At 39.8% G+C, this 72,089-nt stretch overlaps 2 pseudogenes; one reads left to right on the top strand and one right to left on the bottom strand.

Annotated features, from left to right (window-relative positions):
• Nucleotides 1-22,051: 22,051 nt before the first annotated feature.
• LOC139942643 (uncharacterized) lies at nucleotides 22,052-32,426 on the top strand (annotated as a pseudogene).
• A 15,459-nt stretch (nucleotides 32,427-47,885) lies between these two features.
• Nucleotides 47,886-48,933, bottom strand: LOC139942642 (uncharacterized; annotated as a pseudogene).
• Between the last annotated feature and the right edge of the window lie 23,156 nt (nucleotides 48,934-72,089).

The raw sequence follows: 72,089 nt of genomic DNA, 5'->3' as shown, positions 1-72,089 counted from the left end.
AAAAAAATGAGCAAATCTGTTGACTAAATATTTCGCCGTTTTTCGATTGAAGCGACTCCTAACCCTCCGGCTACGCCGTCGGCAGGAGGGTTACGTTATCGCAACTAATGTAAGACATAAGAGCAGTGCATGTTGTGAGAAATAAAATGCTGAGTCCCATCATGCATCACACTCACATTGCACGCATGACGTACTTCCTGAACAAAAATCTGTGCAAGCTGGGGGCGTTCATATGATCAAAATGATGGGTCGTAATTCATTTTGTGGTTGAGCAAATTAACTTAAAACCACATAACAACCACCGTTCTTAATGTGTGGTTGAGCAAAACTTATTTAGTCAGTCTGTGTGATTTCGCATTTTGTGGTTGTGGTTCTCAAGGGGATAACTCGTAAAGTTCGATGAACTGCAAATAACCAAAATGTGCTTACTTTATAAACCAAAATGTTTGTGTGTATAAAAGCTAACGAATAATTTTTTTCAAACGGCCATTTTTATATTTGTTCTTTTTATGACTGTTGTACGTTTTAATTGAACAGTTACAAACATTCGAAATTTTTTACATATACTGCATTATGTGGAAAAGCAAGATGTTGTGAATAGTTGAAACGCCTCTATTTTTATTCTGTAAATAGACGGTAGAACCCTGTTTTAATTAATTTCACTTGACTCATGTATAGCATGGTTTTTTCCCCACAACACACTGAAACATACGATGGTATAATACTAAAACAATATCCCACAAACTGAGCAAAACGTAAGTTACTTGTATAAAGGTGTTGGTTAACCATTAACCTTGTCCATTTGAAAATTAACAATTAGTGGTTGAATCCATAGCAATGCAGTAGTTGTTTATTTACTCTATACAGCTTGTTCAATATTCTTTTCGGTCAATCGATGGAATGAGCTGATGGTGCAAAGGTGATTTTATTTTACACATTCCTTTACAGAGCTGCTATTGTGAACCACGTCACATTTTCAATGTTTTTGACTGTACAAATTTACAACTCAACATTTATACACGTACATGATTTTTAAATGGTGTTATTTTTGCTGGACAAACCTCTAAGAATGTTTGTGTTTTCTTTTCCCATGAGTGTCCGAACTTGGAAAAATGCCACGTTTAGTTTTTGAGACAAATTTTACTAAGTGACATAATATTTTAATTTGGACAGATCAGCACTATTTGGAAAGGTCTACAACAATTTACAGCCACAATCATTGTAAGCGAGCCATTTCATAAGAATTTTTGGCACATAAAATAATTTGAAAAACTGCAAATGCATACTGTGTTAATACAGTTTTATCAAGTTTAAGTTGATACTCTTAGGTCTATGAAGGTTGAAAGATACATTTTCGGTTTCATTATGCTTTGCCATTGATTGGTTATTGTAAATTGTCTTTCTTCCAAATGACTTACCTATAACAGTAAAAGGAGGAGCCTTGTATAATGTTAACGGCAGTGTTAATGTTTGGCAATTGTAAAAAAAAATCTTCTCACTTGGTGTATCCCATCAAAAGCATAAAATTTTTGCTAAATTGGTCATCGAAGTTGCGACAAAATTCTGAGAGAAAAAACCCTTGTTGGACGAATTTGTGTGTTTTCAGATAGGAATTAAAGACTTAAAGCCAGGAGGCCTTTTAACAAAAGACTTCTATCTAGAATATTTTAGTGAGAAATTACCACTTTCTCAAAAACTACGTTGTTACAGAGAGAGTTGTTTCCCATGTTTTATACTATCAACAGCTTTCCAATGCTCATTGCCAAGTCAGGAATGAGTAATTACCGAACGTGTACACTACCTTCCCTCCAATGTTAATATGTTAACATCAAACGGGAAAATTTTAAAACATTTTTAATAAAAATTTAGGGAACTTTTGATTAAGAAATTTAACTACTGACAATAGCTTTTATAAAATACAAGATCAAATCAAAGAAATTCAGGAAATAGTTTTCATGTTGGGTCATTCAGTGCCAACTTACTAAACTTCGGAGAAGGTGGGCAGGCTCCGTCTCAGATTTCGCTATGTTGTTTTCTCCAAACATTTCATTTATGGGTGATATGCACACACACCAAATTTTAGAATCCTCTCCAACATTTTTGAGGTATGACCCCCTAAAGCGTTAAGCCCCGTTTAACTTTTTAACTTTTTGTGTTTTGGGCGTTTTTAGGGGCCTATATCTACAAATTTAGATAAGATATGTAACTGCAAACTAATAAACAGCGTGACAGGTACCCCCATCAACTCCAATCTACTCTCAAAAGTAGTATAGGAAGTTTTTGCATATTAAGGTTTATGTCTTTAGGAGCCTTACTCATACAGGTGAAGTGCATCTTCCTTAGATATGCTGAGCACATCTTGGGTCATCTTTAGAAGTGCCTCAGGAAGAAGAACCTTGTGCACGTATTCCAGGAACTAAAAACGTGGGATAGCAATTTAAAGGAAAGATTAAAAATACAAAATTAGTAGTCTTACTACTGGTTATCTTTCCATTAATTATCACTATTAAAGATGCATCAACTAGTTGTACTGGAACTCCAAACTAATTAACAACTGATTCCAAGGATCGAGTACAATTGAAAAATTACATGTTGCTTAGATGTTATGGCAGATGTGGCGGCTCCATTTTGTATATTCGCTTTATTGGAACATGTAGGTATAACAAAACATCGTTGTAGATAGTTTTTAGGTTGGGGCCCTTTTTTTCCCCTGACAAATTCAGAAGTGTAAAATATTAAAAATAATTGACAATTACAAAAATGAAAATAAACAGAGATTAAACTTATAAAAAGAATACCAGTTAACAATTTATCACTTTATTTAAATTCTATAAAGCAATTCTACCAAAGATGTTTCTGGCTACAGTTAACTTAAAGGAACACGTTGACTTGGATCGGACGAGTTGGTCAAAACAAAAGCGTTTGTAACCGTTTTTTATATAATGCATATGGTTGGAAAGATGTTTTAAAAGTAGAATACAATGATCCACACAAGTTTGCCTCGAAATTGCGTGGTTTTCCTTCTACTGTGCTAACTAACACGGTCGGCCATTTATGGGAGTCAAAATTTTGACCCCCATAAATGGCCGATGTGTTAGTCGACGAGGTAAAAGGAAAACCACGCAATTTCGAGGCATGTTTGTGTGGATCATTGTTTTCTACTTTTGCAACATCTTTCTACCCATATGCATTTTATAAAAAACGGTTACAAACGCTTTTCAAAGACCAACTCGACCGATCCAAGGCAATGTGTTCCTTTAAATTGATGGTCTTATTAGGGCAAAGTGTAATATTGAGTCGGTCCAACACAAACTCTTCCTGCTTATCGGAGAACGGGCCTTTCCAGACATCACATATAAGGTCCCCTTCAGAAAAAACAAAGATCTAATACTGTAAGTTATCACACAAGCGCGAGTGGAATACAGAAATATGTAGCGCTTCTGAGTCCCATATCCAACGAACGAGGCCGAAAGCCGAGTTGGATATGGGAGCGCGCATGTAAATAAGAAATCATCACTCGTACCACAAACCGACCGAACTCAGTTTTTGGCATTTTAAGAAAAACGCGTTTGAAAGTATGCGTATTTTGCACCGGTTATATCTGCCATAGTTGTTATGGCCATCAACTCCAATTTCTTACACAATGCAGAGAGGGAAAGCCAATCAGTTTTTCACAAGAAATTAAGATGAAAACAATAAATAACAACGTGAAATTATCATTAAAGTTGAGCGTCACTTTGTGAAGTGTTTTATTTAAGTTTGTACACGCGCAGAAAGCGACCTATCTAGATAGGTCACTTTGTGAAATTATTTCTTTCGTTTTATGTATGCGCTACAAGCGACCTATCTCTGAGGCACACGAGCAGTACCACTTTTCATTGCATTTGCATCAGTCTATAGAGGGTTTAGCTATAGCGTAGTGGGGAACTAAACCACGAACTATGAGATTTGGGTGTCAAACTTAAATCAAGAGAGGGAAATTACCCAATCTCAATGCAGTCCTAGGACTTGTTTTTCGCCACAAGTTAGGGTTAACTTTGTTACAATATTTGAACGGGCTCTAATGTTTCGTATTGGTTGAAACAAAATTCAATAGGGGTAAAAAGTTGTTTTGCAGGGTACTGCTGTCTCGGTTACACTAGATTGATAATTTTCCTAAACACAGAACAAATAAGAATAGTTAAACTTTCAAAATTCTTTAAAACTTTAATAAACTGGCATTCACAATGAGCCATCAAAAATGAAACTCAACATTATTTCAGGAACATAAAAGTTGAAGAGGAGGGGAAGTCATTTTCAACAACTGTATGGCTCATTTTAATACATTCCAAGGAGGAATTTTGTTGTCAGTCAAAGGTAAAAATCAAGGCTGTTTTGATTGAATATCATCAAAAGTTAGGAATAGACCAAAACATCCCCGTACAAAAATGTACAGACCTATTTTTTACAAGAATGATGTCATTGGAAGTTTTTGATGTTGAACAATATTTTGCGCTGGACCGATATCGAATACAACGGCAATGTACACCGTTTTAACGTGAGGTTAGATATTTGTATTTTTCCTACCCTTATGAGGTCTCTATCTATTGCCAAATGAGTACATCAACAAATTGAGTCGGGAAATTTCCCTTGCTCTTTAACCTATGTTAAAATGTTTTGTAAATGAAATGTTTTTATAACATTCTAAATATTTTATCTGACTATCCCGTATGTGAATGTTTCTATGCTGTTTCGATCAAAATTATAACAGTTGTTTGAGGCTTTTTTTGAACGTACCTATATTTGTTGAAATTGATGTCTTCCCAACCCTAACCCCCAAACCATGTAGACAGCAAGTGTTTGTAAAATTATGTATACATGTATTACCTTCTGTGCACACATTAAAAGTGTTATACTCGCTTGCCACAATAAACTGGAATTAAGATGCGGTCTGGTGATTTGCTTTTTGACTGAGCTGAATGTTATATTGATAAATACTTTCTCCCTATTCTTCCTAATCATATAAATATCAAATATTTGTCGTTTTAAACTATGTACAACTAAAAACAAATCCATTAACACGTTTATAACCTTCTGTACAAATTAACAAGAGGTGAACCCTAAATCAACTCTTTGAACACACTATAAATTGTTTTTATTTTGCACACAGGCCCTACCCTTTTCAGCAAAAGTTAATTTTAGTTCTGTGTCTTCATTCAAGACTTTTTTAAAGCTAGGGTGTACTTTTGGTAATTTTTCCACAAGCAAATGACCATAAAAACTTCCTTTTTGTGGTGAACTGAATCAAGGAAATTAACTGAGGTGATGATTTGACATTATTAACAATTAGATACTACACTTTCTTTCATGAGGAAGGTTTCGATAAAAAGTAAGGTGATCTTGGTGGCGTATAACAGGACTTGAACAATCACAAACACTCATCAGGTCATTAAATTTGCCCTCAGCAATTTTGGGTGGGCCTCTGGGATAGGCTGGAAGGGGGTAGTGTAAGCGGCCAGGGAAAACTTGCCTTGATCCATCCTTCAAATCGATGGTATCAAAGTGTGAAAACTTCACCATGAGCTTTTTAGGGCGACTTTTTCGTACTTCCACTTCCATCACCTTCTTCCAGTCTACGCTGTTACCTTGGACAGTTGTACGTACTTTTAATAGGTGCACTGATTGACTAAGTGCCTTCCAATCGTGGTTGTCATTTGTCTGGACTTCTGGGACTTGGTACCTGTTGGGTCCTTCTTGCTCCCTGAATCAACGTTGTAAGCTTACAGGGCAGGAAAAGATCCCCCGTGTTTTTCATCGCTTGCTCAATTGTGCTATGTACCGAGTCCCCCTCACTCTTGCCATGGCCAGTTTCAAAATAATACAATGTAACTTTGGTAACTGACACAGACTCTGCCAAAGAGTACATAAGCATCACCGGAAGGATTGAATTTTTATTTTGGCCAATGCACTCGTCACTGAAAAGAGAACCTTCTTTTATTTGCTTATCCAAGTTTGAAAGGTAGTTAAATAGATCTAAAGCTATTTCATTTGAACCCCGCTTGGCAATTTCTTCATGGTGCAAGTAACAAAACCCATCTCATACATTTTGTTAATGTTAAGGTCAGAGGACAGACTCTGTTTTTGGAAATCTCATGTGAGCTTCAACTTCATTTCTCAGAAGTTCATCTTTGACCTTAATTTTCCTCCCTCCTCTGCCCTCAGGCTTAAGAGTGTTACATGGTCCAAGTTTTGAAGTTTCAATGTGTCGTGCAACACATTATCTTTGAGCCTGTAAATTACTGATTGAGAAGAAAGCATTTCTAATTGCAAGTCTTTCTTCTTCAGAAAACTCATTACACCCAGGATTTCTAACGTTGCAAAATGAAGAATTACATCTTGCTTTGTACTTCGTTTTTCATGTCTCATCAAAACAGATTTAAATGTACAAATAACCCAAAACTATCAAGATAGAAATAGACAGAGAATTTTCTAAATAACCTTAAACACATCATGAGCCAAACTGTGTATCTAAATATATCAAAAACATTGTATGAATTATATCTAGAAACTTGACAAAAATTAACCTCCTGTGCAGTTATAAAGAGTGCTATTTTGCTCAGTAGTTCTTGTGACAAACCTTTGTCAAAATACCAATCCATCTTCATCCTAATGTTAAATAACACACTGGGAACTTTAATAAGATAATTAAAAGTGAGAAATAAGTGTTCTTTTTGACTTACCAAATCCACAACAAACCAAGCAATGGGCAGATGAAATTGAAGCAACAGCAGAACCTTGTGTGGTGTTCACTCTTTACTGCCGGTCTGCATACTGAGTGTGTGGCTTGCATTAGGAAACTTTTAGCACATGTTTTATTGTTATAGAAAGTTCTGTTACGAACCTCACATTGATCCCTGTGCCTTACTAGCGCCCTCTTTTGACCTAATAACTAATCAATGTATTGACTTGAGATCAATGTTCGATTCGATATAATCTAGAATTGCTTAGCTCTTACTTCCACCTACGTCACAAGGACCCTATGTCCAGTCAGCACAATTTGATGTCGGACCCTGGATCGTCCGAGGGCCAGTCCTTCTCCCACTCATGCATATTCAGTGAAGCTTTGTTTGCAACCTAGTAAACCACTCCCTCCGCACACGACGCAGAACTTTGTGCTTTATCAATTGCCTGTGTACAAGAAGCAATGCCATAATGACGTGCGTAATGATAGTACACGAACCCTAATGCCATAAGGTTGCGTGCTAGTGGAAGCCATAGCCTCACGCACGTATTTGTTGTACACGAAATACAATGCCATGCCAATGTGCGTAATCATTTGTACACGAAGTGCAATGCTATGCCAATGTGCGTAATCATTTGTACACAAATACCATGCCGTGTCCTTGTACACACACTCGATTGCGTGTATTCCTTATGTAGTTGCATTTTGTACACAGGTGATTTAGCGTGTAATTCCCAATGTAATATCCTCATGCACATTCTTAATTGTACACAAGCAATGGCAAGCCCCGTCTTACTCTCAACTGTCAATCACTTTAACCTTACTACCCACAACTCCTTATTTGGGTTATCAACTCGCCACGTCCGACGACCTTCCAGCGTTGCAATCTTCAATTGGTCAAGACCCCTAATTGGCTTATGTTTAATTCATTTCTATACTCCAGCTTTCTATAAAAGCCCAGGATTTTCCTCATTCGGGGCAGAGACGGAGAATAGAGGGCATGTTATGATGTTGAGGAGTAACAACTCCAGACAATAACTCGATGTATACTCCGAGTAAATGCTCCAACCACATTCCAGATATTATGTTCCAGATATTAGTACTCCATAGACCCAGTACCTCAGTTCTCCTTTTTATGATTAGTGGCTTATAAACCGAATATTAACACTAGTGGCATTATTGCGCTACCACATCACATGTTGTAATGTCATAAGTGATTCAGCTGTGAATAAATTACCAGTTCATGTTGTCAGTAAAGTCAGACTCTTGCAACTTTATTGTCTTCCTCGTATGTGATAGGCCAGCACACTCGCCTCATGCGAGGAATGCAACACTGGTGGCTAGCGGTGGGATTCTGACTTTAACACGCCTCTGCCATGAACACTGAATAGTGATATCAGCCATTACGAACGCTTACTCAGACAACCATATGAGTTCTGAAAATAAAGAAACCCTCCACTTGTGTGAACACTTGCTCTGAACTTCAGTGCTCCAGACTGTGCTGTCACAGTCAAATATATAACAATAAATTATAACAGTCTCTGGTTCAGCCCGCCCTCACAGCATTATGCCAAAGAAAAATAGAAGATCACGCAGGCTTAATGCCCTTGAAGATAATGACGATTTCGAGCACTCCTTTGAGTCTCCAGGGCATGACATGAGCCAGCTGGAGGCGCTAAGACAAGAACTAAAACAGGCAGAGAAACGTGCAGTGGAAGCCGAGCGGAAAGCTGCCGCTCTTTTGAGTGCGCCCTCTTTGCCCGAGACACCACCGTCTCCTCAACTAGCCTCGATCTCTATACCATACCTCAACGATGAAACTACTCTTCATACATCTAGTTCACCTGCAAAGAGTGAACAACCCGACAATAACAACTCATATATACCAGCTTCTGTTAATAAGACATCAAAGAACACGTTCACCGTTCCCCTGCCTAGACAAAGTGAATTTGATGGCACGAGGGCCTGGGAAGGATTCATCCGCCCCTTCATGGGCCTAGCCGAAGCCTGTGAATGGTCCTCAGCTGAGAAGAAATTTCGCTTGGTTAGCAGTCTAAAAGGAAAAGCGGCAGAGTTTGCTTTTCAACAACTTGACCCTTCTACAATAGAAGACTTCGATAAGTTGGTCGAAGCTCTACAGAGCAGATTTGCCGAACAGTTAACACAAAACACTTGGCTAGCCATGCTAGACAACAAGAAATTCCTACCGAAAGACAACTTGACCGAGTATGTGGCTGAAGTTCGTCGCCTCGTCATGAGAGGCTACCCGACAGCGGATTTCAAGACTCGTGAGAGCATTTCCCTACGTCATTTCTTAAAGGGGCTCCCTGATCAGCAAATGACTGTATCCATCGGCATGACAAATCCACAAACACTTGAAGAAGCACGCACGGCAGTTGAAAATTACTTGAGCTTGAGGGAAAGTGTTGCCCCCAGCAAAAACTCTCTTAGAGTTCATGCCGTACACCAGTCGCCTGCAGCTCCTATCCCAACTGCTACGGACATGGATAAGTCTATGGACTCCAAGTTTGTGACACAGAAGGAAATGAAACAATTCACGGACAATCTAGATCGCCGACTAACGGGAATAGTCCGTCTGGTTAAAAATAACCAGCCACCAAGCAAGGGCTACGGCTCAGAAAAGAACGTGCTACAATTGTCAGGAGACGGGTCACTTTGCCAACAACTGCCCCAAGATGTCAGCCAAGGAGTCACAGCCCACTGTGAACAAACCCAACCCAACGGGAAACTAGGAGGGACCGTGCCGTCCGGCCTGGCACTGGTCCAAACCCCACCCGAACATTCCATCATTCGGATGAGCAGGCATCAATTTAAGGGCATGTCTGCATTTCTACAAGTAAAGACATACGGTTTAAACGCCGAACTTTAAGTAGATACTGGTGCAGCAGTCACCATTATTTCGTCAGCACTTTTTGGCAATATAACCGCTGAAAAGCGCCCTGAACTAAGACACCAAAGTCAACCCATGAGATTAGAGACCGCAAACAGTGAACTCATAGAAGTTGAAGGCGTTGTTACAATAGACATTACCATTGGTGTTCAATCATACCAGTGGGACGCGTTGGTGGCACCAATCAGAGATGAAGGGATAATCGGCTATGATTTTCTGTATTTTTATGATTGCATACTGGAGGCACGACGCGGCATTAAAATTGCCGGTACTTGGGTACAGTGGACAATAAAGGGAGAACCCCCTGGCGTTATGAAAATAACCCTAAAGGAAAACACCATCATCCCAGCTTGCAGTGAATGGATTGCTGAAGGTGTAGCTAATATAAACGAACTGAACTCGATCTATGCAGTTGTAGAACCTGCGAGGAATGCCAACATTAACGCGAACCTTGTCATCGGCTCCTCGCTTGTCGACAAAAGTAGAAGTGACATTGGCATTCCCGTTAGAGTCATGAACATTTCACCGGAAGACATTGAACTTCATGCAGGAACCACACTTGGATACCTGCATGAAGTCGAAACAGTCGGACTCATTGATCAACACGAGAACGGTGAAATGGATCAGTTCTTTCGAGCGGCACGTGTGTGCAGTTTGCATGCATGTGAACCCCAGTCGCAGGACCCTTTGACCCCTCAGCCCCCTGTTGTAACACGAAATGGTCGGATAATCTTAAACAACTCTATGATCGCAGCTGTAAAGACTTATCCATTCCCCAGCAAAACTCATTGGCACAACTGCTCAATAGGCACGAGAAATCTTTTGCCAATTCTACTGAAGACTTGGGCCGCACGTCAATTGTTCAACATTCGATTGACGTCGGTGACGCACGCCCGATACGTCAACCACCGAGACGTCCCCCTAAAGCGTTTCAAGGAGAGGAAGAAACGTGATCGAAAGCCAGTTAAGAGCCGGAGTGATACAAGAGTCAACTTCGCCCTGGGCATCCCCCATGGTTTTCGTTCGGAAGAAAGACGGCACAACTCGTCCATGTGTTGATTACCGCCTATTAAACAATGTCACAAAACGCAACGCATACCCTCTACCACGAGTTGACGATTGCCTCGACTGCATTAGTGGTGCTAAAATGTTTAGCACACTTGATCTCCAGTCCGGTTATTGGCAGATAGAAGTCAATAAACAGGACCGTTCAAAGACGGCTTTCGTCACTCGCAGTGGTCTATATGAGTACGTGACCATGCCCTTCGGACTCTGTAACGCACCAAGCACGTTTGAGCGCTGCATGGAACTGATTTTGAAGGGGCTTCAGTGGAAAACCCTCTTAATTTACCTCGATGATGTGATCATCTTGTCATCGACATTCGAAGAGCACATAGAACGACTTGACGAGGTGCTTAAGAGGCTTGGGAATGCTGGACTCAAACTCAAGCCGAGTAAATGTGAACTTTTCCGAGAAGAAGTGTTGTTTCTTGGACACACCATAACACAAGATGGTGTGAAGCCTGACCCAAGCAAAGTTTCCGCGGTACAGAACTGGCCGATACCAAAGAACATAACTGACGTACGGTCATTCCTTGGACTTTGCTCGTACTATCGCCGGTTCATTGCGAAATTTTCGACGATAGCAGCTCCCTTAAACCGTCTGTTAGAGGCCGGACAGACGTTTAAGTGGACCACAGACTGTCAAGGCGCGTTCAACATGTTAAAGAGCGCCCTGACAGGAGACGAACTGATGGCATACCCTGACAACACCGGACTTTTTATCTTAGATACCGATGCTTCTGATACAGGCATTGGTGCAACCCTTTCACAACTTCAATGGTGTGAACAAACGCAACGTGACGAAGAAAGACCGATAGCGTACGCTAGTCGGTCGATGACCAAACCTCAGCGGCGATATTGTACGACGAGACGCGAACTCCTCGCAATCATAACGTTTGTACAATACTTCAGACACTACTTGCTTGGAAAGCAGTTTTTAATCCGCACAGACCACAGTGCTCTAAGATGGGTTATGACATTTAAAGACCCAGTAGACCAGATGGCTCGATGGCTTGAAATTATGGCTCAATTTGACTTTAAGATTGAACACCGTGCAGGGAAGAAACATGGCAACGCAGATGCCCTCTCTAGGGTGCCGTGTGACCCTGACGAGTGTCCGTGCTATGACGGTAGGACAATCCTCACTGAATTACCTTGCGGTGGTTGTGACAAGTGTGTCGCCAAAAGTGAACTTTGGTCCGATTTCAATAAAGTCGACAATGTAGTCCCTCTTTCGGCCAAACGGATCCATTCAATGATGGAGACAACGCCAGAGCCCTCTCAGAACACTTTCAATGATGACCAGTCTTCCAAAAGTAAAGGCCCCCTGGGTGTTGTGACTCGCCACACCCCCGGACCCGATCTAGTACCTAACCTCTCCTGGGCGACAGTCCTCGTGCTGTTGGCATTAGTGGTAACCCTCCTTTTCGATGGTATGAGCAACCTAGGCGATTGTATATGGCGCACGTGCAGTATAGTCACCAGCGACTTGTGGGTATCGACTCCCACTAGCTGTTTTGCAAATACAGATGGAGAAACCCCCGGACAAGCCCCATTGTCTAACGCCTCGCCAGGGATCCAGCACCTCGCCAAGGTGCAGGAGTCGGTAACAGACATAACCAACATCAGAACTGATGAACATAAAATACCAGTGTGTAGCGGAGTAAATTGTGATATGCCCTGCACCCCTGACAAGGGTGCCTCAGCCGGTTTTAGTACCGGGCCGCAACCTCCAAAACGACTTCCCTCCTCTCTGGCCCCGTCAAATCCAAACTGTGACTTGTTTAACGTACATGTATTATCCGTGGACGACGATACCGGTTCCAACGCTGGTCAGCAACAAGACACACCCTGGGTAAACGGCTATTCATCTAATGACATTGCTAAATGCAAAGAGCTGATCCAGATATTAGTGTAATACTTGGGTGGCTTGATAACTCTCCCGAGAGACCGAAACGAGACATGGCCGCTGGCAAAAGCCCAGCAACGAGAAAACTCTGGTTGCTATGGCAACAACTAGTCATCCACGACGGTGTTCTATACAAAAGATGGATAACTACAGACAAAACAATGTCCTACTTGCAGTTGGTTGTCCCTAAAGAGCTGCAAGACACCATCTTGCACGCGACGCATGATGCTGTGACCTCCGCCCACCTTGGGGTAAAGAAAACTGTTCATAAAACAAAACGGAAGTTCTACTGGTACCGCTTGAAGGAATCCGTCCGGAACTGGATTCGGAAATGTGCAAAATGTGGCGCTCGAAAGCAGCCGCATAAAACTCCGAGAGCTCCTCTACAGGAATATCAAGTTGGCGCACCAATGGACAGATTGGTCACTGACATTCTTGGGCCATTACCAATTAGTGATCTTGGTAATCGGTATATCCTCCTCATTGGCGACCAATTCTCAAAATGGATGGAAGCATACGCCATCCCCGACCAAACGGCACAAACAGTTGCACACAAACTCGTTTACGAGTTTATCTCCCGATTTGGTGTTCCACTTGATCTTCATTCTGACCAAGGCCGAAATTATGAGTCAAATTTATTCAAGTCAGTGTGTGAACTCTTAGAAATCAACAAGACTCGTACTTCCCCCTGTCACCCCTCAGCAAACGGTCAGGCGGAACGATTTAATAAAGTTCTCGTCTCTATGATCTCTGCTTACGTCGACGACAATCAAAAGAACTGGGATGTTCATCTTCCCCTACTCACGTCGGCATACAGAAGTTGCCAACACGAAACTACTGGCTATTCACCTAATATGTTGATGTTGGGTCGTGAAACACATGCGCCAATTGACTTGCTACTTGGTGGCCCACCCAAAGAAAAACATGGCAATGAGTGTGAGTACGCTATCGCACTTGGAGAACGAATGACGAAAATATATGACATCGTCCGTGAACATTTAGGTCAAGCTAGTAGCCGTCAGAAAAGAGACCACGATACGAGGATTTCCCAACATAACTACGAAATGGGAGACCTAGTCTACGTCATGGATTCGACAAAAACACCTGGTCTTTCCCCAAAACTTGCAAAGGCTAAGTGGAAAGGGCCCTGCATAGTCCAACGAAAACTGAGTGATTTGCTCTTTGACATTCGGTTCAAACAACGAGGCAAGTCTAAAATTATGCATCATGACCGTTTGAAGCGTTACTTCAGCAGTGATATTCCCACATGGATGAGAACAATGCAAAGGACCTTAATGAGAAAGTCAGTGGAAACACATTCCCCCGACAATGCTGTAAATATTCCCCAGTCCATCAGTTTGAGTTCTGATGTGACACCTATTCGACCCCCGATGGAAGATCAGCATCCTCCGGCATCAAGCACTGTGAACAATCCTTCCCCTCAGAGACGAAGTCTACGCACTCCACGTACCCCGACTAGATTCTTGTCCTGAGCCCAACCGCGTCCTCACTCAGGTCACGGAGAAACAATTTGCCAATGTTTTGGAGGATCGGTCCCCCATTATTGAACAGTTTGTAATTACCAATTTGTTTTCAACTCTACTTTATATTCTCATTTATTGGACCTTTTTGCTTATAGACTATAGTCTGTCGATTTTGTTTAGGTAGTGCGTAGCCCGAAACAACTGACAACTACATTTGACGATACTTCGCATCGTATTGAACTCTTGCCACCTTGGCTGAACTCTTTTCGAACGTTAATTTTGTTTTATCTCATTTGATTGTTTTTAAATCTGTTTTCTTAAACACAAAGCGGGACGCTTTGAATTCAAAGAGGGGGGCAGTGTTACGAACCTCACATTGATCCCTGTGCCTTACTAGCGCCCTCTTTTGACCTAATAACTAATCAATGTATTGACTTGAGATCAATGTTCGATTCGATATAATCTAGAATTGCTTAGCTCTTACTTCCACCTACGTCACAAGGACCCTCTGTCCAGTCAGCACAATTTGATGTCGGACCCTGGATCGTCCGAGGGCCAGTGCTTCTCCCACTCATGCATATTCAGTGAAGCTTTGTTTGCAACCTAGTAACCACTCCCTCCGCACACGACGCAGAACTTTGTGCTTTATCAATTGCCTGTGTACAAGAAGCAATGCCATAATGACGTGCGTAATGATAGCACACGAACCCTAATGCCATAAGGTTGCGTGCTAGTGGAAGCCATAGCCTCACGCACGTATTTGTTGTACACGAAATACAATGCCATGCCAATGTGCGTAATCATTTGTACACGAAGTGCAATGCTATGCCAATGTGCGTAATCATTTGTACACAAATACCATGCCGTGTCCTTGTACACACACTCGATTGCGTGTATTCCTTATGTAGTTGCATTTTGTACACAGGTGATTTAGCGTGTAATTCCCAATGTAATATCCTCATGCACATTCTTAATTGTACACAAGCAATGGCAAGCCCCGTCTTACTCTCAACTGTCAATCACTTTAACCTTACTACCCACAACTCCTTATTTGGGTTATCAACTCGCCACGTCCGACGACCTTCCAGCGTTGCAATCTTCAATTGGTCAAGACCCCTTATTGGCTTATGTTTAATTCATTTCTATACTCCAGCTTTCTATAAAAGCCCAGGATTTTCCTCATTCGGGGCAGAGACGGAGAATAGAGGGCATGTTATGATGTTGAGAAGTAACAACTCCAGACAATAACTCGATGTATACTCCGAGTAAATGCTCCAACCACATTCCAGATATTATGTTCCAGATATTAGTACTCCATAGACCCAGTACCTCAGTTCTCCTTTTTATGATTAGTGGCTTATAAACCGAATATTAACACTAGTGGCATTATTGCGCTACTACATCACATGTTGTAATGTCATAAGTGATTCAGCTGTGATTAAATTACCAGTTCATGTTGTCAGTAAAGTCAGACTCTTGCAACTTTATTGTCTTCCTCGTATGTGATAGGCCAGCACACTCGCCTCATGCGAGGAATGCAACAGTTCTAATTAGAGAGTGCATCAAGGTTGTTCATTTACCAGAGGGTGAGCGGGGGGGGGGGGGCTAGAAAGAGAAAGTGTTTATCCGGGGGGGGGGGAAACTAAAATTAGAAAATGGTTATATAGGGGTTATACCAATTAATGTAATGTAGTTTTCTTTGTGTTACCCTCAACAATGGACATTTAAAAATGGTTATTATTTAGCCCTGTCACATAACCACTAGAGTACTGGCACCTGTGAATGGAGTAACCACTGAAGTACTGGCACCTGTGAATGGAGTAACCACTGGAGTACTGGCACCTGTGAATGGAGTAACCACTGGAGTACTGGCACCGGTGAATGGAGTAACCACTGAAGTACTAGCACCGGTGAAGGGAGTGACCAACCTACTAAGGGGCAGTTCATCTGCACTATCATCACTTCCTTCATCTTCAGTTGTTGCTATAAAAGCAAATAAATTATATATAAATAGACTTATTTATTACAACAGCAGATCAAAACACTCTTCAAAATTAAGAAACAGTTTTAAGGTACATGGTGACATGAACCTGAGTGTTTGCCAAACATAAAGCTTGAAAATAATAAAGTTAACATTTTTGTACCTCCTCATTGCAAAGAGAAAAAACCAGTTGCTTTCTTTGTCTCAGGAAGTATCGGTGAATAGAGTAGCCACTGGAGTTCTCGCACTGGTGAATGGGGTAACCACTGGACTACTGGCACCGGTGAATGGAGTAAACACTGGAGTACTGGCACCTGTGAATGGAATAGCTACTGAAGCACTAGCACCAATGAATCGAGTAACCACTGGAGTACTGGCACCTGTGAATGGAGTAACCACTGGAGTACTGGTACCTGTGAATGGAGTAACCACTGGAGTACTGGCACCTGTGAATGGAGTAACCACTGGACTACTGGCACCGGTGAATGGAGTAGCAACTAGAGTACTGGCACCTGTGAATGGATTACCCACTGGAGTACTGGTTCTGGTGAATGGAGTGACCACTGGACTACTGGCACCTGAGAGTGGAGTAGCTACTGGAGCACTAGCACCGGTGAATGGAGTAACACCGGAGTCCTGGCACCTTTGAATGGAGTAACCACTGGAGTACTGGCACCTGTGAGTGGAGTAGCTACTTGAGCACTAGCATCTGTGAATGGAGTAACCACTGGAGTACTGGCACCTGTGACTGGAGTAGCTACTGGAGCACTAGCACCGGTGAATGGAGTAACACTGGAGTACTGGCACCTGTGAATGGAGTAGTCACTGGAGTACTGGCACCTGTGAATGCAGTAACCACTGAGTACTGGCACCGGTGAACGGAGTAGCCACTAGAGTACTGGCACCGGTGAATGGAGTAGCCACTAGAGTACTAGCACCGGTGAATGGAGTGACCAATCTACTTAGGGGCAGTTCATCGGCACTATCATCACTTCCTTCATCTTCAGTTGTTGCTATAAAAGCAAATAAATTATATATAAATAGAATTATTTATTGCAACAGCAGATCAAAACACTCTTCAAAATTAAGAAACAATTTTAAAGTACATTGGACATGAACCTACAAGTTTGCCAAACATAAAGCTTGAAAAAACATAAAGGTATCATTTTTGTACCTCCTCATTTCTAAGAAAAAAAAAGTAGCTTTCTTAGTCTCAGGAAGTATACGCACCGGTGAACAGAGTAGCCAAAAATATGTGTTCTGAGCTAAAAGTATTATGAACAACTGAAACTGAACTAAAACTGAACTACACCGGTCATTAATATCATTAGAATTAGACAGACCGGACCCGAGTGTGCAGAGTACAGATGGGGAAAAAAGTCATTAACACAAACAATGTGCTATAACTAGTTGTTCACTTTAAAACATTTAACAAGCAACAGCCACATTGGATCACACACCAATATTCATGGAATAAGGCATTGCCTACATTTTACAAGCAATGACATGACATTTAACCTACGTTAGGCCTCCATAAGACCATACATCATAACATTAACAAAAAGTTTGTTACCCAACTGTCGTTTTGATTTTTGAGTGTGTATGTTCGTCGTAAACTAAATTTACAGTAACAAACGAACATACGAAGTCATTAGCAAATGATGAAGAGAATATCATTCGATTAACAATTGAAATAGTACTTACAAAAGGTTGCCCTTTCATCAACTTCGGAAGATTTTCTTGACGACCGTAGGTACCTGACTGGCGTGCACTAGCACTAAGCGAATAACGTCTGAGCGTAATGTTTGGATTGAGTCTAGTTACAAGACTCTCAAAAAGTATAGTCTTTTTCGAGTCGCTTTGACTTGTGAAACTAATGATTGTTAGGCTAACGACAAGATTTACAGATGTATTTATTTGTATACCTGTAAACAAACATGATGTGTCACTCATTCTTATCATAATAGGAACATTTTAAACGTTATAAGCATATAGTGTGACCATAGGTCACTTTGTGCTGTTAGATTTTGTCATTATTGAACAACACGCACGACAACTTTGTTGTAGTTGGGTCACTTTGTTATAACCCAGCGCATTGCATTTACATTTTCAAAAAGTGACCTAACTCGATGCGTCATTTTGTGATGTTTTTTTTTCATTTTTCCTGTTATGTCGTTTTTTCAAATTAGCTTAATGAGCATACTAGAGAAGTACTCGTCCCCAATTTTTCACAGATTGAAGCTTTTGATGTATTTGTCAAATTTCCGTGAAATTTGTTTTTTGCCAAAAATTCATTTAGGTCGGTTCGTGGTACGAGCGACGAAGTTTATCTTCCAGTCTCACTTGCAACATGCAAAATTTAAAACTCCAGAGCATTATTTCAAGACGAACAGCATTCACGCGCACAAAGTTTAGAATGTAACTTTTGTACCGTTTGTATACGGAGCGTGACAAAATGACATTTCACAATAGGCATTAAGTAATAAAAATAGAGGAAGTAGGATATAAAACAGAGCTCGTAGCATATATGTTTTTATGTACCTCACATATAGAATACTCTGTTCTGATTGGTTAAAAAGGGAGTCATGGAAATAGCTTTGCCCGCTTTTTCTTTCAAGATGACGTTATATTGACTTTGCCCGGAGCATAGTCAATCGACTCTGCCCGCCCTGGAAAAACATGGATCCGTCTAAACACACTGTACTGTAGGTAGCGCAAGTGTTTGATGCGTTGTATACGTTCGTTGTGTCACGTCACAAACTACATGATCTACAGCTGTGAGCTTTATTCGCAGACGACCTTCAACGTAGTTGTTTGTGTAGGAAATTTAATTGTGTGGGAAATTTTATTGTTTGTGTTCATGCCAAACTCGCAACGTAAAATGGCTGAAGCAAGATTTCATCTACGTCAACAGAAACATCAGGTTGATTCATGTGGTTGTTAATGAGCTTTAGATAGTCTTCAAAGGTTTTTACAGCGTATTTTATCAGCTGCTTTGTGCATTTGCTGGCATCTATTCTCTCGTACTTTGATTGTTATCCAGTGGTGTTGGATTGGTATATTTTACCCCTGAATCCCTGAATCATTACACTTTATACATTTCAAAATCAAGGCCCAATTCATGGAATCTTTGAACCAATCAGATTAGAAGAATCTATATTATTTAATATATAAAAAGTAATATTGACTGCTTAGTATTTGGGGGAACAGTTGAAATTATAGGCCCTCGGTGATGTCAAAACCATGACTATGCCCTCAGCTTCGCTTTGGGCATACACCTTTGACCTATGATTTCAACTGTGCCCCTCATGGCAGTCAATATTTCCATTTTATCCCCCTAGTAGTTCGAGCTTCTGATTGGTGGATTACCGCGTACTGGAAGATAACAGTCCAAGGAAGGAGACTCACATGTGGAAATCCAACATAATTTACTTTTTGAGCTTAAAATAATAATAATCAGACCTTTGTTTCTGAGGAGCGCGATCGCGCTCCTACCGCGCTCCTGGGTCTGTCTTGGCGTGCGCGATGGACAGCGCTTCTCGATCATCAAGGTGTATTAACAAATACCTTGGACGGTTTCAAGTCTCTGATTGGTCAAAACCCCGTCATGTGTAAGAGTGTTAAAGGTGGTATAAATACCGGCTTTGGAAAATAGTGAATATATGTGGCTACTAAATCAGCATACATTGTGTAAACCTTGCGCGTTGCACTGTATCGAACACTTATTTATATCCCTGTTAGTTTCTTTGTAACTTCGCGCACTTTTGCGTACGCGCGCTGAAAATTTATCAATTTTTGAGTGCGCGTGTAATATGTGTAAACTTACGCCGAGCTCATGCGCGCGTTTTAATGCACAAAGAACGGATATCGTCCAATCATTTGCCTCCTTTGACCCCAGTGAAGGCGCTGAACAGATAATTATTTAAAAGAGTCACTGGTCTCAAAGATCAATAATGTGATTAACAAACGAAAGAGATGGGAACCATCAATTGCTCAAATATGGCCCCTGAACATGTCTGGAAGTACCGCCGAGAGAAAAGTCGCACAATTTGGACAATTTTAGCCGTTTAATTCGCCCAAAAAGGTATTTATTAATGGGAATAACAGTGCCTCCAGCTCGGTCCGTTAACAGCGTCAGCCACCAACCCGGTCATTACCACGCAGTGAAGACCGGGTTCTTGCACTATTATTCCCTAATTAGTATTTTATTCATAGTTCGACCGTGAACGGCAGCAGAATAAATATATTGGTTATGTAAACATTGGCACAGACCACACCTTATTAGCAAACATTTTTTCGTTGTGGATATTTTTACGTCCGTGACAAACACGAAACGATTTTACCTGCATTAATTCTACCTCCATGTTTTTAACATAACGCATTGGCCCCTAAACTCATGCCAACCGGACTCGACTCGATGATGCACTTACATGGGAGCTCGCTCCTCCCTGGGCAGTCGCCAACAACCGCCTATCCCGTTTTTAATTGGCCAAAGTTTTTGAGTCAACGGCCTTGTTTATTTACAAGCCAATTACGTATCGAGTTATTGCCCTGCCAAGCCACATTGCATTGTTTGTGCGAGCGGGTATTCGCCGACACAATCACGGCGTCAAGCAAAAACAAACCACAGAAGAAAGGCAACAAAGTTCAGTTGGCAACTTTTATGAGGTGGGATTTGTCGACATTTGGCTTCGAAGTCGAAGAAGAGGATGGAAGGCTGTGAAAATGTTGTGCAAAGTGTGCAGCAAGCACATAGACAGGATAAAGATCGACGGAAGAATAAGAGGGGCGGCAACAGCGTACATCCAATCATTTGCTGACGGTACAAACTTTGTAACAAAGCATACTGCCCAAAGACATCTGCAATCAAAGGTAGGTGAACTTGATTAAAGATATATATAACATTTAGTAATTTTTTTTTTTTTAAAAGTTCTACTTCAAGGTAGACTAAGTAATCAATTTATTTTCTCTGCCAAGTTGTCCGCTCTTGTTTGTTATGGCCGGCTAGCGAATGACAACGACACACTCAATATTGATGCCATTTCATTCCATTACTCCATCCACGTGCTGAGCTGGATGCCCACAGTGTATGTGATGTAGGACAACTTGTCACTAGTATTGAAAATTTTATTGAAAAAAACATGCCGCGTAGTGCGATTGTGTTCAAATTCTCCCAACCGTGGCACTGGTTTTCGGGATCACAGAATGCCTAGGACTTAATGTGGCCCATAAGTTATCAAGCAAATTTGGCCAGCGGTTATAAAATATAAAATATATAAAATGTCGCGTGCTGTATGCGCAAAGGACTATGGGGCGATTTTTTACGCAAATATTATGTGTACAGTGTGTACATCACACACACGTTGACTTTATGGTACTACTATGTTTTGTAAACACAGTCACATAATAAGTAGGCCGTCATGAAGGCAGTGGACACTATTGGTAATTGTCAAAAATTAGTCTTCTCACGTGCTGTATCTCAACATATACATAAAATAACAAACCTGTGAAAATTTGAGCTCAATTGGTCGTCGAAGTTGCGAGATAATGAAAGAAAAAAAAACGTGTCACACGAAGTTGTGTGCGTTTAGATTTCGAGACCTCCAATTCTAAATCTGTCTCAAAATCAAACTCGTGGAAAATCACTTCTTTCCCGAAAACTAATCCGCTTCAGAGAGCCGTTTCTCACAATGTTTTATACCATCGACCTCTCCCCTTTACTCGTCACCAAGTAAGGTTTTGTGATAATAACTATTTTGAATAACTACCAACAGTGTCCACTGCCTAAACTCACGAATGCATCTACTCGTCTTTATTGAGGGATCAGAGTAAGTTTACTTAGTAGGTTGGGTTGAAACTGATGTACTGGCGGAAGCTATTCGTTCCAAGATAGCATCAATACTGCATCGATCAGTCACCTGCCTTCTCCATTCTCAGTGATGGATCCCAAGCCAGAAAGACTTCGAATGAGAAGGAGTTAGTCATGGTGCGTGTTGTCAAAGCGGGAATGCCAGTTTCCTTTGTTGCAGCTCTTGAAGGCGTGGATCCTTTTCGAGATGTCACAGCAGCAAACCTCCACGAATGCCTGAAGAATACTCTCGAGACCAAGTGGATCCTGGATCCTCGGATTTCTAGTAAGGCCTTGGTATCTGCCACTGCTGATGGAGCTTCTGTAAATACAGGTGGGATGAGTGTGAAATTTGTGTATTTTATTGTAAAATTTACAATACAGAATGCCCCAAAGCTTTTTAATTTCCATCTACTACTTGGGACAGAGGGACTGAGATTGAGGCTATTTACCTAGTTTAAAGAATAGAAATTATATATAGCCGCCAAATAAAATATTTTCTTTAAATTAGGTAAACTGACTTCTTCTGGAAAAATGCACACACGATTAATGCAATTTCATTAACTTCAATTCTGTCAACCATTGTACTATTCACTGAATTTTTAATAAGTTATTAAAAATGTATTTAAATTGTTCTCATTATTTCTGATACATGAATAAACAATGGTCTCCCGGTAAAACTCTGTGATGATGAGCGTCCATGGTTAGTCATGATACATTGCGTATCCCATCGCCTCGAATAGGCTGTTAAAGATAGTCTCACCAAGGCTAAACAGCTTTTAACAGGTCAAAGATTTGATGACGGTTCTCTTCTATCTCATGAAGAGATCTGGCCGATTCAAACGTCACTTCACATCAACTGCACAGGCTCTGAAGGTTCAAGTTTGGCACTCGTTTTGTTGCTCACCAATTAAATGGTGTCAGTTGAAATGAGCCAAATGAATTTATGTTGCGTTTCTTCATGGTTTTATTTAAAGGTCGCCATCCGTGCATCTGGTGTGACGTTGTCAATGCTGATATGGCCAAAGAAAGGTAGACGCGTGAAGCGAGAACGACTGAGAGTCTGCACAGGGATAGTCACCGGTTCATCGCTGATGGAGGCCTTATCAAGAATGCGAAACTATACCACAACACAATCCACAAGCCATTTTTCGCAATCCCAATCTCTTCAGTATGTAGTTTATTAAATATGTCACACTATGTTCATTGTAAAATAACATGTTTTTGTGTTATCTTTTACAGTACCTGTTTTTTTATCCCCAGGTATGTCCTCCTGGTCTTCATATTAGCTTGGGGATCTGGTACAAGTTGTACACCGTGTTTGAAGAGCAAGGCAAGAGGCTGGTTAGGCAATAGCTTTAGATCTTGCTGCGTCAGATGCTGCAGCTCACATTGGAGATGGTCCTTACTACCTACACATTACCAAACTGTCGGACGTTCATGCAGCCAAGCTCAGAGCAACTGCCATCAGATATGAAATTGAATAACTGCAAGATCAATTAGCAGTATTCGAACTTCTCAACAACAATAAGTTCATCGACACATCACAAGTCGTCTCTGATGTAAACAAACAGATGAACTCACTTAATACAGAACTCAGAATCAAGGTAAATATCTATATTTAACAGGCCATTTAAATACATTCATTAAACATTAATAAGACCTCATTAAAAAAAATTATAACTTATGTTTCTGATGTAGGAAGATCTGGAAAGGACCAAAGTTGATCAACTGAAAAGCTTCCACAATTTTCTCGTGAGAAGATTAGATGATGCGCTTTTGCAGATAAAAGTGAGAAGACAAGCCTATTACTCCAACACCTTTGTGGGCAACCATGTGCATAAGTGCCTGATGGTAAGACTACAAAATATGTACTACGCAATTTAGTTTTCCACTTGATAATATCTCAACATTTTTTATTAATCACACACATAACATCGACATATAACACAAGCCGTGACTGACGAGGTAACAAAGCTTTGCCCTCCCAAACTTGAAGAAGCAGCCAGATTAGTAGACAAATTTTATACTATCTTCAAGCTTTTTGCAGATTGTCCCAATTTGTGTAGTACAGCAGAGTTCCTCAGTGAACCTGAAGTTTCCCTACTTGGCAAGTGAAATTAATCTAAATTCGTTTGTTTTGCATGTCAAACAATTTGATAAATAATATTTGTATATTTAATTGATGAAATAAAATGTTATACTGAGTATCCATTCGTATTTTATTTTAATCAGATGAGAACATCAAGCAATTCCTCAGGTTCTACAGACGTGAATTTCCAAATGGTACAGTACCTCCAAAGTGTCACATTCTTGAAGAGCACTGCATACCCTTCATTCGGCAGACACATTGCGGACTTGGACTGCTAGGTGAGCAGGGCGGGGAATCTATGCACGCCGCCTTCAATTTTACTGCTAAGAAGATTCAATGGAGCAAAGAACAGTCTCAGCAAAGACCCTGACCTCTTCAAGCTCACCTGCATCATAAAAGAGCACCACCTGAATGTAATTCCAACGATAAGCAGTCTCCGTTGTAAATCTCAGCCCCGCAAACGCAAAGTCCAAAGAGTCAGTGTAGTTAAGTTTTAACCAAGTAATTTTTTTTCACAAAAGTGAAGTCTCACTCAAGTAATTTTCACTCGAGCCAAGTTGCAAGTCAGTGAAATTGGCGACTTGGGTCAAAGTCACTGACTCGATCGATGTTTTGTTGGTTTTGTACATGTACATGTATAAATCAATGGCGGTTAAATAAATGGCAGTTATTTGTTAAGGAATTTTAGACTCTTGGTCTTTGTTTCTTGGTCGACTGGCAATGGTGGTATTATGCCAGTATAATTTAATTTTAAATAAAATGTGTTTATTTAAAAAATTCTAACAATAACATTTATTGTTAATATTACTTTACTATAGACCTAAAAAGCCAATACCTAGCCAGTTTGGTTAGAGAGGAAATTAACAGGGTCTATGATCCAACATGGAGAGGAAGCCCGTCACGTACTTCTTGCGGTTTTTAAAAATGGCTTATTGTACAGTAACACATGTGCCACGGTTGTTTGTATGTAACACATGTGTCATGGTTTCCCCCATGTTCAGTACTTACCTGCGTGCTGTCCATTGAGTTTTCAAGTCTGGTTTCATCACGATGGTGTATTCGGAAATCTCGTCTTCCCCTTAATGGCTAAGTTTTCGACATGAAAACTTCCACAGATCAGCTACGGTGTCTTCAAGAAACCCATATTGTCTTCCTCTACAAGATTCTACTCTAACGAAAAATTTTGATGGATGTTGAGATCGTTTTTGTCGCCGAGTTTGCTTTGGCTAGACCGTTGTAGGAGCTTATGTTGCAGAGTGGACTCCCGCCAATCACGTAGGACTATTTTTAAATATTCATTCATGATATATATATGGTAATATTAAAGCAAGTAGAAGCGCCCGAGTTGACCACGAGAGGGCGCTTTCTTTAGAAGACACTGCGCGCAGCACGTAAAACTAAATGTCGCAACGAAAACAGCGGTGGGGCATCGTCAATCGACTATGCCCGCCCTGGAAAATAATGGATCCGTCTCAACACACTGCATTCCTACATGTATGTAGATCGCGCAAGTGTGTGTGTATACGTTGTATACGTTCGTCGTGTCACGGCGCCAACTACATCCAACTATAGCTGTGACCTTTTTTCGCAGACCGAGGGAGTACGAGAGATAATAGATGCCGCCAACAGCAAAAGCACAAGGCAGCTGATAAAATACGCCGTAAAAATCTTTGAAGACTTTATGGAGCTCTTTACAAGGATTTGCAAGAGGTTGATGAACTGCCCAGTTCTGAGCTCGACGAAATCGCTGGTAATTTTTTTTTAACTAACATGTGTTGACTACAAATATTTATTGATAAATAAAATATGCTAATAACTACATAAAACAATAGTATGCTTTGACCCGAAAATTCTGCAATAAGTTTGGTTTTAAGTTAGTAACGGAATTTGTTTTAATTTCGAGATAAATTCCTGGAGTGATTATCTGTGTTGATCATTATTGACTGAGTTATTATTGTTTTGGTTGGCTAAAGATCGTTTATTATTATTTTGTTCTTTGTGATATGATCAGATGATTATGAATTAAAGCAAATGTTTTTGTTGGGACCAAGGAGTAATTTTGACGATTGTTTGATTGTTTGTCTCTAAAATATTTTATATAAAAAATGGACGGAAGATGTTGTCCTTAGCGGTAATTAACTTTTACCAAAATATTGATTTCACATTAAAATTGACATTCTCGTAATATTGATTTTTGTTTTTCAAGTCCTTAAGTATTATTATTAATTTGTATCTCAACGAACAATATACCCTTTTGAGGAATACACGTTGAATGAAGCTGCGAAGTGACTCGGAAGAGTCCATTGTGTACTGACCAACCTGTCTGGTGTTCATGAACCACTCAGGCGTACCCGCGGCCAGAGTGATCAGAGATTATCTCCTCGTGGCCGGCCACGAGGCAGTCTTGCTCCAGCACCCTCATGGTGAGCATCTATCTGTCTGGGTTTGCAAGCTGGCGAGAGACTCAAACCACACTTCAAAATGTCTGTTTCCTCATATTGTGTTAACTGCCCCAAAACAGCCTTTACCGAAACCAATATGAGAAACATAAGGTCCTCTGTGAAAGTTTCAGAAAGGTTTTCGGGAAAGTAATTACGCCATTGAAATATAGACAACAATTCTATGTTCTTAATGTAAAAAAGTGTTGGATGCCAACACCGTCCCAAAGAAAAAATGAATCCAAAAGACACTTCCATCAAACCAAGACCACTGACGAATACATTGTAAAGCGGCCGAAGACAACCTTCAAAACGACCACTAAGAAGTTAATTGACGAGTCCAAATATCGGGGGTTTGGGCGGAGCTCGGGGGAGTTGTGATGGCGGGGGGGGGGGGGTGGGGGGGACACCAGTTATCATTGAAAATACTTTCGATTCAATGTTTACGGTCATACACGTTGATTGCTATGGATGACGTCCAAGTGGTGAGTTAATCAATGACGGACCGAGTCAGTAAGTGGATGGGAACAAATTTGACATATTGCGTATTGATTCTTTGCTTTTTATCGAAGAACTTTTTGACTGTTCTTTCGGGTTAAGTTTGCCTAATGGGTTTTAGGTATTTTATGGTCATTATTGAGATTAGTTACATCTACTTATTTGTTTCTTCCCGGGGTGTCCTTCTTTGGTTATTATAACATTAGGCCTATATCAGATATAAGACTGGAGAATCTAAAGCATTGGTGATAAATTAGGAAGTAGTAATAATGAGTTGCTTGTTTTTTTATATTTTCAGGCTTATACAGTGTCTACTAAGAGTAAACACAACCAAGAAGATGTCGATATCTTTGGTTGGGATCTCAACATGGAGCGATTGCAAGCATTTGCGTGGAGAGATGTAATCGAAGAGGCCACTACAACTTTGTACAAGGTACCCTGAGTGTTGAGCTATGGCGACAGGGCTGCTCGCACAAGTTGTTCCAAACGCCCAAAGGCCTAGGAATTTCTCAAGGGGTGCAAACTGTACAAGGCCACATTGATTGCCTCGCTGCTGACCATGACAACAGTCTGGTCTTGTGGAAAACTTCCGTCGAGGTAAGCTTGCAAGATACGAGACACAGTAAATATCGAGATGGGCGGATGGACACTAGTACAATAAATTGATATAACAGTTATATGATGATGCACTCCCATTAACAAACTTAAAGTCTTTTCTCCCACAGTCTAAGGATCAAAGAAAAAAGGGAAAGTACCGGCTTTCCCACAGAGATGATAGTGGTTTTGGTGTTTGTTGGGACAATGTCCAAATCAACCCACACTAAACACCAGAGCAAGGACCGAAAAGCAGATTTTCTGCTCTGGGCTCGGTCCTTTGCCCACAAAAACAGAGTGCCAACCCTTCACCTGAAAGACACAAGAACCACCCCTGCGTGTCAACTGATCCCAGACGTTCCGCGTCTCCATGAGAAGTACAGAAATCTGAACAACCTCATGGTATTCCTCGTCATGAAGATCTTTGACCAGCTCCCTGTCATGACTAACACTGCTGACATGGCCAAGAAGCGCGATGTGGTAAGTTCAGTGTTTTTAATGTTAAAACTAGAGAGCAAATTTACTGTTTATAAACACCGTAATGGTAAATAACCCACAAGGCACTGTCACTGGTCCACTTTTGTTTTTGTTGTACATCAACGACCTGCCAAACAACATCACCTCTCAGACCAGGCTTTTTGCAGATGACTGCTTGCTTTACACCCCAATTGCTACCAACGGGGACACCAGCACCTTGCAGAACGACCTGAAACTCTTGGAAACCTGGCAAGACACTTGGTTAATGAACTTTAATCCAAGCAAGTGCTGCACCATGACCATAGGCAAGAGAAACCCACCCCAGCATGAATACACATTTTGCAATCAAGTCTTGGACAGCGTCTCATCTCAAAAATACCTTGGTGTTCATATATCTAATACCCTCAGCTGGAACATCCATGTTCAGGAGTCCATCAAGAAAGCTCAAAGAGTGCAGAATGTTATCCGCAGGAATTTGTGGAGCTGTAACAGTGAAGTGAAATCAACTGCTTACGCCAAGCAGCAAGGTTTTGCACAGGAAACTACAAAAGGGATACGGGAACTGTTACTAAACTTCTAGATGACTTGGGATGGGACACACTACAGAACAGAAGAAATCAACAGAAATTATGTATGCTCTACAAGATGAAAAATGGTTTGGTTCACATTCCACTTCACAACTATGTTCAGCCCAACACCAGGGATACAAGGGGAAACAGCCAAAAGTTCACTCAAGTCAGCCATAAAGCCCGGGCCTTCAAAGATTCATTCTTCTTATCAACTGTTAAACTCTGGAACTCATTCTCGTCGGCTGCTGTGAACAGCACAACCCTAGCTAAATTCAAGGGACATATAAGCAACAACAAATACATGTAGTAGTCTATTTCCACACGCAGTGCGCAAGTTAGCGTAGATGTATCCGGCAGGATATTTTGCTGACTAAACCAATGGAGATGGAGATGGAGACTCCAAAAAAGTACTAATGAGGAGAGGTTGGTAGTATAAAACATTGTGAGAAATGGCTCCCTCTGAAGTAGAGTAGTTTTCGAGAAAGAAGTAATTTTCCATTAATTTGATGTCGAGACCTCAGCTTTGAAAATTGAGGTCTCGAAATCAACCTTTTAAACGCACACAACTTCGTGTGACAAGGGTGTTTTTTTTATTTTATTATCATCTCGCAACTTTGACAACCAATTGAGCTCAATTTGTCACAGGTTTGTAATTTTATGCATAATGCTGAGATACACCTAGTTAGAAGACTGGTCTGTGATCATTACCAATAGTGTCCTTTGTCTTTAACATAGAGCCAGCCCATTTTGTTTATTGCATATTAATTATTTGCCAACTATGTTTAATCGGGTAAACTTAGGAGTCCTTGAGGCTAACCCCTCATCAACTGCTGGCGTTATTAAGATAATGAAACATCTTCACTCCTATGAGCCTAGCCTTGATCAAGGCGCTACAGCCATCCGCGATCTGCAAAATCCCAGTCCCCATCACTGAATTCCGCCAGCGCACCCCCATACATAACACAGTGCATACGTGTACAGTGTACACATACGTACTGTACATGTACCATCTGTATACGGTACACTTACGCGGGTACAGGGGTACTTTCTAAGTAGCGCCTTGATGGTTTTGTAACTGCCAAAATTTAGGGCGGAGCTCATTATGCTAATGTATACTAACAACCTGTTCTCGTTGGTTGTTGGTTGACCTATAAACTCTCGCTGCGATGTCAATCACAACGTTCTGCAAGCACTCGCACACATGTGCTCGTGGCTGTAGTTGCAATGGCGGCGGGCGAGGGAGAAATCCCTACTAGTAAAACGAAACTGTAAGTCGCTGGAAATCAGTGGTGTATAATTTGCAACACAACTAAAAAAAATTTAAACAAAATATCAATCATGGGTTGAGAAATGGAAGGAAGAAAATTAGACCATGTGAAATGTGTTTGAGAAAGGTTAAAACAGTATCCAGGTGTCATGGGTTTCCGGCAAGATGGCTACTTGGTAAGAATTCTTAGGTGTTGGGCATAATATGTACAGTACAACGCAACCCATCCCATTGAAGCACAAACACAGACCAGATGAGATAAAGAAACCCAGCTGTTTATTTTGTCTTAATGTAGACATATGTTATTTATTACGTGGCTCGCGGTAAATCAAAGTTGGGGATCGAGAATATGTGTTGTCAAAAACATACAAGATGGTAGAAGATGGCGTGTGGCTGAAATGGGCTGAACAACAACTACAAGTGAAGTTCAATTTCATAAACTAACTCTTGCCATACTAGTACTACACTACAAGGTTACACTAATAGTACAGCAGCTTCCAATTCAGGGACAAATCTACCAGCTACGATGTAACTATGATGCTATCCCTCGTGTTATAATGAAACGCAAGACAACGGAAGTTGTTCGAAGTTGTTCAATATCATTACCGACCGGGTGAGTCTTGTCCGGCTCACCTGTCCGGCAGCGCATTCAGACCCCTTACAATCATAGCTAAACGTGATACACCACGCTCCCGGCACATCTATAAAAAACACGTAGTACAGTACATGTTATACAGCTAGCGTACACACACATACACAAGGGCGTGGCATGATTGCTAGCAGTAATACGTCATTCTCAATTGCGCCTGTGATTGGACAATGTTTAGAATGACACGCCCACATCATGAATACCCTTTTATCGGAATTCCGATAAAGCTTTACAAACCCATCAAGGCTGTTGTTTGAGCCACGTGTGCGAGGTTGAAAGTAGAAAGACACGACCGTACTCACGACTCACTATACTGTTCTTGCTGTACAATGTATGGTAATGTACATTTTTGTGTATGCACTGCTTGCGTGTGCAAAGCGAACCGGGCCGGGGAACAGCCTTGATCAAAGCTACTATGAGCCGGAACCCAATGGGGAAGTGCTCCCAATTCTCTGTAGTGGAGACGGTGTAAGCATAGAGAGAATGGTTCATGCGACCAGGGCCCGAGCCAATGGGGAAACAAAAAGAAGCCAGCTGCAAGGTGTAGTGGAAACTCCCCAGGAATTCCACAAGGAGATACTGCTACTGCAGTTAAGGGATTGATAGCGCTTTTTGAGCTATTTTGAACATTTGTCCACATATTGACACAATAATATATGACTCTGTGCAAGAAAATCATGAGGTAAATAATGAGCAATTTGCGTTCGTTCTTTCAATCTTACAGGATACAATAAACATGCTGTACAGTGGAAGCAGTACGACGTCCAGAGGGAGCCTTACCCACTTGGAGGTGTTTTACAATCATAAATCCATGAACACGGCCGTCAAGAACAACCTGCAGCATGTTTGGGATTTAATAAAGGTAAGATCATTTCAGCTGTAAAACTTCAACGACAGCTTACACTCCCTCTTCTGCATCCATATCTATCACCCAGTTCTCATAATCTATTAAACAATTATTTAATTTTTTTAAAGTTCACGACAGAGGCATATGTCACCCTTTATGCAAAGACAGTCACCCAACTGGAGAACCTGTCTGATGTGCCAGCCCAGTTCCCACAAACGGGTAGAATGACCGAGAAGGTTGAATTTCTCCGAAAGCTAGTCTAGAAAACTGTAGATTTCTGCTGGATGGGTGCAAAGGGCAAGTGCCTCGACGTCAATATCGCCCACTCACAGTCATACGGGTTTCGTGTCTGTGATGAAGGTACTGAAAGTCAATACATTCATTGTGTTTTCTTCCTTGTGCCATGAGCACCACTTGAAGTGGATGCCGGCGCACTATATTACTGTTCTTATAATGTATTGTTGTTAATTGTTCCAATGTTTTGCGAGATTTTAATTTTATTGGCGACATTTACTAGTATCAGATAAAATAGTTTGTGCACAGAAAAAGAAGATGCCATGATCCAGTGTTGCAGCAACCGTTGCCCCTTCACATGGTACCACCTGTCATGTGTCAACCTTCACGAGGCACCAACTTCCGACTGGTTTTGCAGTGAGGAGTGTGAAGGCGATGGCACTTACTTGTATTGTAAGGTGCCATACACGTAAGGGTGGTGAGATGGTTCAGTGCGCACTGAACGACTCATGTCGGTATCATGAGTGGTACCATAAGTCTTGGTTGTGTGAGAACATGATTCCAGGTAACTTTTTACTTTTATTTTCGATGATCCAAACAAATGTGTAGCGCAGTAGCCACTAAAGAAGAGGTTATTATTAGTGGAAAATATTGGCTTCAGTTTTCCCTACTCTTAAGGTGACCCAATATCAGGATGGAACTTTTTGATGACACTGACCTACAACCGTATGTTTTGCCCTTTTTATCAAAACACATGGGAACATAATTGATGGAGATTTATCTAAATCATTCATTCTTGTTTGTGGCGTTTAGATACGTGGTACTGCTGTGACGAGTTTGCTTGAGAAGCAGCCAAAACGAGACAGATATGATATGACCCGATGGGGGGCTTGCAGAAAAATAGTAAAAGGCAATCCACCTTCCAATAGATATGCTTCAAAGATCCCGAGGGAGTTCAACGCTGTGCGCAAATTAATCTTGGTTCCAAGACCATTGGTGTTGCGCGGTCACTATGCACGGCAAAAACTGTACACGCTTGTAATGAACGAACGCTAGCGGGCGCTCTGTTTCTCTGATTTAGATCTCACCATGGTCTTGAATATTTGCAACGACGGGTCTTAACTTTTTTATTGTTTTTCGGCAAATCTCCCCCGACTTTCCGGTGGAGCCAATCAGAGGCTGTGCAGCGGTTGGCTCATGAATAATAATCAATGTTGTGCATGCAGTGTACAATGCATGCAGTAAGTGCGTTGCATGACTTTTGCTTTACTCTGAATGTGTATGTGGGTTAACGTTTTTATCGGAGTATAATAATATCCAGATCAGTAGGATTTTAAACTTTGCATGGTGGAAATACGATAAACATGTAGAATTAAGGTTTGCGGTAACACCACAAACCTTTCTATTTATATCCAGATACAGACTTCTGCATTGCCATGATCGTGGGGTTATGCTCCCGACGTGACTGGTTACTGAACCAATTTTTAATTAAATTTGAAATGTTGTAGACTTGAGGCTAGTGCCCAACTAAGTTTTTGGATAGTAAAGAAATTCTGTACAGTATTTTCTGCCAAACAGATAACTGGTGGGCCCTGTAGTGTTATTCACAGTGAAAGTTGTTTTAATAATCTTGGGGGAAGGAAATCTTGAGGGATTCAAAAGCATCCTTTTGAGAACTCATTTTGAAACGTAAGCATAGCTGCAGATCTTGGAACGTAAGCACAGCTTGACTCGGGATTAAAAGCGTACCTTTTGATATTATAGCGTAACCTAAACATACCTTGGAGTGTTTAAGCTTAGCTGAGTAGCTGCGTAGCTTGGAACAAAACATTATCTTTTGGAGCGTAAGCATATCTTGGAACGTAAACATAGCTACGATCTTGAAACATAAGTGTAACCTCACATGGGATCGAAAGCGTACCTTTTGATACTATAGCGTAACTTGACTGAACGTAAGCAGATCTAGGAAAGTAAGCGCAGCTGAGTAGCTGCGTAGCTTGGAACGTTGACATAGCTTTTGGAACGTAAGCATATCTTGGAACGTAAGCATAGCATCTTGGAACGTAAACGTAGCTGCGTATCTTGGAACGTAAGAGTAGCTTGACTCGGGCTTGAAAGCGTACCTTTTGATATTATAGTGTAACTTGAAGGAACGTAGACTTAAGCGTATCTTGGAACGTAAACGTAGCCGAGTAGCTGCATAGCTTGGAACGCAACCATATGATATCTTTTGGAATGAAGTCGTAACCATATCTTTTGGAACAACTCATGAGAAATTGTGAATTTTGATTGCTTGTCGAGTGGCGACTACTGCTATTCAACTCACTTGGTTAATTGTGCGGCTAAGACTACGTACGATAAAAGTAGTCGTGATTAAATTCCTGCTTGGTATAACCACTTTTGTCGCTCATGACTATTCACAAAAACCTTTTACAAAACAACCATGTAGACGTCAGTGACACAATCTTTCAATCATTTCAGATGCCCCTTCGGCAAACTATATGTCACGATGAGTTAGTTTCGCGACTAATATCGAAGTCGCAGTTATTTGAGGCGACTATAGTCGGGTCATAAATTCCGCTAGTTGCCCAACTTAATAATTACCTCAAAAATAACTCTTCATTCACAGAATTAAAAAATGAGGGAATTCTGTTTTAACATTTTTTTTATTTCAACCTTTTATTTATAAAAAAATTCTCATAATTTGTTTAAGCTACTCCCACAATGACACTGTCAATATAACAAAATGTGGTATGTGACGTTTTGACATCAACATTACCTGAAAACTCATAACAAAAATAAATTAGGGGGCCATGAAACAAAATGGAGCATATTGGAACGTTGCAATCATGAGAAACAATGGATTCGACACCCACAAGCTGGGAGTTCATAGCTCCCAGGATTTAACACCTCCAACTCCCACGAGACACGGCATGGGCGGTACGTGATATTCCATAAGGCTTACGTTCCGAATGCTCCACGCCGTGGGGCCATAACGGACTCTCTGAATGCTAATTATTCGTTCGATTTTTGACCATTATTTACAATTCCCAATCTGAATAATCTGAATGGGTAGTCTATACTTGAAATTTCACTGTTTTCGTTCTAACAGGCCTAATATGACCACGGAATCACTTTAAATGCAAAGATTATTAAAAAATAGAGCGCCGGTCATATTGACTTTTGACTCGATCTAGTTTGAATAGTCATCTTCAAGTCGTCACATGATATGAATATTGCATACATTACAAAGTCTGGCCAAGCCTTCAATTTGCAAATATCCAAGACCTTGGTGAGCACAGACATGGTGAGATCCGGAAATCAGAGAAACAGAGCGCCTGCTAGCTTTCGTTCATTACAAGCTTGTACAGTTTTTGCATAATTGGAACGTTGGTTGTGTGTGACCGCGCAACACCAATGGTCTTGGAACCAAGACTATGCGCAAATGAGTGGGGCTTTGGGCTAGGAAATCGATCGACTGCCTACCGAGGGCAGTATTATTACCTTAACGCACATGGGGTAAAAACGCCCACCTGACATGTTTGTAGCGTTACTAAATGAGAAGGCGAAGACGAACAAATTGATAACATTTATCTATATTAAGTTGCCCTTGTATAAAAGGTAATGTAAAACAAATGTAGTTCATTGGTTGTATTGAATTTATAGGTCTTTTCTAAAACAACAACCACCTCCACAAATACACCTTCCTTAATATATATGCATGGCGTTATCATTCTTACCCCAAGAAGGTTATGGGCGCAAGTCCCCGATCACTGCAGTGGCTGCGCCTATCGTCCGTTTTGGGATAGCATTGTGACGCACCTGATGCATAAATATTAAGAGAGGCCTATTGACATCATATCATTGGCCTGTTTCACTTTACAGGTTTTTATATACAGGGAGTAAACGTTCAATTGTATTTATCGTTATTATTTTTACTATCATTATTACTATTATTATTATTTTTTAATTTTTTTTTTTTTTTGGGGGGGGTGATATAAAATATATTCACAAGGGTTTATTACACAATAATTATTATTCTGCGTTTAAAAAGTTGTTTGTATTTGATGTAATTTCCTGAGGATTAAAAACCACATGAGCTTTTTTTGTAAAGCCTACTTTATTGACATACAAAATGTGAGGGTGTGCCTTTTTGATCTACCCAGAGACCCACTGTTGGGGACAGTCTAATTCGTTTTGCAAACCAATAGCATTCTCAGAGTTTTTTAAAGACTGGCTAAGAGTCATGTCATCTAAATACTTAAAGTGAGTAACCTTTTGATCAGTGACTAAATCGGTCCAATTTTGGTACCGTGTGGGACACCGGCTTTAACGGTTTCCCAGTTTGGAAGTGTCCCATTATACCGCACTGCCTGTGAACGAGAATATAAAAAACTACAAATCCATTGTAAAATAGAGGTTCTCACACCTAAATGTATGAACTTTCAATTAAAATGTGATGGTCAATACGATCAAAAGCTTTACTAAAATCAGTAGTAATCAAGGCAGCAGAATGCTTAGGAACATCATCGGCCTTTTGAATGTCATCCAAAAGTTTGACTAAATAATGTGCAGTTGAAGAACCTTTCAATGACCCAAACTGATGTTTGTCAATAAGCATTCTGATGTCTTCAAGTATCCAATCAACCACAAAATCTTCAAATATTTTGGCAAAAATACATGTGAGTGAAATTGGGCGTAAATTGTTCATCTTGGGAGGATTAGACTTAGGTATAGGAACGATGTAAGACAGGAACAATTCCCTCACGCATTGAATAGTTAAAAATATTTGTTAATGGAAAACAAAGTTCGTATGCAAAGTCGTTGATGAGACGGGGAGGATGCAGTCAGGACCTCCACTCTTGCCGATTTTGATTTTATTCAGTTTCTCAGGGGTGATGGTAGGAGGTGGTGAATCTGACGGCAAGTATGCAGGTAAACGAGCATGATCCTGAGCCGGAATGTCTTTTGTCTTTATTCTGGATGACACGGTGCCATTGTTTTGAGTTGGTGGATTTAAGTCTGGCCACACTGCAGTTATAAAAAGCAAGTTTGGCTTGTTTAATGAGTCTAACCACCTTGTTGCGTAGTAACCTGCACAAGAAAAGTTTGCCACTGTTAAAGGCTTTCTGTCGTTTAACTATGAGCGACTTGAGATCAGGTGTTATCCACGGCTTGTCATTACAATGGACTGAGACGTTCTTTGTTGGGAGAAACTGATCCAAGGCACTTTGAACAGTTTGGTAAAAGGCGTAAGTTTTAGTAGATGTAGATGGTGCCGATTGGACACCGTTCCAATCGCATTCAGTGATCCATTGTCCAAAGTTCCTTTTATTCTCTAATTGGACGAACAATCTTCTGATGAAAGGTGTTTTGTTTCTTGTCAGCTTCCAATGGAATCCAGAGAACCGAGTTAAGTCACTTAAACCAATTGGTGAAGTTATTTGCGGAATTCGGTAGTGGTGTTGCATGTTCGTTAGGATTTTGTCCAAAATGGCTTGACCTCGGGTCGGGGTGTTAACAGTCTGACCAAGACCAGTTAAACGACACAATTGATCTATATTTAGTTGATTGAAATCCCCCAGTATTACAACACCCGAAGATGGATATTTGGATTCCAGTGAGGTAGAAAGATGATCAATAAGCAGAGCATCATGTGGTGATGGTGGCGGATGATACACGACACATATTAGTAGTCCACTTACTGTTCTGGGAAGACCGGCAGGTTTCTAAACTGAATACATTCATGTAGGTAAAAGGCGACACCACCCCCTCGTTTGGTCGTCCAGGGTTTACTGACTAAGGTGTAGCCTGGAACATCAAAATAACATGGGTTGACACTTGATGGAAACCATGTTTAGGTGATAGCAGCGATCTCGGTATGATTGGAATTAAGAATCATTTGGAGTTCATCAATGCGTTGAACAAGGGATCTTGCGATGATCAGAATAAGACTGGGTGTTTTTATTGGTTGCACTTGATGTCAATTATCTTTCGCTAGTCGGATCAAATTAGACGGGCAAATACCATAAGATCGTCCATCGTCATAGTTTTTCATAAGTAGTCCACGTTTGTTATCAATTATGACGGCGAGTACCACACTTACCCGCTCTAGTCCCCCGTGTAGTTTGCCTTCTTTGCCTTCGTTTAATTTTACAAATGTTGTGAGACTCCAATGTACACAATAATTCAAGAGTTAATTCAGTTGATTGTTGGCCTGAGTTTGAGGAGTTCAGAACGTGAATATTGATGACGGTTACAGTGATTCTGTGGTGCTTTATTGCATCGGCCATATTGGACTGGTACACGATGTTGGCCACTTGCTGCATCGCATTGCTGGGTACCAGCTACACTGTTCAATATGCCTAACGCAAGTACAGTGTTGTACACATGGTGAACAACGTGGAGGTGCATTTCGATGACTCAAGATTGCAAAATTGATTCAAAAAGTCAGTATTCCTTCCTATAGTTCACCCAGCGGCACACTCGAAGTAAACACTGACGATACTTGATGATGGAATACGAAACAACTTGGAACTAGGACAGGAATGGACATTAAAAGAAGGAAATATCGGAGCAAAGGCCGCTGCCTGTCATGCGTGTCATCGCGCCGGTCCAAAGGTGTGGTGTGTGGTATAGTTTTGATTACATGTTATCAAATGCAGGCCATTTCAAGAGCTTTAAAATTATGTTAGGTGCTTAACTTTTGGAGATATAATTGTCCAAACATGGCAAGTCATTTTAATTAGTCAAAATCTAAAAAAGAAAATCAACCAACCGACAAAAAAAATTGTTCTGGGTGTTCTCATTGAGTCCCATCAGCACACCAAATTTGATTTTTAATCCTTGATGCTCAGGTCCAAAAGCGTGTTGAACTGACACGGAATGACCAATTGTGTTACCTTTTGATTAAAAACTACGTTCACATGTATGTGCAAGTTACATTAAACTAGCTCTTTGCATCATCACATAAAGCCACAGGCTACTGTAAGATTTTTTGGTGATGTCTGATGCTTTATGGATAGCAGATACAAATCTGTATACCCTACTTGTAGGCCTATATACTTGCTCAGGTTTCTTGCAGTTACTTGACACAGCTTTTTGGAGGCAGAAATATATATACCTTAGACTGACAGTTTAAAAGGGTTACATTTCAACCTGTTTTTGTCTATCCCCGAACTTGTTTGTAGTTCAAACTATTTCAAATTGCGTAGTCCCGCCCCGACTATTTCTGGTTTTACAACAAATTATGATCGCCGCTACCCGCTGGCTTGGCCAGTTGGTGAACGCTCACCACAATTCTCGATTCGTGATTGGCCATCTCAAAATGACACAGAGCTTGCGTGACTCGCCGACATTAAGGTGTCAGTTGCCGATGCATTGACGTAAAAGTGTCAATCAAGTTGTCCGACGGGCGCGCGGACTACCTTTACGGTTGAAAATGGTTTAGATAATCATCGAAAAAAATCACTACAAAGTGCCGCAAAACACAGACCAACACCACTCCGCGATCACAATATACAACGCACGCAGCATGCAGTCACATAGTCTCCAATAAAGGCTCGTAGTCTTTTTACTTTGCATTCTATAACTAAGGCAAGAAACATTGAATGCTAGAAGGCCCTCTATTGTCGAAATAGCGCAGTGCATCACGCGTTTCCACCTTGACCAAAGACAGCATGGTCTGCGAAGCATTTAGTTCCTCGGAAATGTTAGATTGTTTACCGAAAACAACACAACGTGTAGGCTTTATTTGACCAAAATGACGCCATTACGATAGCTTGGATTGATATAAAGATTATTTTACTGTATAACATAAGATTGTTTTCGTCCTTGTTTTGTTTTGTTGATTCAACGAAGTTTTTTGCGGGGTGATGATGCATTGATTTTGATCACATGCGCAATGGGACGTTGGATCTTGAACAGCAAATGGGGCCGCACTCTTTTGGTATGTAAAAGCCTTGTGGAAATTACAAAGCAACAATTCCAAGAAGTAACGCACATTCAAAGCATTTTACATGCACTTCCGGTTTAGACAGGTCAAAAGGTCAAGAGAAGGTCACCAACATACCCATTTTGGTGAAGTACGTAAAGCCCTTTCATATGATGTATAGATTGTCAAAATAGCTTTTGTGGTTAAGGAAATAGGAGCTGATGAGTAATGACGACTGGAGAAGAGACTAACCGGAAGAATGTGTTCGTTGAATATTGAAACGCCTTGGAAACATACAAAAACGTACGAAAAGCCCTTCATATGATGTAGGTCTATATATTGTCTAAATAGCTATTGTGTTTGAGGACATAACTTGTGAATTTTGACGACTGGAGAAGAGACTAACTAACCGGAATGGAAATGTTTGTTGAAAATGCTATAAACGGAGCTATTTATATAAAAAATAAGCAAAAAACATTAACTAACCAAGCGGATTTCCCACCCAAGTACTGACTGGCCAAAATGTTGCTTAACTTCAATGATAGGACGAGAACCATAGTAATCAACGCAGTATGGACGTAGGGGTCATGTCTACGAGGCGTTTACAGAGTTGTTCACGACCGTTTTCGATGATGCATTGATTGTAAGATTCCATCACGTAGATCAAAAGTTATGATTTTTTTAATTAATAAACTTTGTATGTTTATAACTCAAGAATGTATGACGTCATCATGCCGTAACTAAAACAGAATTCCACTTCTATGCATATCTTACTATGTGCGAATTTGCAAATTCATACGAGTTTGGGAAGTGTGCTTTTGTTTGTTCTTGTCATACTGCCGTGAGTTCGGCGAAAGTGGACGATCGATCATGACCAATGTTCGTCTCTTTCTACAGTTATTTTCTCACATCATTAAAAGTCCCATGAATCGCTGAAGTAGGTGGCCATCTCAGCGAAACTTCGTCTTCAATTCCACATTGACCACTAAGCCATCACAAGTGCAAAGTTTGAACAATTTCACACCGAAGATTGAGCGTAAGTCGTTTTTGCAGCGTTCTGCCATGTACCCAGCTCAATGCATAAAAATTATATGCCGCATGGCACAGAACCTGGAACCGCGCCACCAATGAAGGCCTACATAATGCACACGTCCATACACCCCAAAACCGCGTGACTGAACCGCATACAATGTACACATCAAATCTTTACGTGCAACTATTGGGGGAATTTCGTAGTTCTTTACATTTGAATTGTGGAATTTTCAACCTCGGTTTGAACAGGAAGACAAGATCAAAATGGGGTCATGTCTGCTAGGCGTTTACGGAGTTTTTAACGACCTTTCCGATGATGCATCGATTGTAAGAATCCATCATGTGGATCAAAATTTATGGTTTTTTAAAATAATAAACTTTGAATTTTAATACCTCAAGAATGGATGACGTGATCATGACGTAACCAGTATTCCACTCCTAATGCATATCTAACTCTGTGCAAAGTTTCAAATTCATACGAGTTTTGAAAGTGTGCTTTTGTTAGAGGACAAGGGACGGAGAGAAGATGAAGAAGTAAAAAAAAATAAAACCGAACAATAACAAAAGGTGTCCAGAGCTATGCTCTGCTCCGAACACCTAAAAAAATAATAAAAAATAAGAGGTGTTCCGGGCTGTTGGCCCGATCACCTAAAAATAAAAAATATTTGTACAAATCTGACTAATAAGTGTCAGCAAGATTGGTAGTCTAAACAGGCATCGTTCTAGGCAATGTGGATGAGCACGTTTGGTTATGTAGCTATATAAATTCCATTATTTCTTATGCAAATTATTGTCATGGCAAGTATCTCAAACAAAATAACATCAAATTTACATAATAAAATATAACACATACAAATAATTCAAGTATCAAAGTAATAAGTTAAACGTACAGCACGTTGAATGAAATACAGATGTACATGTATGTACATTACGTGTATCAACCCGTTCAACCCGATATAAATTGAAATACATTTTTTTACACCTCTTAAAACTTGCACTCAATTTTTCTTTGATCACACCAATATTGAATGTAAAATTACCCGGTCACTTTCCCTTGTGGTTTATTGCTCAAGACTTGCTCGTTGTTCCACTTTTATTTTATTTTTTTTTTGTATTTGGAACCCAAGTTTGTTTCAATTCTATAAAATTTTAGATATATATCATAAAACTAACCTGTGTTAACTTCACGTGAAAAGGTGATAGAGTTATATAGATATCATGGAAAAACTGGAGCGGTTATGTTCACACAAGGTCCATAGTTGAAATACACATTCTGAGAACGTTAGGCATGTTTCTCAGATTCAATATTTAGGGTCTGAAAAATGATCGAAAGTTGTCGTACACTATCAACAGCTGCAGTGTGTCTTTCCATGCAAGTTTTTATCACCATTCATTTTTGGAGCAATTACCAAAGGGTGTACGGTCATTTTAAAGCCCCAATTAAAGAATAACACAAGTAAAGAGTGTACTGCCACTTCCTACTTTTTAATGAGTAACCGATTGTGCAACTTCCTTTCATTTGAAAGTTTGTTGCGTGCTGCCTCCTTCACATACTTCATATTTATGTCTTGAAATGTTGCTTGAACTTCAGCTGTAAAATGATTTTTGGTCTGATTTCCCTTTTTCGATTTTTTAACCTGAAATGGATGTGTTAACAGAAATGGAAGTTGAGCAATTTCATACACTTTCTAGGCCCTAGTACATTTTCCATCATTGCTATAAAATTACCTGATCATTATTGACAGATGGTAGATAACATACTATTTCGATTTAAACTTTGGTTGTGGTTGCAGTTGCACTATCTTCATCACTGTCTGGGCTTTGGAAGCGCATGGGACGCTTCAAGCTCCGCTTTGAGATTGTGGTGGTGCTTGATGCGTCGCCTTTGTCATTGCCTTTGTCATCGCCATCGGTGATGCTGTCTCCAAGTCTCAATATGTCTTGGTCTCGTCTATCAGCTAATACATTACCACACAAAATGTTTCAAAATAATTTTATATGCACCATGAGCAGATGAGTATGACACAAGGTAGGCCTACATTGTGTAGTAGTACTAGTAGGGCCTTTAGACCAAAAAGTTATTATTTGTAGAGTGAAATTTAACATGTTTAAAACCAGCATTGATGTTCAATGACAATGTGTTGAAATGGTGGAAAAATTTCCGCAGCGTGCCACCAATTTCTAAGGGATGTATTTGATGTTTTGATGAATGTTGGACTTTATTTCCCTTGAAAAAAAAGGTATTATCCTCGTAAGAAATTGGAAGCTAAAACGCTAAATTTTGACCTTTAAAAATGAAAACTCAAGTGCACATTTCATCGCGCGGACAGAAATGTTGCGCACATTCTCAAATGAACTAAAGTCGAGTGTAGCATGCCTGTCTGTAGCCATTCAAAAGTGCCTGTACCTCTCTGGACTGTATACATTCAGTCTACTTCTAACAACTATAAGGCTGAGCTTTATAGGGGTCTAACATTTTGGGTCTCCGTAACGCTAGACGTTTTCAAAATGGTCCTTAATTAGGTGAACATTTTATGGTGGTTAGGCAGCAATAACTTCAGTTTCTTTTGTACTTGACAACTAAAACTTTCCCATTGCACTAAATATACATTCACGATGTTGAGTTATATGCAAAAACCTCTTTTAAAAAATGATGAAACATTTGGTTACTGTAGGCTTCTATGTAACTTTTGCCCAAAAAGTCATTCAATCAATTAATAATTTTTAGAAAAAGATACAAATCTTGTCCTTAGTGTTTTTCAATTTTATAATCTTTACTGTGGCTGCCTTGGCATTTACTTAAACACCAAGGAGTTTCGTCATACTTTTAAAGTCTCTAGAGTCCAAAGGATTGAATATTCATAACCAAACAACTTATAACTGAAGCAAATGAAGACACTTGTCAAACTGAAGCTTGTGTTGCAATGGTCAAGATACAATCTGAAATTTAATGCCTAACATAAACAATAATAAGATACGTGGAAATACATGAACTGGCATTTAACAATAGAAATGTGTACAAATGTAAACTTTGTCAAGAACAAAATCATAATAAAGTGTTCAAACAGACTGCAAAACTCTGATTTTGCCTTGTAAACTGTAAGTCAAACTGTTGCAGAATATAAAGAGAAAAATATGCTTACCGAATTGGGCTTTCTACACTGGATGAAATTATAGAGAACTTGAGAAATACTTCTGAAAAGCTTGAACTATCATGTTAAAACAACCACATGTAATGTAAAAAGGCTGCACAATGGAATGCTGTGGGGGCAAGCATGGGCTGCATGTACTGCATATAACATAACCCACACATGAACTCTGTGTGGGGCTATGGGGGACGTTGACCTCATTAGCATACACAGGATGACCTTAGTGCACTGTCACTAGGCTACTTGGCTGAAAGGTCATGCACTGCAAAATGGGTACATATTAATTACAACTTAAAGGTAACACACATGAATAAGCGAAACTCACTGCACAAACTGCTGCAGTGACACTTTACATTCAATCAATTCAAACACACATTTGTTTGCATTTTGACAAACTATACACAATAGGGCATGTTAAAGCCATTGGACCCTTTCGGTACAGAAAAAAAAAGGTAATTTTCTGTGTATTGGGGTTATTATTACAACATCCACGTTGGCGAATTTTGTTTAAAAATATTTCAACGTGATCTTGGGAAAATTTGTAAGTCAAAACAATTTGCAAGGGATTGCTTCTCCATGTGAGCAACTTGTGAGCCAATTACAGTGGTTTTTCTTCTGATTACACATAGAGGCTCCCTTTTGTTATATTTCATACTCTCCAGTATTTTGACACAGTCCTTTAACCATTTATCCCAATCCAGGAAGTTTCTCAGACATAGGGGACTTTTGATTCCTTCCGCGCCAGTACTGCGAGAATTCAGCATGTCGAGCAGCTGATCAAACACCCGTATAAACTGTGTTGTCCCTTCACTGCCATCAAATTGGACCAGATGCAAATCTGCGCGAAGGAACTCAATTGCATCTGCCACGGAAGTGCTAAATGTTCGTGCAGCCAATCTGACATTCATGTTATGTTTTTGCCATTGGATGTGTTTTGCCGATAGTTTGTTTGCAATGAACAGGGTATCCTTTTCTTGGAAAGCTACAAGATCTTGGATATACCTCAACTCCACACATTCTTCTTTGCCTTCATCAGTCTTGTATTTAAGGACTTTGATGTCGGCCGGGGTGTTCCTCATCAATTTCAGCGTATGACAAACATGAGATACACCTTCTCGTGTGGAAGTGTTGGGTATGGAAAGTATGGTTGCCAATTTGATACTTCAAGTTTGACGCCAAGATTTGTTGTGGTTGACTGATTCGTGTATGTGCCGTTAAAGGTCACTGCATGCACTTTCATGCCATAATCTGTCAGCTTGGTAATGTACTGGTTGATTAACCGCTTGATTTTGTGAGGACAACTTACTCGCAAAGAAATATCCAACAACATGTTCCCATGCCTTGGTGAGGCCTACAGGCATGAATACATGAGCCTCTGAGGCTAGCTCATCTTCAGGTACTAGAATTCTACAAATATTTGTCTTTGTGCTGTTTTCTTATTGACCTGGCATCAATCACCAAGCAGCAGTCTGACCTGCTTTGATGTTCTGCTCGTGCTTGCATGTGAAGAATGGCATCATGAATGAAACCTTGTTGGCACTCAACGGTAGACGTCCATTGATGTAGTGAGGAAGGATGGGGAAGGTTCATCACTTTTCTTGTGAAATTATAAGCTTTCAGGGAATAGAAGTACAGAGTCAGGGCAAATTGCTTCAGGGTATCAGCATACCTATTTGCATGCTTTGACTTTGCTGCATTGTCCAGCTCATTTTGCATCACTGCAAGTTTCATCCCGGAGTAAGTGTGCTGGAAAAGCTCATGGATGTCATCATTAATGAAAGTTTTTTCTTTGAGTGCTTTCAACAACTCCTTCAGTGAATTTATCTTGGACTGCTGTCGCTTGATTTGTTGCCGCAAAGTTTTCACTTGTCTCCTCAAACCCATGTTGAACATCTGTATTGCTACTCGTTGATTTTTGCAGGGAGGGGGTTTGTCACATTTGGTGTACGAATGCTCTTCATTAAATTGATCTGATGCCGAGCGGGGCCGTTTCTTAGGAGACCCTGCGGTGTGTACAGGTTTTGGTTCATGTGCGAGTCGAGTCAAACGAGGAACAGGACACGACTTCATCCTCTTCATGTAGATAGGCTCATTTGGTGGCTGCAGAGCGATTGTGTAGGATCTCTTTCTTGGTGGAGATTTGACCTTGTTAACTGATTGTGTATGGTGCATGCAGTTAGAGTCATCAGGTTTTTGTTCAGGTCTTCCCATTTTTATTGTTGGCACTGAAGTTGTGTTTAGTCTTGGATACATGGTTGGCATAGGGTTAGGGAAGTAGTCCCCTTTTTTAAATGTTTTCCACAGACGAACTGATAATTAGTGGGTGTCCAGTTATCCCTATCAATGCTTTATATCCACCTGTCTCAGAGGGTTTTTTTGTAAGGGGAACCTGCGTGAAAAGACACAAACTGTCTTTCAATCCAAGTTCCTGGTACAAGTTATTTACAGTTACACTTGTGGGGTATTTATTGATAAAGCACATTGTTAGTGCTATTTTTAATGTTTAAAATCTTTGGTTTGGTCCTGATAAACCAGGTATTGTTGATGAGGCAAAAAGCTGGCCAATGAAGGGTTTGACTGGACAAATTCTGTAACGAGAAAAATAACTCATTCGCGAGCTGTATTCCTAAAGGATGCATGTGATTCTGTAGCCCGACCATCGATATGAAATTGTATGCAATTCAATGGGCATATTGGTTGTTACTTTTCTTTACATACAGATAGAGTTGTTGAAAAGGGTGCAGGAAGAGTTCGTGCGTGTCCATTCACTGATCCTGAACCCGAGGTGCGAACGCAAGATCAATGGGAAGATAATGCGATTGCCGCAACACCAGGACATCCAGTCAATGGGGTAAAAAGGTGCTTGTGTTCTACTATTCCTACCTATGTTTAAAGGTGCAAATTCAGTTTAAAAAATGCTACCGTTTCATATTTGATGTTTCCACTGGAGAAAAGGGTATTTTAAAACACGCAAGTTGGGCACAACTTGATTAACATTTAACTTTTACATAGAACTTCAACGATTTTGATTTAAGTTGAAAAGTAGCCTCCCCCCCCCTCCCAAACCTTTTCATGGACGATTCCTAACCCTCCTGCTGGTAGACCATTTGATACCATTCAACAATCCAGCCTTCCAATTTACACTGCATAGTATCATCATTGGTAGACAACATGCACATGTCATTAGGCGAAGCTTTTCAACATTCATAATCTGTGAACAGTTTCTGATGGTGGGATAACTGGCTGCCAAATTGGGGTTGAGAGTAAGATTGTTAATCAGAATACCTTCTTCAAAGCTGCTGTTCAGCTGGTGAGAGAGACTCATGTATCTCCTAGTTTCTGGTGGTGGACCAGTCGGGCCTGTTTGTGTAGGTTTCAACCAGTATCTTTGAGGCTTCCCCGCTCCTCCTCTTGTTGAAGGAAATCATCCTTGCACAAACAAGTTCGGTTAATTCCTTGTAGGTCTCTGGGTTAGGATCATATCAGATTCAATCGCTTTCAGCATGTAAATTCTCATCTTAACCATATCGTCCGTAGCAGGAAGATTCTCTGGTTGATTCCGTTTTCTCCGATTAAGTGTCCTCAAGGCGTTGGATGACAATTGCTCATATTCTGTTGAATGAAGCTAAAGATATATTTCGATGTCTTGTGCTAACTGATCATCACCATTCCTCGCTGCATCACCACGAAAAAGAGAGGCATATTTTTTGAGGTTGGGCCCTAGTTTCAGGACTAGTGTTGGCGTCTCAAAGGATTGATTACCATGAACATTTTCACTTCCAATGGAAAAGCCACTTAATGACTGGGAGTTGCATTTTGTAAACAAGACCATTCCTACTCGCCGATCTACATGAATCTTGAAGAATTCTTTTTCTTCATGGATATGTATCGCGTCGTTAATGCCTTAATGTTCTTGTAAGGACCGGTTAGGAGGGCATGCATGGTGTTCTTATCTTCCTGGGTGTATGGGGTCTCAGGGGCCTGGCTAGACTTATGGTCCACATCTATCTTGACGCCTCCATACTTAAGGTCTGCCCAGTACCTTTCAAGTGTTCTTAGAGTTGCATCAAAGACTTGGTTCTCCTTTGCCAACAAAGCTGCGTTAGTCAACACCCCCCAAACATGCTCGATTGGATTCCTGGCCGAGTATCCGGGGCAGTAGGAAGTAGAAATATAAAACCATTCATTTGTCATGTGGTTAACATTGATTGAAGTCCGCACCTCCTTTTGATGAGACAAAATAAGTCATTGCAGTGGCTCGCAATGGTCGTCTTAAGGTGGCGTCCTCTGTTGATAACGTCAACTGAAAACATCACAGATGACTCTGAAAACAGACTGCAGGCTTGCTTGGCGAACTTCACCCGTGCCGAGTAGAAATGGTCATTGGCGTTCTCCTTTCTATTGTCATTTCTCTTGGAGGAACCTTGGCATCGATCAGTCGTTAGTAGAGCTTGGAAGCACTGTTTTTCTTAGGGGCTTTCATCCACCACTGTATTGTGTTCAGACCTGCAGGGCACAAATGTTATATATTTAAAACACATGAACAAAGTTATCAATAATTATGTTTACATAAAATAGTCTTATTTAACCTTGTTAAAAAAAGTTGTGGTATTACGCAGCACATAAACTATTCAATGATTTACTTTTTTATCCTTGTACACAAAGTAATCTTATTCTAAGCTTCAACTCTGCTGCAGCAAATAACGAATGCAAAATGTTAAAGCCATTGGACCCTTTCGGTTCAGAAAAAAAATAACAAATTACTAACAGGGTTTACAAACGGCAGTGGTGAAAGACTTATGTTCAAATGTTCAGTTAAAGTGCATTTAAAAAAAATTGTGAGGGGTCGTGAGTTGTCTGTATTTAGTGCGACCACCCAGACGGCTCAGAGCAACAGTTTTATTTTAAATAAACAATAATAATTTTACCTAAGGTTCCATAGTGCTTTTCCAGGCCTGGAACTACTTGGATCAGGTGAGACTTTACGTTCTGCAGTGTTGATCCACACTTGCCTGTGGATTCTCTTCTTCGAAGGTGCGCCTCAAAACCGTTCGCTTCAACAAATTTCCGAGCAACCTCAACGATTCCTGGAAAAAGTTGTTCCACGGTTGGTCGTCCTCTCTTGGACAACTTCTGGTCATCAGGGAAGTGTTGCTCAGCAGCAGATGCTTGACGTTTTTTGCCTTTGCCCTGCTGTTGTGCATTATCAAGACCTAATAAAGGATACGATGTCATCATTTTTAGATCAAATTGTAATATCAACTCAACTGGTTTTTTTTTTGAAGTTTATAGTTTACTTATTTGTTTGTCTACAGTTGGCAATGATTTACTGGTGTCATGGGTTACCAGTAGGATAAGGGGAAAATTGTTAACAATCAAAACTAAATGATTTTTTCAAAAGTTATGTATCCAACGACATTCACCAATCACAGAGTAGGACGTGCAAAAAAAAAAGTACAGAAATTAATTACATTTGTGTCCTAAGAGTAAGACATACGGCGAGTACAACAGTAAAAGTATAACACCCTATCCCCCTGTTGAACTTGAAGCACAAACAAACACTTCAGAACAGCCATGTTTGGTTTCAATTTCAGAAGATAAGAAACCCATCTGATTGTTTTCTCTTTATTAGGTAATATATATTTTTTATATTAAACTAAATTTTATACCACTTAAAGTCTGCAGTTATAAAATAACAATCTTTTCCTGTTGTTTTTAAGTAGGCGTAGTCCTAGTAGAAGAGTACGTTTACTTCTTTACTTACACTGGAGTGGTTTTCGTGGACATGTCATAGGTGGTGTTGACCTCTGTCGCTGAACATAAAGACTTAGCATACGGGCAACCTCTGGCAGGTGTTCATCTGCTGCTATTATGTTTGAGAAAATGTGGACTTTATAAATGGAAGAGAACTGTACTTGAAGAAATATAGACAGATCAGAATTCATGAACCGAAGACCTAGCTTGCCCCACGCGCATACACACGAGTACAACTAATCGGGTTCCCTCACTAAAGATTCCAACCGACAAATTCAATATACACAGATTCGGGATCTGGGAACCAGATCACATGCACAACACGACACTCGACAAAGACACCATGGCGACTAGACTAAAGCGTTATTGTGTTTACGGCCGGCCGTGTTGTTATGGCGGCTTCGGCCAGCCTTAGCGTCTGCCTTAACAATATTGGGGTGATCTCGCTGTATCTTTAGTCAACTGGAGAGTGTTGTCAGCTTCCAAGTCAAGGCATCTCCATGGTCCAAAGTGACTGGTATTCGGGCCAACTTTATAGCCGACGTGTGCTAGCTGCAAAGGGAAATAAAACACATAAAAAATGCCAGCGGCTACCTAGGCTTGATGGTCATACACCAACGTAACAGTTAACATGATTTTGTGTAAACAATTTTTTTTAAAATAGAGGGTCTTTCGAAGTGGTTTTATTGCAAGGTAATTTTGTTTTTTATTATCCAACACAACGCATGACTGCTCTCTCTGACTTCTGGATTTTAAGGTTTTGGTAAATGCAAAACTTTATTAAAAAGAAAAACTAAATCTCAAACAAGCCCGCATTACCAAAAATGTAGGCTCTCTCTTAAAAATGTGATTTTTGAAATGAACCTTTGTATCAAACAGTTCCCCCCCGCCACACTTCCAGAGGATGATCGCAAGAGCTCAACGGAAAATCTGTTTTATTTTATAAAACAAAAGCAAACAAGTAAACACGCACGACTGCTCTACTCTCCGAAAAGTATCCTTATCTGTAGACTTCAGCTCCTGGCCTTTCCTTGCTTAAAAGTCAATCCCGGTTGATCAGAAAATGTTTTGGCTCTCCTGGCGGCTCCTTCCTGGACCCTTTGTGTTATCTTTTTTGCGGCGTACAAAGCAACTTTTAAGAATTCCGAACAACATGGAGCCGTCACTCATTATAGTATGGTATAATAAAGCTTCGTTAATATTTCTGTCAGGGAAGGTTCCGGCCGTAGCGTTGTGCTACCATGGTGCTAACTAGTTATGAACGGTTTCTAGGGCATGTATCTTTTTCTTTTTAATAGAAAAAGCATGAACTTCCCATGAAATGATGTGTTCCAAATAAAGTTCCAGGATAATACGAACATTTTCCCTAAGAATCCAATATTATCTGCAGTGTCCATGTTCAGCGGCGAACCTGGGCTAAAACTTGGGAGTGGCGCTGTAAACTTCCCGGGGGAATTTCCAGCCTAGTGGGCGTAAGAGGTGTTTTTTTTACTGAAATCCTAAGCTGTAACTACCTGACAAGTTTTACTGGCTGATCCCCATACCAAACATAAAACTAATTTTCATGGAAGAAATACAAATCAACATATACAATGGACTGGTCTCTAAAGATTGGTCCACAAGGCCAAGGGAAACTTATTAGTACGCGTAGGCCTACATCCATATCTGTGTGTTTGCAGAAATTTTTCGGTAATCTAAAGCCGGTCTCAGGTCAGCCTCTTTTTAACAACGGAGGATGGTTTAACCAACAAAATCAGTCGGCGACTGGGTTTCCAGGATCACATCACTGTGCATTATTGCTAAAGACCATCGGGTACTTTTCAGTCGGCGGTATTAATTATATTTACGACCTGAGCGTACGGCGTAACTGCACCGATTTTAAGACAATCGATCACAGTCAGGATCGCCGCTCGACAAAATCAACAGTCGCAAGAGTAGAACAATTTCAACATGTCCGACGTGATTCCGACGATCGACGAGAACTAATTGCAGGCACACGATTTTTCGATTTCTCAGTTGTTTATTGCCGACGGTTTGTTTACAGGAAATATACATTGCTCAAGAGGTTCCAAAAAGGAGATAAACAAATTTAGAGCAAAAACTCTGGGAAATATAGGCCTACAATTTTAAAGCGAAGATTACTTTCTCTATGAATAGATCCGGACGGTCAGCTTATCAGTGCCTCGAAGATTACTTTTGGTTGAATAGATACGACCGGTCCGCAGATTGGTCGCCGATATTCAGTGCCTCATTTTATTCATCAGCCTATTGACACTCCAACAATAGTGCCAACCTGGCCCACCTCACTAACTGTGCCGCGCTTGGCCGCACATGACCGTTCTGTCTGCAGACTGTCTGCACTCCTTTACAACAGAGACTTGCCGGAATGGCTGCGTACTTTCTGCAGAAGAACGGCTGGGGAATTTCGACAAGGCCCCTTTAAAAATCTATTGCAAGGCGCTCAGGTGTCTGCAATGCTACTAAATGATGCATAGGAGGGCGTATGGATGGGGTAGAGTTTTTGTAAAAGTGAACTGAAATATTTCTTGAATTTGAAATCGAACGTGACTAGTCATACCAGGCCAAGAACAGCGTTGTTTGTTGAAGGCAAGGGTGCTGTAAAATCCCTGGTTGCAATCCTCTACATTTGCATTACAGTACGATTTTCATAATGTTCAACTAGAAATTGTCAAAAAGCAGTGAAGACGATTCTGAGAAGTACCCCGAAAGGTATTCCTATGATGAAATTTGCAGCATCTGACCATGCTTTCTGCGGCGTTTGGGTATTTCAAAGGAGTCGCACCCCTTCCTAATTATTTACTTGTGTTCATGTAGGGGAGGGGAGGTCCATTACATGTGCCAGTCACCTTCCTAAATGTTGTTTGGTTGGGTTGCTATGTATCACTGTTTTTTCTTAAAGTTTGATAAAGTTTGATAACCCTACTACAACTGCCAATGATACACCTCAATATGCAGATCTTGAAATCTGTCATTAATGACGTATGATTACAAAATGTAAAAACACACTGCACAATATTGTTAATCCAAAAGTCTTCTTTTATTGGCACATGAATGTTTCAAGTAATGCGAAAGGACAAATTATTTGGAACAACCAACACAATAACTTCAGACCTGTTGTTATTTTCTCTATACCTTATGGAGACCAAACACAGGGGATACGTAAAGAGAGGGATATTATGTGTGTAAAAACCTAACCATGATTACTAAAATATACTGCTATCTTCTGCAGTGGTACACAAACGAGCGATAAAGTGAAAATAGGGCCAATCCTTACGCTTTTCCAAAAAACTCATCAGGGAAGGATTTGTTAAATAAATCCACGACTACACTCCGAGGTGGCACCAGATCTGACAGTTTCTTGGCACTGGTAGCTGCAGCTGGTGGCTGCAGGTGCATGCACCAATTCCCATAAGTGCTGCCTCTTGTAACACGAAGGTCACTGTTAGAGGGGATGCCAACCACATATGGGCATGTGCTCCAACCCTGTGACAAACTTGAAAATGTGTTGAAGGGTTATCTCCTCATCATCTTCAGTATTGCAGTGGTGTTGTCCGGCTAATAACAAAAAGAACAAAGAAGTTTCAGATGTTAGAAGTATTGGATCCCGACCGGTTTTGATTGTTCACAATCCATGGTGCGCCGTTGTGACACTCCTCCCCTGGTTATTACCTTCTACTTCGCGAAGGTATCGGATGAAGTGACTCATCATGGTTTCCTCATGCATTCGGTTGTTGCTGCCTGCCTCTGAAAATGTTGGCTCAAATGAGGCAATCACACCAGCCGCTGTTAGTTTTGGTCGCTGGTCTTTGTTGTTTAAAAGGCGTTTGCATTGGGGAAATGTCTTTATCACCTGTTAAAAGTATAGATAATAAAAAGTGTGATTGATTACAATTACGTTGCTTTATAATCAAAAATCAACCCTTTGGTGTACATTATTTGTAAAGAATCAATTACTGGGTTATTTCAACTATACATTTTCCTACCTATAGGCCTATTATGTTCAACTCCATTCATACTTGTTAAAATATTGATGCATGAAGAGGCCGCACTGTGCGGCCTTGCAATTTTTCGTGGAAGGGGAGCTTCATTCTATATAATTTTTTCATTCTATATATCTGTTTCGCGCTATATATATTTTTTCATTCTATATATCATTTTCGCGCTATATATGTTTCGTTCCATATATTTCTGTTTTGTTCTATATATTTTTTATTTCGTTATATAAATTTTATTTCGTTCAGCCCCAATCATAGCTTGCAATGGTGATGACACACACCGCAAGAGTAGAGAATCACACTGGATTCACCAACTCAAGACAGTCAAACCCTTTGGACTTAACATAAACACTGGTGTTCAATAACTTCTCATTACCCTCCACTTCACGTTGGCCTTAGAACTTATATGTTGTATATATTCTGTACATAAAGTAAAAATTAATCTAGTTTAAGTTTTTTTAAGTTCACCACTTTTACTATCTGATGTAAGTAACCCCCCCCCCCCCTTTTTTCCACAGGTCCCTCATACCTTTTTTTTTTAATCATCATACCTTTGATCATGCTATTCTTATTAATTGACCATTGTTAGTTGCATCATGATGGAACTTGCTGTCTAATCCTACCTTTTCATGTCTCCCTGCACTGTTGTCGAACAAAACTTTTACCACTTTTATGGTCCAGTAACCTATCCTTTCATTCTAAACATCCGTTGTCCTCCCCACTTTACTCCTATTGGTTCCTAGCCACCAATATTGTTTCTGAAATAGAAACTTTTATTTCCTGTTATTTTCCCGCTTCTTTCTAGATCCTTTCCTTAATCCCTTTCCCCCTCTCTGTTTCTATAAATGGATATGTATTTGTTTGTTCTTGTTTTATGCCTCTGAAGAAGGTCCGGATTGGATCGAAAGATAAGGCCATCTACCCTATTCATTAAATTTATTTCGTTCTATATGTTTTTTCGCTCTATAATTTTTGTATCATACTGTATATATTTTATTTCGTTATATATTTTTATTTCGTTCTATATTGATCGGTTACATTCTATATATATTGGTGTCGTAATAAAGTCATAAACGGCGCCCCATAGAAACTATTCGAATTATAAGTTTTATAACAACTCTTAATATAAAGAACACTCCTAGCAAACCTGCTAAAACTAGCAACTTAAACTCTTCTGATCGAAATTTGTTTGTTACCGATTAGTAACTTGTTCACTTTACTTGTCAGCTACCATTCATCCCTGTAGCATAGTATTCATCAGGATATATTTGTACCTTGCTCCTTAATAGCTGGGAAAGCAATTTCGACTGCACCCCTTCAAAATTGCCCCCTCCCCCCACAGATACTGGTTATACCACTGGGTGCTGTAATTAAATTATTGTACACTTACTATACTGCCATCTGTGTAGCTTGGCAACTTTTCAGAATGGGCTCCATCATAGAGTCAGGCAGACTCTTGATCCACTGCTGGTTGCGTTGGAAGCACTCCTGAAGCAGTAGATTTAGATGGTCACTGTTCCTATTGTTGCCTTTGCTCCATTCTTGCTTGATTTCGGTGAGGTGGTGCTCGTACTCTTCATCAACTGATGAAGGCCTGCAGACCCATCAGTACACAGGATGCGTGCCATACGAATTCCTCTTGCAAAGTTGAATATTCAATAGACTGTATTATTATACAACAAATTTAATATGAAGCTACTCTACGTTTTAGTACTAAATGTCAATGTCTCAAGCACATTCAACGATTCAATGACGACGTTATGATGAGAAGCTTACCTGAATGAACTCGGTATGAAAAAAAGAGGCAAAAAGAATATTAAGTTCTTATTGAAACAATCGAGTCTATTTAATGTGCTGTGTCACGCTGGAAGGCGAAAAGGCGGGGAATTTGTCGAATGTTTTACATATGCAAATTTGATGTCTTCCTCAACGATGTTTACAATTTCCCTGAGAGGACATGGTGTTGAGCCTTATTACTTTTTGTCAACTAATACTGAAAGTAAACACTGAAGAAAAGTTGTGACGTATTCTTGAGTAAATTTTACTTAAACTTTCGTATTATCTGTGTCGTTTTCAGAAGTCAGACACTATAGTTGGAAGTAGTTATTTATTCACATGTATCAGATAAGATACACTGCATAAATTGTAACATGTTCTGCATCACTATGTCATGTTGTCCTTTCAAGGAAGTTGTGTTATTACTCATGTTAGCAAGACACCTTCACATGCAAACGGTTTCCTCATTACGTTGTGTACAAAACCTATGTAAGCCTAATGCTGTCAGAGTCACACCAATGGCGGAGCGGTGCGTCGGCGGCAGCGCCTAGTGTGCGCGGGCTGCGTATTTTTTCCCTAGGACGAACGTGGGCAGTTTACATAAATGGGCCTAGTTAACTATACAAATTCCCATGCACATGCGTACTTCGACGACGTAATAATAGTTGTGGAAATACACTCGCGTACATAGTTACATGTACAATGTACATGTATATATTTAGTACCATGTACCATGTAAAATTGCATAGTTTTGAGTACAACTCTACCTTTTGTCCGTAAAATGCGTCGCACTTGCTTTCATCGCCAGGTCTTGATTGCCCGATAAAATATGTTTGGATATGGTTGGGAGGGGGAGGGAGGGCAAGTATGAAAATAGACTGACGGTCACAATGAACGGTTGTGGTCCCGAATGTTTTTGATGAAATTTAATAGTACACTGCATTACAAACGGCACTTATGCATCTGGAGCACACCAAATTAATTTTTTCCACAGGTTTGTTATCTTATGCAAATACTGGTCTTCTATAATAATTACCATATGTGCCCAGTTTAAAAATAGACCATGGATGTTATATCAGTTAGACCATGGAGGAAGGAATAGGAGGTAGACTGGTTCATCACAACCTGTACACCATTGTGTGAAGCAATTGTAGCAGAAAAGAAGGTTGTGTTGTACCCATTTCACAACCTATACACCATTGTGTGAAGCGATAGTAGAAGAAAAGGTTGTGTGGTACCCATTTATTTCTCCTCCATGCCAACGGCAACGCACTTTTACTTGGAGCTAACACAACTCAAATTAATAGACTTCAACATCTTCAGAATTGGGCTGCGAAACTAATACTTTGTGCTTCTAAACATGATCATGCAACTCCTTTTCTCAAAAAGCTACATTGGCTCCCGGTGAAAGAGCGCATTCAATTCAAAATATTGGTGCATGTGTATAAATGCTTAAATGGATTTGCACCAGCAAATCTTTCATCTTGTATTTCTTTTCATATTCCAACTAGGGCTGGGCTTCGCTCAGTATCAGAACTACCCGTCTTGCTGAAAATAAACCGAGCAGCAAATCTCTCCAGTCCGCTGCATCTAAATCATTTTCCTTAGCCGCTCCAGGACTGTCTAACCATCTTCTTATCTCAATACGCAATTTCACTGCCTGTTTTCAAAAAAGTTTTTCCTTAGTGTCTGTTAATGGCTTTATTGTTCATTTGTTGTATTATCTGCATTGCTATTGTTCATTTAAAGCGCTGTGGTCTAAATGAAATGGCGCTGTATAAAAACCTATTGTATTGTATAAATATTTTCATTCCAGATACCACCACCAGTGTCCCAACGTCCCTTGCGGTCATCACTTAAGTTCGTGCATGCGCGAGAGTGTTTTTTTCGGGCAGAAACACGCCCATTTTATGTTAATTGCCCAAATTTTTCCTAGGGAAAAAAATACGCGCACGGGCGTGCGAGAAGACTATTGGTCTTGGGTAATCGGGAAAGTTATTTCACAAGAATAGTCAGGAATAATAATACATGGTAGGCCAACCTAGAAGAAGACCTATGCCTGGGATTGGTAACTTAACCAACTGTTGGAACAATGGGTCGTATATGAATAAAAAGTAGTATTTACTGACAAGCACTAGCAAAAAGTAAAAGCATCAACTTCCAAGTAGAAGCATTCGGTAAAAGCATCTTCTAAATTCCGTACGAATTAACCTTTTATTTTACTGCAAAATATTCATTTAATGCTTTGGAGTAAATACTTCTGATATACCATGGCTGAATGGCTCTTAACAAGAGGTTTCCTTTGTATTACAACTCCCATTCACGTCTACGTATGCGCTCACACACAGCCAAAGCAGCATTTGATTTAACAGAAACATAGAAATCTTCAAGTCAGCTATGAGGTTTTTTTTCTGACAACATTTTGATGAAGACGACTCATGGACACACAGAATCAAAACGTTTTTGTTAAGCTTTTGAAACCTGGAGTGGAGCATGACGGTGCTGGATAGAGAGGATGGGAGCTGGGTATGATGAGCATAGCTAGTTAATTTACACTTTTATAATAACACAAACAGCATTCTATTGAAATGCATTTAATTGTTTAAAAAATTACTTCTTCTGATTTTATAAACAATAAGCCTTAATGATCGAGGCATTCATTTTTGAGTTGAAAACATTCTTTATATCTTTTTCAAAAGCTTACTGTAATGATACAACCCTTTTTTTTTTTTACAAACGGTTTTATTTTATCCTAAGCATATATAAACGAGTTTGATTTAAAGCGGTTTTAGTCTGTGTGTATCGTTTCTGTTGTAAAACACTGTGTATGTGACTATTTAATATTTCATTGATGTCTTTCCTTTGGACTCAAAAAAATTATCCTGTGAGGAACATTTATAAACACTATCATTTCTTCGGACGAGCCTTTTACTTCTGTGCCCAAGGTAGCTCTGTATCTACCTTGAAAAATATACTTACTTGCATTCTGTAGTATATTCTCCGTTTTATTCTTATGGAAGTAAGTAAGTGCTAAAATTAAAAGAATTTACTTTTTGGTTAAAGTAGATACTCGCACTTTAGTAGATACTTTTAATCATATGGATGGTAGTAAATACTTGGAATTTTCAAGTAAAAGTAAGTACTACTTTTTATTCATACGACCGAACGTTCTTAGACTGAGGCTGAAATCTGGTAGAGAGCTTGATTCTGAAGGTGACTGTTAAAAAAAATCACACAACGTACATAAAAGCAGTCACCTTCCATGGAATGGCTACCAGTAAGTTACACAATGTACACTGCGTGGAAAGATGCATTACCCTACACTGGAACACTAATTTCAAACAGTTTTGGGTCACTCGGTGAAACGTTAATTAGTAAACGTCATTTTTTTTATAAGAAAGACATAAAGTCTAACTGCCCTATATATACCGCGCACTATTCAGTCACTTTCTATAATTTCCATAGAAACCTACCTCTAAAATAACTTTACAAATATGTATGTTGTACCAGCACCGTAGTTGTTTATTCCCTTATTTAGTTATGTTCATTCGTGTCTATTTACTCCATTTAATTCTTTTAGTTATTATGTTCAATCGTCTCTATTTACTCCATTAAATCCATATAGTCATATTTTTGGCCATAACATCGAATCCAATTTTTCCTTGCAAGGTCCATCCTGTTGTCTCGTTTATGTGATATCCACAATTCTATTATTTCCACAGTTATATTATATCCTCATTCCATTAGTTATTCCACCTTGCATTCCCGGCATCGTGTCTTTTACTCCTTGTACAATTCATATCACCAGTCAAGTCAATCCTCCTGTGTGTATATATTCAAAAACATAATTGTATTTATTGTTAGTTCCCTGCACAACTATCTGATTTATCAAATTCTTATTATTTAAATTATAGCTTGTACATTTATGTTCCAATAGACAGTATTTTCCCATTTTACAAAGTATTTATTACACAATTATTGTAAATTATTCGTAAGCCTTTTTATTATTAAAGGGTACATATTCTAGTTCAACAAACAATGAATCCTTGCCCTTAATTATTTTCTTTTCCTTCTCGTTTATTTTATTATTTATTATCGTACAAAACATTTCTAACCATAAGTTCTCCCTCCGAGGTTGTATCCATATCCTCCAAGAGTTTATCCATATACTCCTCACACTAATCCTCACACCAACCCTCCTGTAGTCTTCCCCACAAATACTCATTAATCCTCCTTACACAAACCCTTCTGTGGTATTCCCCGCAGTATACTCTTTTATCCTTCACTGCCATTATGAACCTTTAAGTACACCAAACAGTTCATCAAAATAGTCACCAAACAGTTTATCAAAGATATTCACCCAGCCAGTTTCAAACCCAACACCAAAACGCACCCTAACTGACTAACTGCATATCGTATAATGACACGCTATAACCCCACAACCGCGTCCCGCCTTTTTCAATTTCTTCACCCAATCACCAACCTCCAATCATAAACCATTTTGCTTCATTTTTATCTTTTAAATTTAACCCTATATTTCGCTATTTGTAATACATTCACTCTTTATCATGTTTATTTATTTTCCCACTCGTCTTGTGTTGCCCATTGGCTCGACTCTTTTCTCGTTCATACACTACACAAATTGTTACTCCCATTTATTGCTGTACAGATCCTACAATCGACCTTTCTCTTTAAATCACTAACCAACCCCTTCCCCCTCCCCCAACCCCCCTTTCCCCACTCCCTTATACTCTTATACCCTTTCCCCCTAACCATAACCTCCCTCACCACCCTTATTTAAACCCCTTCCCTCTAACCTCACCACCCTTATATATACCTTCCCTCTAACCTTAACCCCCCTAACTACCCATAACCCCCTCACCACCCTTCTATATACCCCTCTAACCATAAACCCCCACCTTACCCAACCTTATATTTACCCCTCCCCTTTAACCATTACCCCCCCTCACCACCCTTATATATACCCCTTCCCTCTACCTTATATATACCCCTTCCCTATAACCCCCCTCACCACCCTCATATAAACCCCTTCCCTCTAACCATAATCCCCCTCACCACCCTTTTTATATACCCCTTCCCTCCAACTGTAACCCCCCTCACCACCCTAACCCCTTTACCACCCTTTTATTAACCCCTCCCCTCTAACCGTTACCCCCTCATCACTCTTAGCCACCCCACCACCCTTATTATTCCCATTTCCTCTAACCATAAACCCACCTAACCATAAACCCCCTTCCCCATAACCCCCACCCCCCCCCCCCCCACCACCACCCACCACCACCACCCACCACCACCACTCTTATGTATATCCCCACCACCATCCTTATAAAATACCCCTTCCCTCTAAGCATAACCCCCACCACCACCTTTATGCACAGTGGTTTAAAACCCTATGTGACCCTGGCATCGACAAGTTTCTGTACACTAATCGGTCAAAATACCTTTATAATTGGTCAAATTACCTTTATGATATCTCAAGTATGTCTCATTATCATCTTTAGGTAGATAAAACGTTTAAAAAAATCCACAACTTATCGATACCTGTCGTGATTCACGAATTATTTTAGAGAAATTGCGCCCTCTTGTGACAATTTTTATGATTTGGTTTTGAAGTCAACAGAGGGCGCTAATATCTTATGTGTGTAATGTTAATGTACACGATGTTTTTGGTTAAAAACAGCGTTCTGAAAACTTAGTTTTTGGGAGTGAAGGCGATCTTGCAGGAATTTATCGCTATTTTATTTTCAAAGCTAAGTAGTCACTGTATCATTTAATGGAAACAAATACAAAAAATATGTTGGCCGTTGGTGGTCGATTGGGAAATTATCCATCGTTTTGATTTTTGTTTATGTTCCTTAGGTTTGCGATGAAAAGAATTGCTTTTTTGAAAATTCTCATTTTCAGGAGTAAAAATTCATTTTCGCCAATTTACCGTGAATTTCTAGCCACAACGAATGGTTACTTTATTATTCTATTACATATTTTTAGCATTTCGTCCAGGCCTTTAATGGCTTATTTTAAAGATGTGTGGCGGCAATTTATTTTATAAGTAGTTTTTTTTTTACATTTTAGTCAAAGCATTTTTGCCGTATCATCAAAACCTCGGTCCGTATTAAATTTTCTACAGTGCGAAAGGTCACTTATACAGGTAATTTTTACTCCCCACATTCCCATTTGTAGTCCCATATTTTTTTCATAAACTCCCTTTATACCCACTTTAAATTCCATTTTATTCATAAACTCCCTTCATACCCACATTATGTTTAAATTATATTCATAAAAATCCATCACACTCCCCCCCCCCGTTTCTCTACACGTCCACCTTCTATCAAGACCTCATCTCTCTTATCAAGATCTTACTATATCGTGCCGAGTATGTATAATGTCTAGATCTTATATAGCTAGTCGTCACACTCATTCTATGGACACTAAGAACAGTGATACTCTTTCTCTCAACGGTATGTGTTTTAAACGTTTTATATACCGCGAGGAATATATAGGGCAGTTAGACTTTATGTATTTCTTATTAAAACTTGATTAGTGAGGGCAGTGCCCATCGAGTCAAAACATATTTTTTTTTTAAATGGGTTAGTACAGACAAAATAATAATACTAATACTTATACTACTACTAATACTTCAATATGAAACCAAAGGTGCACTTTGTGTGGGCATCTGAATCCTCGTGATGATGCTGCGTCGTTTTGTTCTTAAGCACACCAATTTTTTCAGCCTTTGTGCTAGACGAGCAAGATCAGGGGCAACCAGGAAGAACTTTGTGCGAGCAATGGGGTTGAGTGTGATACCAGTGAGTCCTTCAAGAACTTTCATCATCCGATTCACTTGTTCTAACGCATGATCAGGACCAATGGCACAAAATGGGACGGAGCTCTTGTTGACTACCCAATTTCCTTCCTTAAGTTCTTCCCATATTTCAGGATCTGAGTTGGCTTGGCCAAAGCTCTCATATCTGCCAAGTACACAGGAATGAGGCGAGCATAGTTCAATTTATCATGCGCAAAGAAGTACTTCACGAATGTTTCAGTGGCATCAAGATGTAGAATCCAATCGCCCGTTCGTACAGCTCTGATGTAGGTCATCATTTCCAAAACCATCTTCATGTACTGACGGATGGCTTTAGCCAGAGGTTTGTTATCCAGAGTGTCGTCAAACTCACTCATCTGGTTCAAGAAGCGAAGTGATTCCATTGTATGATTCATATATTCATGAGCTCTTTGTATCTCTTCATCATTGCCACCTCTGCATGCCTTGTTGAGCTTATCAGCCGTTTCAATAAGATTGGCGAATGATTCTGCTCTGTTTTTGTAGAAAGCTTCTATGTATAGTGTGAACAAAGCTTGCAAGGTGGTCAAATGGGCCGTAATTCCTCTCTTTACATGTTTTCCTTCAACAATCTGCTTGACAGTACTTGTGCCGTATAATTCTGCTTCGATCCAGGACAAATCTAAGCCACTAGAATCCATGTATGCACCTATTGTTCGAAGCTGAGCCATGACCACATGAAGCTCTCCAGGGCGCAGTATCAACTGATTGCAATCAGCTCGTGCCATTTGAAGTTGCTTGGCTGGTTTGTATAAGCCCAAGTCTAGAGTGATCACCGTTTTACGACTTTCACCAACAACCTTTGCTGAGATACCTTGGGCTTGTTTCAATATCGTCAACAGTGTTGGCCATTCATGAGCTGGTGCAGCTATCAAGGGTGGTGTATTGACTTGTGTAAGTGGCATGTTACTGCTACTAGCAATTGAGTTGTATGCTGACCAACTTGGAATGTGATACGCAGCTTCTGAATATGTTGAGTCAACTTCATGTGTGTCTGGTTGTACTTCCCGTTGCTCTGTATTTGTTCCATGATTTGACATCGCCTGTCCTAACAACCAAACCACGTCATGTTTGTAGCAACTACTAGCTGGTTGGGTATTGTTGAGGGTAAATGTTGGGTAAGATGGGCTTCTTGGTTTTGGGCTACTCGACATTCTACATGGAAGAAGATCTGTGATTGTTGAGGGTAGCTCTTTTATTGTCTTCGCCTTGGCGTCCCCCGTCAGGAGTAACTTGGGGGCTATGTCCTCAGGATTGCGCCTTTGATAGATAGCCATGGATGCCCCGTGAAGTGTGCGCTTTCCGTCGGGTGTGTCTTCTGCAAAGTCGACATTATCCACTGGGGAAAATATGTGCCTGCCGATAACAATGTCAGCTGGAATATAAACTCCATTGTTGACTTGCATTCTGTGTAGAACTGTATTGGCTATTTGGGTTTCTAGCTTCTGAAGGCGATCATAAGCCACTGAGACCCCGAAGCTATGCAGAAGATTGATTATCTTTTTGCCTCTTGTTAGCTGTCTTATGGCAATACCAACACCAAGCTCTGTCGGCATTTCACGGTGACATCTGACAACACCAGATTTTCTTCCAGCTTGACGATCTGAGATGTGATGAGAAACTGTACTCTCGGCAAGAATCTTGGCGTGTTTATCTACTGCACCTATTTGGCCTTTACACGCATCAGATAAGAGACTAGATTTTGTACCTTGTAAAACCCAGCGAAAGAACGTGTACAACTCTGTTGGTACAAGTGCATCAGTTACATCGTCCAGTGTGCCACTAAATGTCCATGTTTCTGCTGCTCTGATAGCTTTTCTCAGAATAATAGAGGCATCAAAGAGACTCTTCATATCACCCGTCACATTCCTTTCTTGTGAATCAGAAGCATTCTGAACAGCTACATCCCGAGTTTCCTTCAAACTTAGTAGTTCAGATTTATTTTTCTGCCTCGGTTTATGAAACTCTACTCCAGGGACTTCATTTATGATGAGACTTTTGATTTTCTTGGGTGAACAATCAGGTTTCTTGACGCAATTTGCTGAGCGAATATCAATGTATGCTTGGTGTAGATTAGACATGCTGAGGATTTCACCTTCAAGAAGAGCCTCTTCAACCAGACTTATGAATTCGATGTCTGCTCCCACTTCATCCACTGCTGTGTTTGTAGATCCATCCTGACTTTGTTTGCGAAGAATATTTGCAACATGTGTTGTCCAACAGTTGTTGTGATGTTGAATATCAATTGAATGTGCATCTGTAGGGTATATTGCTGTGCTAAGCTTTACACGGTATGTCATTGTTGCTTTTTTCTATTGCTGAACGGAGATGCCATCCAGCTGTGGCGATCCTAAGGGAGCGTCTCAAAAGTCGGGCACGTTCCTAGCGCAAAAGAACGTTCCTGCGGGCATATGCCCGCGATCCAATGGATCACGGGCATATGCCTGCAGGATCGCAACATCATGACAAAGTATCCGCGGAACGTTCCAGAAGACCGGTCCTGTGGAACGGACACAAGTCGGTCATTCGTGAATGGTGCAAGCTATGTAGTTGTGTTGGAAACGTCGATAAAAGAGACTACTAGTGCTACCTCGTCTTCAGTATCAAGACAGTTGCGATAAAAAGGTACGTCTTCTTCTTTTTTCTTTTATTGGAGTTGAATCAAAAGGGGGAATGGGGTCTTAGCACATTTTAATAGTAGTTTAATTATAATTAATTTTCAAAGAAAGGAGGCTGGTCGGTGGTTCAGCAGATATTTCAGCAGATCGTATCACGATCAACGCCATAGTTTCTTTTCGTGTTCGTTTTCAGTCCATTTGTTTATTTTTGTGAGGTGCAAATATCTTAGGCCTACATGAAGCAATTATGGTTCTTCACATATTCGTTTTTAAATATTAAACGTCGATTTAAAAAGAGGGAGTAAATCCACACGTATTGCACAAATATTGGATATCTATAAAGTTATGGCAATAGTTTTAATGTTGACGTTGGGCACAAACATAAATCCTTGCGCAAACTTCAGCCTCCGCTGAGTGCGCAAATTTGATGGCCCGATTTAAATTTGTGAATGCAGAAAGCCTGCGCAACAGAAATTCTGCACGCGCAAAAAGTTGCCACACGTAACTTTCACTCCCAATAGCTTGAAGTTTGCGCGGCCCATCTTGAAGATTGCCCGCGCAAGCTTGAAGCTTGCGCGAGCGGCAAGTTTGCGCCCAACATTGTCATTCAAGTAAAGCCAACACTTTGTGTACTCTATGAAAAACCTACGACACTGGATTTGAAGCAGATAATCACTCACCAAATGAACATGTAATTGACCTTTATTTTAATTATTAATTCATCAATGAGCTATGATAAAGTAGAAACTGATGATTTATAAAAAATAAAAAAAATAAAACAACAACAACAGCAGCATATCAAAAGCTTATTTACACAATCTGAAATGTAGCCATACATGCTTTACACCCCAAGACTGTTCAAATGTAAAATAAATATATATAAAGTATAAAGTATTAAATTCCTGTAACCGATCATTTTAACAATAAACACCTCAAAGAAGATTGAAAATAAGTTAATATATTCGTTCAAATAAGTAAATTTTATTTTGCTGGAAATTGCACATTTAACACATTATTTACAAGTTAAAAACTAGCAAAGAAAATCAAGTCGACATATTGATATTTAACTGTTTGTATACATTTCTAATGTTAAAGATTTATCTAACTTAAACTATTTGCTAATAAATGTTGTCCAGGCCACACATTTCATAATTTCATTTTTGTCATACAGATGGAGGTACATGTAGACGAAAATGTTCAAGTCGAAAATGATCGGTCAATAAATTAATCCAGTGTTACCTGAAGGTGAGTTTGATGGTTACAAATAGTTATGGTTATTTTCGTGTGAAAAGGATACCATTGAGATATTGGTGGGCAAAACATTGTTGATGGAAACATTTGATCCACAGTGACAGGTATTTCAATGTTGTGTGTTTCAATTCATATTACAGTAAATACATAATACTCTGAGATTGGTCAAATATAAAACTGTTTTGTACACATTTTAAATCAAAAGAGCTTAGGAATAAGTTAAAATTTTCGTCCAAAACATTTGAAAGAGCTTCATTTTAATTCCCCTAAAATTTTACATTATTGTTACATATTATTTACAATCTAAAAACGAGCAAGAAAATCAAGTCGACCGACTAGTACTATTTGCCAATAATTGTTTCCCAAGCCACATATTTCATATTTCATTTTTGTCATACAGATGAAGGAAGACGGAACTGTCCAAGTAGCTTAAAGTAGCACATCAATCAATAAATTAATCCAGTGTTGAATATTTTATCAATTCGTTACCTGAAGGCGAGTTTGATGGTTAAAAATAGAAACGATTATTTTCCTGTCAAAAAGGATATTCAGTTAACTACAGTTTTGGTGGGCAGTACTTTGCTGAGAACATTTCAAAATACGTGTATAATCATCGTAAATATAGGCACCCTTTGTTATTACAAAGTTTAGCCAAAATTACTGTTATGGCTTTTACAACATAATTTTAGAAAATGTTACCACTCAAAGTGTGATATGAGTAGTTTTACCAATGGTTGTTTTAAATTTTTGGTCACAAAAAAGTAGTTGAAACCAACTAACAGTTATGAACTTTAATGCACATGAAGGCTTATGTTGAAAGTAATTCATTTTTCAGAATTGTTCATTTTATAGTTTCTTTCAATTTCATCAACAAAATGGAAGAAAAGGGCAAGCAATTGCTCTGTCCAATTTTGCAATGGAAATTTGAGTTCAAAAATTTATTGAACATCAGATGACTTACAATGCTGTGTGTTTTAAGTCACATTACAGTATTAAGTACATAATACCCTGAGATTGGTTGAATATAACAAATAATAACATTTTTTTTTTTTACAAATTTCTAATTCCTTAAACCGATATTTAAAACAAATGAACATCTCCAAAGAGTTTAGAAATAAGTTGATCTTTTCTTCCAACATTTTGAATAACTCATTTTAAAACGCTTGAAATTGTTTACATTCAACACATATTTACAATTTAATAAACTGGCAAGAAAATCGAGTCAACCTACTAAAAATTTGCTGATAATTGTTGCCCGAGGCACACATTTCATAATTTCATTTTTGTCATACAGATGGAGGTACATGTATACGAAAATGTTCAAGTCGAAAATAATCAATCAATAAATTCATCAAGTGTTGAAGATTATATCAATTCGTTACCTGAAGGTGAGTTTGATGGTTACAAACAGTTATGGTTATTTTCGTATCAAAAGGATCACATTGAGACATATTTATTTAATACTACACACTGTTTTGGGTGGGCAATACATTGTTGAGTACATTTCTAAATATATCATTGTAAATGTAGGCCCTTCCCCCTTTTTTCAGATTACAAAGTACAGCCAAATTCTTCTTATGGCTCTACCAACCAGTAAGGTAATTTTTTGTACCTTGAAATTATTTGTATAATTAATGTTACCACTTGAACTGTTACGAGTCCTCGCTTTGGTTTTCCGTAAAGGCCGGTTTAAAGTCACGCAATGGTCGCGCGATGGAAACCTTGACGCGCGATCATAAAAAAGCACAGTTTATGTACCTCAGCGATGACTATAAACTGTGTTTTTTTAGGATTGCGCGTCAAGATTACCATTGCGGGACCATCGCGCGACCGAATACAAACCAGCCTTAGGTAGTGCTATGAAAAAGCACATCTCAAAACTAACAGTTTAACAATACTATATTGTCTGTTTGATGCAGGTACCAAAAAGAGAAAACTGGGTCGACCATCAATAGTTTCGAAGAACCCAACATTGATACCTAAACTCCAAGAATTAATTACACAAAGTTCTACAGCAGCTCAAAGTCGTCGGAGGGATGAGACAGAATACTCATTCGGTGTGTCTTTAGAACAAATGCAGAGTCAAGTAAAGACAGACTTGGGAATTACTATTTCCAAACACACAATCCATCGGTCACTTCTAGCTCCCCACCAAAGATGGAGGACAGCAAGGCTGTACAAAGGCTTTGTCAATGCCAAGGTCCCCCCCAAATCCAACTGCAGAACAACTAAAGATCACAGTGACTTCAGATACACACGTGTCCAAGTAAACATCGTTAATGAGTTTGCACAGTGCTATTCTCATGAGGTACTTGCCATGTCCTGTGATGCAAAAATAAAATAAATATTGGCACCCCCGCAGTAAGCAGATACTGCAAATACAACAGCTTTTTTGATGGCAAGAATCTACCCAACATACCAGACCACGATTTTCCCATACCCAACTCAAAACTAACTCCCTCGGGCTACTTGATACTCAAGAATTCTCACAAACACCATCGTTCAAGAAGTGCATCTCCTCAAAGAAACCAACATGAAAGCCAACAACGACAACGTAGTCGATCAGTTTCTCCACCTTGCGAACAACGCCTTCATCTGCGAAAGGATCCTCAAGGACGAGATCACATTGTCTGGCCTCGAGGAGGCAACTTAAATCTCTTTCTGCATTCAGACAGGTTCTTCAAGAGTACAAGCCAAATGCACTGCAATCAACTTCTCAAACTGTTACCACCCATTTTAGAAGCTACAAAGAAATCTGTTGTACTTGTTGTATGTGATGGTGGCCCTGACTGGCGTACAGATAGTCCTGCGAACATTATAAACTTTGGAAGGGCTTGGAAAGATCTTAACTTAGATGCTCTAATCTTGACAAGCTATTCCCCCTACCACAGCAGATTCAATCCAATCGAGAGAGGATGGTCTCATTTGAAATATTAATGGATGTATTTAAAATGGTGACGTTAAACTGTTCAGACCACTTAATACTTTTAGTTTATCAACCAGGCATTACTTTGAGCTAAAACACACTATAACTAGAGCTGAGAGATAATTCTGAAACTGTGGCTGGTGGTTTACACATCATTGTTTCAATTTTACTTCCACTGTGCAGAAGGATAGTTGCTGTGCCTAAAAGAAGGTTAATTGCCAAACGATTTTCATAAATGTTTCTTGCATTGCCTTACTGGTTTTACCTTCAGAACAGCGACCCTGGGACTTCAACAAGTGCGGTTACACCAAGAACAATCAGTAGCACCTGTAAGTTTTTTGACATGCGCTGGTAAATCTTGCATCATCATGTTATTTCGGAGTCGAGTTTGTTTTAATTTTGTCAACTGCTATGGCCCTCATTCACTCAGTGTTGTATAATATTTAAATAAAGACCTTGTTTAACCATGTGAGAAAAGTATGACAAAATAGGTATTCTTGGTAAATTAAGGAAAAATGTCAAACTAGTTTAGGTAAAATAACATTTTAAAAAGTTACATGAAAAGGCCTTTTTTAGTAGAACGGTGGAACATCATTTTGCTACGCAATTATTATGCCCTGAATTATGCCCTAAATTGAAATAAATACGTTATGAAGCTGACTTTTACGTGTTTCATATTGAAAATTACCAAACAAAATGACATGGAAAATAGCGGACAACATCATTCTCCAAATTAGTATGTGTTATGTTCATATCTGTCCGCAAGTTACGCTTTTTTGGTCTAGCGCCCTCTCGTGTTACCCAAGCGCTCTTCGCAAATAAGTTTTCTGTATAATGTAGTTTTCGTCAAACCGTTCAGTAAAAAGTGCCTCTTTTTCACCTTGTAGGCCCCTTTTGGACTTGTTGTAGTGAAGGTTAGTGGTAAGCTTGGATTATACTTGTTATGGTATTGTAGACTAATTTTCAGTAAAAGTTGTCTACTTAGGGTGTACTTTTTAGACTTGTTTTCCCGCCGTATGTCCTTTACAGTGGTATACAGCCTCTTTAAGTTTTTCTTTCATTTTACGTAGTTTTCGTTCCCTTTGTTCCCTTGATTTATCAATTTTGTGTCAAGGCCATTGTTACTAAAGTTGTTGAGTAGTTTATTGAACTAGCTGTCCAGGCCCCCTTGCTAGGGCCTCTTTATGGTTGTATAACTTCGCTAGCTGTGTGAGTTAAGACTTAGTTTTTGTGCATAGCGGGGCTTGACTAAACACTTCCACTTGCCATTTTTAGTTTGGACGCTATGAATATTCATGAGCTTGTTTCCTTATTTAGGCATTGCCTGCTTATGACTGGAGGGCTTTCGCTCGCTGTGTGTATTGAGTGAATTAAATAATTTATGCTTGTTTGTTTTTAGGTTGGAGATGACGAGAAGAGCAGTGTTTTGAGCAAAGGTTTATATAGTTAAGGACATCTTGAGCCCACAAGAGAACAGTTCTGTAAGAGAAATTTCATGCTATGGAAGATGTTTTTTCTTTAGAAAGTTGGTTTTGTGATCTGTTTTATTCATTACATTATTCCCTTTGTTGTTATTGTGCTAATCTTAATTCAAATTTTGTACTCAAAACTGTTGCTCTATGTACTTGTAGTTGCTGTACTTACTGCATTAAACTTTCAGTTTTACCGTTTTGTGGTACACTACACATTGGTTATCTGTTTGAAGTAGAGGGCGCCCCGGCTCCCCAAGTCCTTCACAGTAAAAAGAACTCTCCAAGACAGGCTCAAGATGATTGAAGAAATCAACTCCGACGATGGTATTTGTGCCACGTCCAAGCGCGCTGATTCATCACCGAGAACCGCTGGAAGTTTTAAGTCAACCACAAGCTCAGCAGCTATACTGGCTTGTGCGAAGGCTGTCCTTGAAAACCAAGATGGATTTTACTCATAAAGAAGCGGATCTTCGTCGTCAAGAAGCTGAGTTGAGGCGCCAAGAGGAAGAGGTTCACGCAGTTTACTTATTCTGGGTGCAGTGAAGGAATATGCTATGGCTGAAGTGGAAGCAGAATTCCTGGAATCGGCTGCTTTGAAAGAACACTCCCTCTACATCCAAGAAAATTTGCAGCTGCCTACAGCGGACTCCGCCGTTCGCACCCATGATTATGTTTCCAAACATTTCCTAAGAGGAAACGAATCGGAAAAAACTGAGACAAAGTGTGACATGTAAATTGTACAGAGGCCACAAATTGCAGCAGAAGCAGTAACTGATGTTGACTTAAAGTCAAACAAAGAAGATACAAAGGTGACCAAAGTACCCGGTAAAGTTTACCAGACAACGGAATTCCCCAATCAAGATATGAAGGAGCAGCTAAATTCCATAAGCAACATGTTGGTCCAAAAAGAGCTAGTGAAAAGTAGTTTGAGAAAGTTTCGCTGCAACGCAGGAGAATACCGAGCTTGGAAAGGCAGCTTCAAGCAGGCTACCAAAGACCTTGATCTCAAACCCTTCCAAGAGATGAACCTCAGTCTAGATTCTATCGAGGGGGAAACCAGGTCCCTTGTCAAGAACAGTTATGCTATCCATGTCAACAAGCCTGATTTGGGACTTCAAAGGGTATGGTCATACCTGGATGAAAAGCATGGCTCACCGGAAGCAATTGAGCATGACTTGATGATGAGAGTTGAGTTGTTCCAAAAGATCTTACCAAGGGCCAGCACAAAACTTGAGGAATTTGGGTATCTCCTTCTAGAATTTTCTATTATTATCCCTTTCCTCGTTACTTCTACAGATGACAGTGAAGCTTCCACCACTCTGAATGACAGCGATGTGGTTGTTTTCAAAAGTGCTGTCACATCAAATGAACCGGTTCCATGGGTACAAGTGTAAGCAATTATAAACAATTTTTCCTTGATGAATAATCCTCAACAATTACATCCTTAATGACAATTCTCAACAGTTAAATCCTTGATGAACAATCTTCATCAATATAATCCTTAATGAACGATTCTTAACAATTTAATCCTTAATGAACAATTCTCAACAATTTAATCCTTCAAGGAACACGTTGCCCTCAGATTTCACAAAATTTCACGTTTGAGGGTGTTCCTTATACTTATTACGAGTTGTTCTTGCAATAAAACACATTTAATGTGTTGTAATTAGTGAATGGTAATTAAAAAAAACAAACACTGACCTCTGACCCCGAAACATG

Source organism: Asterias amurensis, chromosome 10 (assembly GCF_032118995.1).
Source record: "Asterias amurensis chromosome 10, ASM3211899v1".
In the NCBI taxonomy this organism is placed as follows: domain Eukaryota; kingdom Metazoa; phylum Echinodermata; class Asteroidea; order Forcipulatida; family Asteriidae; genus Asterias; species Asterias amurensis.
Note: the sequence above shows the minus strand (reverse complement) of the source record. Positions and strands in the feature narration are given on the sequence as shown.